Raw genomic sequence first — 62,724 nt, 5'->3', positions numbered from 1 at the left:
AACCTGTGACATTTCTTTTATTAAATTAAATTAAATTAATAATTATTACAAATATAAAAAATATTTAATGAATTGTTTAGTGTGATATATCAAAAGGGACACTCTAGTTATCTATATGTATAATAATGTTAAAATTTTAAATTATTTGAATTACTTAGTCGAAAGTTATAGTTAATTTAGATATGAATGTTAGAGTAATGTATACTTAGATCGGGTCGTGGGTTGACCCACCCATCCACAAACTTAAAAATTAAATAAAAAATATGATATACACAAATTTTAAACTTACAATATCATAATATAAGTTTAACATTTTAACTAACTAGACTAATATCACTTTATTTTTTTAAATCAACTTTAATCGAAGAGGTGCTTTGGGAACGAAAGATACGTTATGAACGTGTGACATTTTTAATAATATAATTTTTACATTTTAAATAATTAAACTAATGATATTTTAAATTCGTTTATATAATTTATTATATATATATATATAATTATTACTCATATCAATTATATATTGATATAAAAATTTATAAAAAAATAAATCAACAATATTTAGTGACGTATTGATTAAGTGTTCATTTTACATAATGAAGGATGAAGTGTGAAAGTTATTTTTCGAGTATCACAAAACTTCGAACCAAAACAAAACTCTAGTGAAAAACACGTTTGTACACATACACATTTTTATTGATTTTTCGAAAATCAATTGGCGACACTATCTTCAAATAAAATAATCTTTGAAAATTAATTATGTTTAATTAATTTAAGTCAAATGATTTCATAAAAATCAAAATATCTTTTGATTATCGCAAATTAAATTATTAAAATTTGAACAAAATTAATTAGTTTTATAATTAATTTCAAAAGCGATCAGGTATTATCAAAATCTTTTAAAACAATGTTTTATTTTAGAACGATATCTGAAACGCAAACCAATGTTGAAACTATCGAACATCGAGTCACCCTGGACGTGTACGCGACTTTCGTGTGCGTGATTCCCGAGAGTTACAATTATAAACACAAAAATTATTATATAAAATTAAACAAGTAAGTGATAGTCATGTAAGAATAATCAAAATTTTGTTATTATATATATATAACTTAAAAAATTATCTAATTAATCAATCAATTTATATATGTTTTTAGAGTGGATATAATATTTTTTACTCTTCAATCTAATATTTTAATAAAACGTGATAAAAGATAAATAATTTAAATACACTTGTAAACGCCCAAATATGGCCATAAAAATTCATAACTTACCTCTTCTTAGATAAAAAAAAAAAGAGACAAAGGGCTGAAATGATAAATTTGATTTTAAAATCTTGATTTAAAAATATTAAATTAATGATCAATTTAGAGAGTCATCACTTAATAAAAAAAAAATCAAGAATATTTTTACGTGTATAAATCTAATTTTATTATAAATTATTGATAAATTCAATATTTGATGATAATTAAGAAAAGTTTTTCAATATGTTATTTTTTATTTGTTAAAAAAATGTTTCATGTTATAATCAATGGGAAACCAATTCACTACACAAAAAAAAAAAAAAAAAAAAAAAAAAAGAGTTAGATATGACCTACCTTAGAAAGGACATGGATATTACCTTATATAAATATGATAAAATTTGCTTTCATCTATAAATATTTATTAATTTTTTAAAATAATATAAATAAAATTTTATATATTTTAACAACATATCGCTTTCTCTCTTTTTTTTCTTTTCTTTTCTTCCAAGTAACTGACAAATAATCCAAAATCCTGTTATTAATATATGTATGAACCGTCATTCAAAACAATCAAGAGTTTGTTACATTCTCTAGTCGCCGTCTCGAATTTGCAGTAGCCGCGGCGATACTTCATTTTCCGGCACGGCGACGGCGACGACGACGACGACAGTGCATTCATCACCAGCTCGTATCTCACAGAGGTGCGAATCTGCTTTTTTTCTTTAAAATTTTAAGTTCTATATTCAATTGAATCGGCTGTTGCAACGATCGGATATTTGTGCTAGCATTGAAAATTCGACATTAGTTTGATATCTCTCCTCTTGATCTTCTTTCAGATTCATCAGCTTACTTGATTCGCCGGAACGAACGGTTGCGGACTTGCGGCAGTCCAATTATCACGATATCGTAGCTCACAGAGGTGCGAATCTTCTTTTTCGCGACTGTTCCGATCTTCTATTTGTTTTTCAGTTCTATATTCAATTAAATCGACTTTTGCAACGATCGAACAGTACTGGTTCTAGCTTTGAATTCGACATTCTGTTTATAATCTTCTGTAGGCAATTAATAATCTCGGCTTAGGATGTTAAATCACTTGATATTGATTTGAAACGGAAATTTGTATCATCATTTATACCTTGCTTTATCCTATGATGGCATGCAGATATTGGAAACTCTCTTAAACTTCTGGAGCAATTTGGTTTTGTAAAACTACTCATACATATGATGCAGATAACTAACAAAAGGATAATCAATACAGAAATTGATAGTTGTTCGATGTATTTGGTATGCTTTTTCACTTGCTGACATGATATATAATCATGTTCCATTTGATTTGAGTGCTAATGAACTGATTTCTTGTCCCAGGTCCCGCGATTTCCACTCGTTGTTATACAAAACTGATTCTATAGGTTATTAGATACAATTCTTTGTATAGATACAATGGATTTGAAACCTGTTCAGATACTTGAAAATAAGGGTGAGATAGTTAAATTAGAAAAGGTGAATAATGGTAGTGTAGTTTTAGGTTCAAAGAGGAAAAGGGAATCGAATATGGGTGAATCAAGCAAGAGTGGAAGTTCAATTGATAGGAAAAGCTGCAATGGGAATTTATTAGTTAACAATTATAAGAACTTACAAAAAAGTGGATTGCCTCAACGAGTCCTGTTTCATCAAAATAACCAATGGATTGATTTCCCTCTAGATATTATTGGTTTGGTTCGAGAAAACTTTCAGATGAAGAGATCATTGATTGAAGTGCAAATTCATAACCATCCTTCAATTTTGGATTTTTTCCATATGATTGAAATAGATCTAAAGACAGGATTGGAGAAACCAATTGCATGGATTGATGAAGCTGGTGGCTGTTTTTTTCCCCAGTTGGACTCCATCTGTAACAGATCATGCACATTTCACCTATCCAAATCACACAGGCATCAGCATCAAGATGTAGAAGAATCTAACACAGGCATCAAGAAGGTTAAGAATGGTAAGGATTACTCATTTCTAACTCTTTTCATGTTCGAATTAAAGTTCTTAGAAGACCCTTTTGTTCATTGATAGGTATTGAAATGAATACAAGAGATCAAGCTGTTAAAGCTGCAGGCAGTACTAATATTGTTTATCGAGGCAATGAGGGTCGAGTCCAACACAAGATAGTAAGTTTAATCATTCTCCTATTCTTTTTATTACCTTTTTTTCATAGTCCTGTTTCATAATATGAAACAACCAAGTAATAATACATAGGATAAAACAAACCAACAATCAAATCAATACTAAGGCAATGGAAACAAACTCAAATAAGTCTTTCATTCTTCTTCCTCTTTGTATGAAGATTTTTCAAGTACTTGGTAACATTGAAATTTGAATTGGAATTGGGGTTTAATTTCAATTTATATGTTTACTTTTCATCGAAATTTGTTAACTTCTTGCTCTCTCGGTTTACAGGGAAATAATAGATTCCGCGAGGAATCTAATACAAGGATTCCTTTTACTTCGCTAATTGAAGCGATATCAGATAAAATAAACGCTAAAGATATGAGTTTAGTGAAGATGCATTATGAGTTTTACAAGGTAATTAATTAAATAATGTTAAGACTATATATTCTTTCCATCATTGATATTTATTGACACTAATATTTGATTATACAGATCAATAAAATAAGTAAATTGGAATTTGTTAAAGAGTTGAAGTTGCTTGTTGGGGACAAGTTATTGTTATCCTCTTTGACTAGTAACCAGTTAAAGGTATTATCATTCTCACTATTGTCTTCTTCTTCTTTTTCTTTAATTTTAGTTTGATTATTTATGATTGATTAATAACAGAGGACATAATTCAACACCTAAGGATACCAAAAAGGAGCCGGAGAATTTATTATTGAGGTAAAAATAAAATAAATATTTTTGATTGAGATGAAAGTTTGTTGTTCTTGTTGCTGATGGTTTAGGTTTGCGTTTTCTTTAGTTTTTATGTTACAAAAAATGAATATTAATAAAACAAATCATATTTTATACTAAGTATGAACAAATGAATAGAATAAGTATTATTTGAGGGCTTTGAACAAATTATATATATCAAAAAAATTATTTAATTTTTATATTTTTTTTCTTCTTTACATTTTGTGTTGGAATCAAGCTAGGGACATGATGTCATTTCATTAAAAAATAACTAGAAGAAAATAAATGAAACATGAGTTCTTGAAATTAAGGTAAAACAACATTTTTCCTTGATTTAAATGGAATTAAACACAATCAAATGGAAAAAAAAAATGACAATTCAAAATAAATGGAAATAAACAGATCTAACAATCAATCAACTATACGATTTATTAGGACTCAATTGTTTGATTCAGAATTTATGATAACTGTTTTTGGCTGTTCAATTTGTTAAATGACAATGGAATATGTAAAACTGACAACGACATATATGTAAAATCCATGGATCCATTATGTTTGCACAACTCATTAAGCAAGTTATATGTTTAAAAGCATTAAAAATCAACTAAGTAGTTTTTTTCTAATTTAAGAAGTAACTCTATAATTCTGGTTTATTTTAAACTTAAAATATTTTTAGTAAAAGTTAAAACTGTTATAACCTCTACTTTAACTTATACTTCAACTTAAAATGCTCCAAGTGAGAATCGAAATTTTGACATTTAATCTCTTAGGAATCACTCTAGTCACTTGAACTATATTAGTAGGTTATACTCACATTCTTCCTAGTTGTTTTCGGTTTTATCATTTTCATTTCATTTACAATAATCGATTTGAACATTCAAATCGATATGAATCACTCAACTGTAATACTCAATTGTATGGTCAAATTAACTGAATAGTCGCACTCATGATATATTAATTAATATTATGATTAATATTTTTTAAGTAAAAGTTAATATTATGACCTTTACCATCTTAAATAAGATTCTATACTCTTGTCACTTGAGCTACTTTAAAATGTTATAATCACATTCCTAGTTGTATTTCGATTATCATTTTCATTTTAGTTATAATAATTACGGGTAACATTTAAATCAATTTGAATCACCCAATCGTTATACCCATCAAACTGAAAAACATTGGATCCACCGATTATATGGTCAAATGTAAGGTCTTAATTGAATATAAATAATGTAGTAATGTCGAATATATGGTTTTATTCAAATAACCGAATAATTTGATTTAAACTAATAATATATTAATTTATATTATGATTAAAGAAGATATTTGTATAGAATTGATATATCAATTTAATTTTACATTTTTGTTTAATAATAAAATTTATTTAAAATTATTATATTGATGTTGTGAACCTACCCTTAGTTTGGAAATGGGTTCTTTACAAGAAGAAATATTTTTACTCAATAATAACAACAATTACCTTAATGTCCCTCCTCTATCATAGTGGAAACATGGCAGTGTTCTAAACGGCAGTAGGCGGTGGCGGAGCGGTAAGTGACTGCCTACTGCCTCGGGTGCCTAGGTGGTGCCTAAGCGGTGCCTAGGCGGTTGAATATAAATATAATAAAGATGTTCTATAATAATTATTTTACTAAAAAGTCAAATTAATATTCTCTAACATAGTAATATTTAACAAAAATAAGTATGTAGACGAGCTGAAGAAGTGACAGATGATTAGATGATCAAAGAATATGTAAATGATCAAGGAGGTGGGGTGAATGATATAAGAAACGAAAAAGAAGAAGATAAATGAATTGGAATGTAAAGAGTCATTTCAAAAAGTTTTTTTATTGAATATATATATATATATTAATATTAGTAATTAATTAATTAAAAATAATATATAATTAAATAATCTGACCGCCTCATGTATAGGCGGAGCGGTATTGGACCGCCTACCGCCTAGGTGCCGCCTAGGCGGCCGCCTCGACCGCCATTTAGAACACTGAAACATGGTAACAGGCATCACTTTGGTAGCAGAGAATCTCACAAATGTAGAACCATCATAAATCAAATTCATTCCAATTCTAGCCTAAAAAAGTATTCTTTCTCAATAGAGTCCATTGCAAACTAAAGCTCCAAGATTCATGAAGATATAGAACAACATATAAGTAATCATGCTTGCATAACAAAAAAAATTATTCAGTTTTTTTTACTTTGTACTTTGCTAAATATTAGAATTATTTTTACAATATTCTGAGTCTTTAAATTGAAACAAATATTATATGTTTCATTTTTTTAAGTGGTTATTCTATTAGGAGTAATTAAGAATTTGTTATTCTTAACTCTTGGACACAAGAATTTATATATAAATTGACTAAGAATTTTGTGGTCTATGAATTGAAAAAGGAAATGAGTATTAGTATTTTTTTTAATAAAAATGAAATAAACAAGGTAGAAATAAAATGACCACATTTTTTTTTGTCACGATGCACTTTCTTTTGTTAGGATTTAAGGCTTCTGTTAGGATCTAGGTCGCCGCTGGTGGACCGGGGGTTGGACCGGTTAGCGGTTCTCACTCGTAGGGTGGTGGTTAATCCGGTTAGAGATTAACACCGGGGTTTCAATACTACACAACCTGTCACAAACCCTTGAACTAGGTTCAAGCGCGGAAGAGGTTTGCTTTCAAGTTGAAGCGGTACACGTGTATGATAGGCAAAGTCGGTTTCGGATGATGGAGTTTTTGAAGAATGGTGGGTCGGTTTCGGTTATCTGGATATTCGGTATGGTAAGTAGAGATTCGGTTCTGAGTGATGTTGTTAGATTAATCGGTTATGTAAAGAAGCCAACAGAAAGTAAATGACACAACAGATTTTATGGATGTTCGGAGATAAAACTCCTACGTCACCCCTTCCTCTCGAAACCGCGAGAAGGATATTCACTAAGGAATACAAGTACAATCCGATCGAGACTTATTTTCTGCTCGATAACACCCGTACAATTTACACCGAAATTGTAACACACACTTAGAATTTAGCACTTAGGCTTTCTTAGAATGCCACACTGTTATCACTTGTAGTAAATGCACTTAATGTTTATCTCACTTAGTAACTCTGGTAACTGACGCATTTACTCTTCTTCAACTGCCTCCTTTTATAGGTGAAATATGCCAACGGTCATATTTCACTTCCTTGAATCTGATTGGCTGGTCAGCGGTGCAGTGATTCAGTGTCTCAGACCTGCCGGTCTTCTCCTCAGACCTGACGGTCAATCTCAGACCTGGCGTCATGTTTCAGACCTGCCGGTCTGTAAAGCAAACCTGCTGGGTTTGTCTTTTACTCAATGTAGGCACTGTCTGCTTGGACAGTTGTCTGTACTTTGAAGATTTCCTTTCTGGCTTATCCCGAAGTAGAAGGATCCGGTAGTACTGTTTTCTGCAGCCTACAGTCTTTCCTCAGACTTACATGGATATGGAAGTATTCAGTCTGTTCCTTTGGTATCATTCTCAGCAGATACCCAAAGTGTCTTCTTGTGCAGGTCGGCCTCTTGACTTGGCCTAGGTTGACCACTTGACTTGGCCGAATATTTTTTGATGATGAAGTGACCGGACTTCCTCCGGTCTTGTGGATTGATCGGCTGTTTGAGCTTTGGCTTTTAGGCTTTGGCCGATCCATCCTCTGTGCGGTCACGTACCGAATGCTCTTGATTGGTTTGGTGTCTTGACCGGTTCGGTACCTTGACTTGGTTTTCTTATTCATCCGGTCCGGTTCCTTGTTCCTGCATAGGAAGTTTGTTTAAGTTAGGTTTATTTGAACCGGTATGAATTTATCTAACAATTTCTCCCTTTTTGATTATTTTATTTAAAATTATCAAAATCATGTAAGTTTGCAACCGTAGGCCGGTTGTTTTGTTTGGCCGATTTTTGAAAAAGACTTAGAGAAATTTTCGAAAAATTTTAAGGGAGAGGTTTTTAAAAGAATCTCTGGTTTTGGAAGAATCTCTATCATTTATTTAACCATTCATTTATCTAACAATTTCTCCCTTTTTGATTATTTTATTTAAAATTATCAAAATCATGTAAGAATGCAAAATAAGGCCGGTATTCAAAAGTAACTTTATATATTTATAGCGAACCGAAGAGGATAAAGCCTAAATACTTAAGACAAATAAGAAAAGGAAGGAGAGTCCCTATTCTGAGTCAGTGAATTCGTAGGCGCTCTTCTTTCTCTTCGGTGGTGGTGGCGGTTGCGGTTGAGAGGATTGTGGCCTTTTTGATCGAGACCGCAACTGATCTACGACTTCTTCCTCGATTAGGTCTTCTTGCTGCGAGGGGTCCGTTTCGGCCGGTTCCGAAATCGTGTTGAGCGTCTCTAGAATTCGAACTTTCTTAGAAGCCGGCCTCTTTCTTTTCTTTGATGCCGAAGCCGAGGCTGCCGGTGCTGAAACGGAAGTTGCTGGTGCTGAAACGGAATCGGCTGCCTTCTTCTTTTTCTCATTTTCCTTTGCAAATCCTGCCAGCCGTCGCTGCTCCGTTTCCAATCGTTCGGCATCCGCTGCGACTTGTCTTGCTATTTGTTCAGCATACCCTGGATACATGCTCTCAGCCCTTCTTATTCTCTCGGCCTCTCTTTCATCTTCGGTAAGCTGAGGCGCGGTTTGCTGAGTCGCTTGCGGTGCTTCTTTGTTTCTGCTAACCTCGACGTCCAGCCTTTCCTGGACTCTCTTAGCAACCAGAGCATCGGCCTCTATAGCCGCGGCATCCGCGGCTTCCTTAGCTTTCAAGATTTCGGCCATTTGCTCAGTTAGTGCCTTTACTTCGGCCTCGAGATCTTCGTTCTTCTTTTCCAGTGCCGAGACACGTTCAATTGTTGGGTCGACCCGTTCGAAATCCTTCTTTAATTCCGAAGTGAGACCCTCCAGAGCCAAAATATGTTGAGCACAGTTTGCTCGCTCACCGGCCTCTTCCCATAGTCCGGTGGTAAGTTGCTCCAGGCGCTTTTGATGGTAATCCACAACGTCCTTTGTCACATCGGCGAACTGCTTGGCCGAATCAAAAGCGGTCTCGCATCTTTCCTTGAGCGGTTGAAGCTTGGAGACGTTGTGATCAAGGATTCGGTCATCAATCTTCTCTGATATTGAGGTGTCAAACTGCCGGAGTCGGTCCTCAATCCGCTTCGAAACAACTACTTCAAATTTTTGAAATAGGTCATCCATCCATTCCTTAGAAGGAACGAAGACGGTGGCTGCCGGTGGAGGAGTGTGAGTGGACTGCTCGGTCTGATGGGGATCGGCTCTCTCAACATCAGAGTCTAGTATTTCAACAACCTCAGTAGGTGCTTCTGATGTGACCGCATCCTCTAAGTTCAGTGCCGCATTTTCCAGGATTGGTACCTCGACATCCTCTAAAGTTTGTGCCTCAATGGTTCCCGGAGTCGGTACCTCGATTGTTCCCGGAGTTGATATATCAACAGTTCTTGGAGTCGGTACCTCATCAGTTCCCGGTACTTCATCATCATCTGGCATCGGAGTCTCAAAGTCCCTCGGTGTCGCGGTGTCTTCCCTTGAAGTTGATGCCCAGTCCATTTGAAAATCTTCGACGACCGGAGCGGTATATACTGGAACTTGTTTCTGAACGCAGATTGCTTCTAACCGCGCTATCTCTTGGTGTAACTCCAATTTGCCTTTTTCGAGCTTTTCTACTACTAGCGGTGCTACGGTAGACACCGATCCCCCTTCGGCATATTCTTCCTTAATCTTTCTGATACGCTTTCTTATCTGTCGAAGCTGACTCCTCGGTATCAGCAGGCCAGTTCGGCATTGTACCTCATGAATGGTATTGGATTTTGTGAGGCTTAAGATATGGTCCTCCACTTCCTCCAATCTGTTGATGCATTTTACCGAATCGAAATCCTGTAGGATATCTTTATATTTAGAGTTGAACCGGTAATCGTGCCATTCCAAGTACAAACTGATAACGTCCACGTTTCTTTTGATAATGCCCTGAAAGATATTCTGGGCTAGTCTTTCGGCCTCGGCCTCATCGGCTTCTTCCCTGCTGAGGCCTTCTTGATCGGCTCCCTCGTCATTCCCTTCCCCATCCTCGGTGGTCTGAGGGTTGAAACTTTGTACGGCATCGGTCGGAGTCCGAGCCGAGAGATCGTCCTCCTGATCCGTTCTATACTCGGTTCCTTCTGTTTCGGCTTCCTCATCAGCCCACTCCTCATCCTCTGTTTGTTGAGGAGGTTCTTCGAAAACTACCTTTTCCTTCCTCTTTCCTCCGGTGTTTTCTTTCGCCGGGGTCTTTTTCTTTGCGGCTTTCTTCTTTTGGCCATCTGTGGAGCTTGAAGCCGACGGCTTTCGAGGAAGAAACTGCTTTGATCGAATGATGCTGCTTTTTCGTATTCCAACACCGGGACCGACTTTGACCTTCAGGTGTAAGAATATCTTACCGAGCTGTACAGCATATCCCCAAGATCTGTCCGAGCCCGGTCTTACCATTCCCATAAGATTGCTGAACACCGCCCTTGCCCAGTTAATCTCCGTTCCATCCATCAGACGAAAAATCATCTTTATTTTGTCCCTGGTTAGATTACTGAAATTTCCTCCCCTTGCCAGGATCGCCCTGGCAAAGACGTCACATGCCGGAATAAGCTCCGGTCTCAGCATCTGTTTCTTTCCGGATGTGGTAAGCGGTTCGTTGGTAGCCGATAGAAGTTGGCAGGCTGTTTTATATGTATCCTCATCCATCTCTGCCATAGCATCCATGCCGGTATTTGGAAGACGCAAGCTCTCGGCCACGACTGCCTCGGTAATCTCTACTTGAGAACCGCACACCGTTGCGAGGATCCTGTCGTAGGAGACGGTTGCGGTTTCGAAGAACTCTTCTACCGCTTCCTTGTATATTATGTGAGGACCGTTAAGTAGTTGTTCCAAACCGGTCTCAATCAGCCGGTTAGCTACCTCTTTTGCCTCGGTCGTTCCATATTGCCGAATCTCCTCAAAATCAACCTGAGAATATAATTTGAACAATGCCGCATCACGACGACCTGTGTCACGACGAACCATGTTTTGAGAATTCTGAAAATGAAGGAAATCGGCTTCGAAAGATTGTAGAAGTGTAGAGAGAGAAAGTGAATTTGTGAGAATGAAGAGAAATATGACGAAGGCCCCCTTTTATAGGCGCGGTCTGGAAGCCAAACCGTCCCATCATGAATGGGCGGGAAATTTCCCTCCAAAATGAAATGTGTCAGTTTGAGCGGTTTCGTACGAAACGGTGGGCGGTTTTGTTAGGCGGGAGATTTCCCTCCAAAATTTTGGCTATGTCATCGGTGACGCAATCTTTTCCTTTGAGACCGAATGACAGATCGGTTTCTAATAGTGTTTCAGATTTTTGATTTTAACAGTGTTAAGCATATTTTATGAAGCCGGATACGAACGATGTGAAGCCGGTTATGTGAGATAGATGCAAAGAATAAAGAGAAGCGATTAAAACTGAAACAATATTTTATTAGAATGGAAACCGATAGGATCGAAAGGAAGACATTTAAATAAAGATGTTTAACCAGTAAACACGAATTTGGAGTACTTTTCCACCACGGCATCTTTATCAAGAATGTTTGAGGGGGATGCCGGTGTGCCCGGTCCAAAATCTGGCCGGTACTTGAGGATGAACTTGCTGATGTGTGGTGCGAAGCCGAGACCTTTCTTGGTCCGCACCATTTTCCTCAAGGTTTGAAAAAGGACCGCTGCCCAATTGATGGGCGTATGGTTGTAGATGTGGGTCATCATATTATAGGTATTCTTTGAGAACCGCTGATTTACAGATTGGCACAGAATGGACCGAGTGACAATCTCAAGAAGTAGTTGAGTGCTTTTACCGAGGCGGGTTTTCAACCCATAGGTGTCCACCGTCTCGAAGGTTCCTAAGCAGCGGTACGTCTGGTAGTACTCATCAGTGCCCACCAAGGCCGGAAAGTCAGAGAACCCTTCTTTGGGCAGATTGAAAAGGGCAGCAAATTCGGCTTCATCAAGCCGGAAGGTATGATTCCTTACAGTGGTTACAATGCGGTCTCCCCAGTTGACCGCATTTCTGAAGAATTCCTTTACATCCTCAGTTAGTATGGGGCCGGATTCGGCAAGGAAGGCCTGTAGGCCGGTAACAATGAGGCTCTCAAACATGTGTTTCTTTGGGTGATCGTAGTCCCATTCGGCCAAGCATGAGCCGAAGTCAACACTTAGAAAATTTCCCAGAGTTCGGCTTGGCATGATGATGATGTAGAGAGAGAAAGATTCAAGAGAAGTACAAGTGAGATTGTGGATGTGAGAAAATGAAAGGAGGATGGCTCCTTATATAGAATTGGTTTTGGAGGGAAAATCTGAGCATTGATTATCAGTTTTGTCTTATTAAGGAAGAGAATCTTTTCCTTTTAATGATGCATGGGGAAGGAGCATATTGCAAGTCTCGAGGTAAATGGTAGTTGAGAAGTAACCAGATTAGTTGTAGAGTAAAGATGTAGGTGGTTGGGAGTTATCTCATTAAATTAGATTATCTCATTAAGTTCATTTATCACATAAACAACATTGATTAGTTGGAGACCGAAAGTGATAGAGATAAAACCGAAATATGTCATACAGAAATGAAAAACAGAAATGAAGCCGAAGTGGACATGGATGAAGCCGATATGGTCAGATCTGAGTTGAATAACAGTACATCCGGTGCGTGAAGCAAAATGACCGGATGTAAGAAGGAGTGATCTAATGGTTCCTCCTCTCTTCAACCCGATCGTAGAACGAGTCGATGATTTCCTTGGTGAACACTTGGCTGCGGTCCAAACCTTCGCCTGGACAGGTTGGGACCCCGAGCTCCTCAAACAGCCGGCTGATCTGGGGAATGAATGCCACCGACCTGGTGCCGATTATCCAGATCAGGGCATCGAACAGCACTCTGGACCAGTTGACCGGCGTCCTCGTTATGATGGCTGCCATCATATTGAACGTTACTGTGCAATATGTGTGGGTTACATCTTTCCCGAGGATGCTCCTCCCTAGTATGTCATTTAGGAGCTGGTATTCAGCCTTCAAGGGATATTTGGAGCCATGATCATCGACTGGGTCATCTGACCGAGATAGAGAGAGAGAGACCTCAGCCTTGGTGTCGGCTGGAGGATTAAGGTCCGTGAGCCCTTGTTTGGGCAGATTGAAGCACCGAGCAAAGTCTTGCTCGGTGAAGTCAAAGATAGCACCCCTAACTTTTGATTGGATGTGGGTGTTGAAGTAAGGTGTCCCCCGGTACACCCTGGCATTGTTGAAAAACTCAATGACGGACTGAGGATAGATGAGTTGATTATCATCTAGGAAGTACTGGAGACCGGTATCCTCCAGTTGTTTGATCATTCGGTATAGATCATAGTGATCTGTACTGGAGCATGATTCGAAGTTCACTTGTAGGATGTTTGTGAAGGTAGACATTGTCAGGATGCCTTAGAGAGAGATGATGTTCTTGTGAGTTTCTTTGCCTTAGGGAGGAAAGAGTGTATTGAGTTGTGAGTGATTAAGTGAAATGACTCTTCCTTTAAATACTGTTTTTGGGGATAACCTATTGTCCGGGCATTAAGTGAGGTGATGTATATTAACTGCAGGATAAGAGTCTTTGCATAAAATAGGTAACTTTGCAGGTCTAGGTGTCGGTCATAGGCCTGGACTATGAAAGATATTAAAAGATCTTCACGTCTTTTTAGGCACGACCAGGTTTATTCTAAAAGGTAATGATGCAGAACAGAGACCTTTAACCTCTGATAATTATTCCTCTTTTGTTTGAATTTCAAATAATCTGGGATAATCTTCTTCCGAACCGGTCAGCTTTCAGTTGTTCATCCCGATGCGGTTACGTGGTGTTTCCACCAGGTAGCCGGTCGGTGTACTCTATCTGATAAACTGGGCGGTTCTTCCACAGACACCCCGAAGATTCAAAGTTCAACATCTTAGGAAGAGTTACCGGTTTGTCTGTCTGAACCGACTTTCCTTTAAGTATCCTTTGGAAGGATTTGGCTAATATCGGTTAATCCGAGAGTAAGTCTAAATTGAGAGAACTTAGCTTCCTGTAGAGGCTTTGTGAAGATATCGGCTACTTGTTGATCGGTGGGTACGTATTCCAGCCGGATATGCTTCAGCGTGACATGCTCTCGAATGAAATGATGCCTTATGTCGATGTGCTTGGTTCTGGAATGGAGAACCGGGTTGTATGTAATCGCAATGGCACTTGTGTTGTCGCAGAAAATTGGGGACTCTTCGGCTGTAATACCGAAATCCTTTAGCTGCTGTTGGATCCAGAGAAGTTGAGAACAGCAACTTCCGGCCGCCAAGTATTCTGCTTCTGCGGTTGATGTAGCCACGGATGTCTGCTTCTTGCTATGCCACGATACCAGTCGGTCACCAAGGAACTGACATGTTCCGCTGGTGCTCTTTCTGTCAATCTTGCAGCCTGCATAGTCTGCGTCTGAATAGCTCGTTAGATTGAATGATGAGTCCTTTGGGTACCACAGACCGACATCAGGTGTACCCTTTAGATACTTCAGTATCCTTTTTGCGGCTGTGTAGTGGGATTGCTTTGGATTTGCTTGAAATCTTCCACATACACCAACTGCAAACAGGATGTCCGGTCTACTTGCTGTCAGATATAGCAGGGAACCGATCATGCCCCGGTATGCAATCTGATCTACTGATTGCCCTTCATCATCCCTGTCCAATTTAATGGATGAACTCATTGGAGTGGCCGCCGAGGAGCAGGTGTCCATACCGAATTTCTTTAGAAGCTCCTTGGTATATTTCGGTTGACTGATGAATGTTCCTTCCTTGAGTTGCTTAACCTGAAGACCTAGGAAGAAACTTAATTCTCCCATCATACTCATTTCAAATTTGTCAGTCATCATTTTTGAAAATTTGTCACAAAGCTTGGGATCGGTGGAACCAAAAATTATATCATCTACATAGATTTGAACAAGTAGGATATGTTCCTTCTTTTCAAATTTGAACAAGGTCTTATCCACTGAACCGATGGTAAAGTCATGCTCTAATAGGAATGCGGTCAGTGTATCATACCAGGCTCTTGGTGCTTGCTTTAGACCGTATAAAGCTTTGTTTAGCCGGTATACATGGTTTGGAAGTGCAGCATTTTTGAAGCCGGGTGGCTGTTCAACATACACTTCTTCTCGTATATCACCGTTTAGAAATGCACTTTTAACATCCATTTGAAAAACTTTGAAATTTTTGAAAGCAGCAAATGCAAGAAAAATCCTAATGGCTTCAATCCTGGCCACAGGGGCAAATGACTCTTCAAAGTCAATGCCTTCTTCCTGTTTGTAGCCTTGAGCCACTAATCTGGCTTTGTTCCTCGTGACCAGACCGTCCTCATTGAGTTTGTTTCTGAATACCCATCTTGTTCCTATGACCGATTTATCTTTCGGTCTGGGAACTAAGTACCAGACTTTACTACTCTCGAACTGGTTTAGTTCTTCTTGCATTCCCAAGATCCAGTCCGGATCTGACAATGCCTCATCTATTCTTTTCGGTTCAATCTGGGATATAAAAGCAGAGTTAAAATATCCTTCCAGAAGTTGACTCCTAGTTCGAACAGGTTCTGAAGGGTCACCTATAATTTGCTCAGGAGGATGTTTACTGTTTCTTCTGAGATTCGGTTCGAGGGTGTCTACCAAGTTACCGTTTAATTGATCAAGGCTAGACATGTCGGTAGGCTGACCAAGATTGTCAGACCGACCGGCTTCCTCGGGTTGGACCGAAGTGTCAGCTTCCTGCTGTGAAACAGCTTGATCCGGCTGGGTATCAATATTACCCATTAGGTCATGGACAAATCCCCTGAAGACCGGGGTCTCATCTTCGCTATCAGAATGAATATCGTTGTTTTCCAGTCTGTTATGAAGATCAAAGCATGAAGCAGTGTTGCTTTCAACCGATTCATCGAAAACAACGTGAATTGTTTCCTCCATGGTTGCAGTTCTATTGTTATATACTCTATATGCTTTGCTTACTGAAGAGTATCCCAGCATAATGCCGGTATCGGTCTTTGCATCAAAAGCAGTAAGTTGGGTTTTACCATTATTATGAATATAGCATTTACAACCGAAAATCCTGAGGTATTTAAGTTTGGGAACTCTGTTAAAATAGACCTCATATGGTGTTTTGTTGTGAAATCTGTTAATCAAAGACCGATTTTGTGTATGGCATGCAGTGTTGATAGCTTCAGCCCAATATTTCTGAGCAATGCCGGAGTCGGCTATCATGGACCGTGCGGCTTCCTTGAGAGTCCGGTTTCTTCTCTCGGCCAGGCCATTTTGTTGAGGAGTCCTAGCACTAGACAACTCGTGTCTAATGCCGGATTCATCAAGATATGCAGTTAATGTGCTATTAGTAAATTCGGTACCTCTATCGCTACGAATGCAATTTATACGAGTTGATTTTTCATTTTGTAAACGCTTAAGGAGGTTGATTAGGTTTGATACCGTTTCACGTTTAGATGGTAAGAATATGACCCATGTATATCTAGAGTAATCATCAATAACTACCATGGTGTAGAGCATACCGCCTAGACTAATGACCTGAATTGGTCCAAATAAATCCATGTGAAGAAGATCTAGGCATCGGCTAGATTGGAGATTTCCTTTGCTCTTAAATGATGACCTAGTTTGTTTACCCATCTGGCATGCTGAGCAAACCTTATCCTGGTTAAATACTATATCTGGGATGCCTTCAACTAGTTTCTTACCACGAATATAGTTTAAGGTTTTCATGTTTAGATGGTTTAATCTTTTGTGCCATAGCCAGGTTTGATCAGTTTTAGCTATCATGCATATAGGATGTTCTACTCTAGTTTTCCAGTCTACCTTGTAGATGTTACCTATCCTATTTCCGGTTAGTAGTACTATTCCTTGAGAATTCTTAACTAAGCATGCATGTTTAAGGAATTCTACTGTGTATCCGGCATCACACATTTGACTAATGCTAAGTAGATTAAAACGTAGGTTTTCAACTAAAAGTACATTATCAATAGTTAGGTTACCATGGACAATCTTACCCTTGCCCACGGTTTTACCTTTAGAGTTGTCACCGAAGGTAATTGGAGCACCGGTTACTGATCTGATGTCGGTTAGCATATTGCTATTTCCGGTCATGTGTCTGGAGCAACCGCTGTCCAAGAACCATTCAGAGTTTCCTAGCCGTTTCTTTGGATCCTGCAAAAATTACATATTTACAACTATTTGGTACCCACATTTACTTGGGTCCACATGCGATTAGTCCCTTAGGTACCCAAACCTTGATAAATCGAACGGTCTTCTTTGCTAAAGTTTCAACTGTTCTCCTTACACTTGGTCTGGTGTATTTCGGTTTCCCTACAGATGACCTAAATGATGATGGTCTTTGGTTTGATGATCTATAGTTTGATCTACGTGGTTCAGGGAAGTCTTTCTTATATTTGAGGATTTCTGCTTTCCTTTTCTCAAGGTCAAGCCATGAATCGGTTGGGCCAACATAGTCATACTTTGTCTTTTCTTCCCTATAATACGCGGTCTCCTCTTCTTCAGCTGTACAGGTGCTCTTAAGAAATTTTATAAAGGGAAGGTTTCCTATTGTAAGCTTTGCTTTCCATATGGATTTTCGGTCTTTAGATCTGTTCTCTGTGTATCCTAGGCCATTCTTACAGCGTGGATGCCTGTATTCTTTATTCAGGTTCTTTACTATATCGCTAGATCTCCTATAGGCGGCCATCGTGTATTCAAAACGGGCATTCTCTCTTTCGGTTAGTTCTCTAGTCGACTCACTAGGTTGTTCGATGTTAAGGTCTAATTCGGTTTCTAGGGTATGAGTATCATCAGGTTGTATGGCTTCTGGTTCGGTTATGATGGGTACCTCTGGTTCTACTGGGATCGGTGCTATGGGATCGGCTTTAAGGTTGATATGCTTAGGTAGCATGGTCAGTAGGTTCTTATATTCTTCTACCATGTCATTCAACGCTTCATATAACTCATCTTTAGTAAATTCATCATAGGGAGAGTCAAATACCTGTTCCTCATTTGCCATGAGACATGTGAGGTCATCGTCACTGTCACTGTGAGCCCATAGGCTTCCTCCATCATCGGCTATCAGTGCTTTCGGCACCTCACTTCCTTCGCCGGCTTGTTGATAATTGTTTCTGTCATTTTGATATTCCGGTTTCTGGGTATCCCTCCTTGGTTTCCTGCATTCCCACTTAAAGTGTCCCATACAGTTACAGTTGTAGCATCTTATATTGGATTTGTCACCATAGTAGTTGTTTGTCGGTTGGCTCCTTTTCATGAACCTCCCAAACTTCTGTGCAAGCATGGCCATGGCGTCCTCAGTAAACTGTTCGGCTGTTCTGATAGGTGCGGGTGCAGGGACCGGTATCGGTGCAGGTGTGAGTACAGAAGCAGGTACAACCGGTTCTGTAGATGTGAATAATGCTCTGGTTGACGTTGAGGCCGAGACTTCCTCTTCGGTTCTGGATTTCATTTCGAACTCGTATGCCTTAAGATCTTCGAATACATCGTATAATTTCATCTTACGTAGGCTCTTTGATTCTCTCATGACCATCGTCTTTATGTCCCAGGCACTTGGAAGAGACCTCAAAACCTTCATGATGACCTCTTTGTTGTCGTACTTCTTGCCCAGATTTGCTAACTCATCTAACACACCAGTGAACCGGTCACTGTATTCTTTCATAGTTTCCCCTGGTTTCATTTTGATGCTTTCAAACCTTTGTGTGGCCACCATTATTTTGTTCTCCTTTGTTCTTTCATTTCCCTCAAAGATCTGGATGACCGTGTTCCAAGTCTCCTTTGCGGTTTTGCAATCTCTGATCTTGCAGTATGTATTTCTGTCCACGCTGTTGGAGATCCGGTTTCTCGCATGGTTGTCCAGATTGTTCCTTCTCCTATCATCAGCTGTCCATTCTTTTCTGTCTTTATCAATGACTATTGGTCCTTCGGTTAGAACGGATTCCATTTCATCATCCAAGGTGACTAGATGTAGGTGCATGCGTGCCTTCCAGTTGGCAAAGTCATCACCTTCTAGCATTGGAGGCCTATCTTGATACATGTCTGCTTGAGTATTGAAACTAACTGCTCTGATACCAATTGTTAGGATCTAGGTCGCCGCTGGTGGACCGGGGGTTGGACCGGTTAGCGGTTCTCACTCGTAGGGTGGTGGTTAATCCGGTTAGAGATTAACACCGGGGTTTCAATACTACACAACCTGTCACAAACCCTTGAACTAGGTTCAAGCGCGGAAGAGGTTTGCTTTCAAGTTGAAGCGGTACACGTGTATGATAGGCAAAGTCGGTTTCGGATGATGGAGTTTTTGAAGAATGGTGGGTCGGTTTCGGTTATCTGGATATTCGGTATGGTAAGTAGAGATTCGGTTCTGAGTGATGTTGTTAGATTAATCGGTTATGTAAAGAAGCCAACAGAAAGTAAATGACACAACAGATTTTATGGATGTTCGGAGATAAAACTCCTACGTCACCCCTTCCTCTCGAAACCGCGAGAAGGATATTCACTAAGGAATACAAGTACAATCCGATCGAGACTTATTTTCTGCTCGATAACACCCGTACAATTTACACCGAAATTGTAACACACACTTAGAATTTAGCACTTAGGCTTTCTTAGAATGCCACACTGTTATCACTTGTAGTAAATGCACTTAATGTTTATCTCACTTAGTAACTCTGGTAACTGACGCATTTACTCTTCTTCAACTGCCTCCTTTTATAGGTGAAATATGCCAACGGTCATATTTCACTTCCTTGAATCTGATTGGCTGGTCAGCGGTGCAGTGATTCAGTGTCTCAGACCTGCCGGTCTTCTCCTCAGACCTGACGGTCAATCTCAGACCTGGCGTCATGTTTCAGACCTGCCGGTCTGTAAAGCAAACCTGCTGGGTTTGTCTTTTACTCAATGTAGGCACTGTCTGCTTGGACAGTTGTCTGTACTTTGAAGATTTCCTTTCTGGCTTATCCCGAAGTAGAAGGATCCGGTAGTACTGTTTTCTGCAGCCTACAGTCTTTCCTCAGACTTACATGGATATGGAAGTATTCAGTCTGTTCCTTTGGTATCATTCTCAGCAGATACCCAAAGTGTCTTCTTGTGCAGGTCGGCCTCTTGACTTGGCCTAGGTTGACCACTTGACTTGGCCGAATATTTTTTGATGATGAAGTGACCGGACTTCCTCCGGTCTTGTGGATTGATCGGCTGTTTGAGCTTTGGCTTTTAGGCTTTGGCCGATCCATCCTCTGTGCGGTCACGTACCGAATGCTCTTGATTGGTTTGGTGTCTTGACCGGTTCGGTACCTTGACTTGGTTTTCTTATTCATCCGGTCCGGTTCCTTGTTCCTGCATAGGAAGTTTGTTTAAGTTAGGTTTATTTGAACCGGTATGAATTTATCTAACAGCTTCTATATTTTGGGGTGTAGAAACAACTTACGAAACGAAAGGATTAAACAGGAATAAGAATGATTCGTCGAAGAAGATACTTCTTTTAAACTCATTTTTGTTTGTTTTAAAATTAGTTTAAAATATGTCAAATATGAATTATGGAATATATATAGTCGGATATGAAAATATTTATTTGTCAAACCGAACTCAATATCTGATATATCAAATTATCATATATACGGTCAAAAAGTAAGGTTTTGATAGAATATAACCAGCATAATATGATTAGATTTAAATTTATCAAAAAATCGACTCAATCGCAATCACCATCGAAAATAATAGAAATTAAATAAATCAAGAAACTCCATTAAAAAAATATATATACCCTATTACAAAACTCCACATGTGCCCTCACAAATAAAAAGGTAATATTAAAAAATATATATTATAGAAATTTGAGAGAAATACTATTATTTAGAAGTGAGTTGAAGTTTACATGAGAAATATAGATATTTTAAAGATATTGAGTGTGATAAAGATACAGACGGACAACACTTAATAGCAAAATTGCACAAATCCAATGAAGATGAATAGATAATTCAACAATTTCTCTCAAGTTGGGTAATAAATGTTGAGAGTGTCCAACTTGCCACATACTTCCTCAAATCGACATGAAAAGAGCTTTGATGAGAATGTTAGTCACCTAAGAGGAAGAGCATTGGGCAATTATGAGAGCGAAGAGAATGTTGCCGAGAGTATGAGATGTTGATGACAACGAGTGATACTTTGAATCGTCGGAGTATCGCTGAATATTGATGACAGCGAGTGACGGTTTGAATTGTCGGAGTATCGCTAGATGTTGATGATAGCGAGTGACGTTTGAATCATCGGAGTATAGTTGGATGTTCTACACATTTGCCCCGGGTAAAAAGGTAATATTAAAAATATATATTGTAGAAATTTGAAAGTAGAAAAATATTATTTAGATAGTGAGTTAGAATTTACATGAGAAATCTAGATATTTAAAGGACATTGAGTGTTATAAAGGAAAAACTGACAACACTCAACATATTAAGTGCAAGCAAAATTGCACCAATCCAAGAAAGATGAAGAGATAATTCAACACTCTCCCTCAAGTTGGGAATGTTGAGAGTGCCCAATTTGCCACATACTTCCTCAAATCAATTTGGGAAGAGCTTTGATGAGAATGTTAGTCACCTAAGAGGAAGTGTCTTGGGTAGTTATGAGAGTGAAAAGGATGTTGTTGAATGTATGAGATGTTGATGACAATAAGTGTCAGTTTAAATCGTCAAAGTGTCACGGGATGTTGATGACAACGAGTGATGTTTGAATCACCGGAGTGTCGTTGGATGTTGATGACAGAGAGTGACAGTTTGAATCACCAAGTGTCGTTGTATATTAATGATATCGAGTGATGTTTGAATCGACGGAGTGTCGCTGTATGTTAATGACAACGAGTGACGTTTGAATCGTCGGAGTGTCGTTGGACGGAAGTGAAAAGTGATAAAAAAATGGATTTCTTCAGAGAGTGACTTTGAATTGCCGGAGTGTCGCTAGACGGAAGTAAGAAGTGATAATTTTGGACAGATTATATCGGAAAAAAGTCTGTTGAGACTCGAAGACGATGATCAATACAGATTCGACTTATAAAGAAAGTGCAATTTCGAAACGACGAAATTGTCAAGAAAGAGATAAAAAATGCACTGGGATTTATGATAAATGATTTCGAAAAATATGTGATTATTGAATCATTTGAGTTCTCCTCCAATGGCTATTTTCACCATTGGAGAAGGCGACGGGAAATTGTGAACATGTTTTTCTTTTCAAGATGAAAAAATATGATTTGATATTATGTAAAATTTGAGAGAGAAAAATATTATTTAGATAGTGAGTTGGAGTTTACATGAGAAATACAGATATTTTAAAAGACATTGAGTTGATAAAGGTAAAGACTAACAACACTCCATATGTTGAATGCAAGCAAAATTATACCAATTCAAGGAAGATGAAGAGATAATATTTCAACATATATGGATCTCAACTTAAATTTCTTAAACAATTGAGCCAATTTAGTATCTCTTTTAATTATTTTAAATCTTTCTTTTCAATAAACTTTTCTCCCAAACAAAACAAAATACAAATAAATCAAAAGATGTAAAAAATATGATCCCATACATTAGGGTGTAAAAGAGTCGAGTCGAGTAGCATACTGTTTGAACTCAACTCGGTTTGTATTATATATACTCAAACTCGATCGAGTACAATATTTATGTTTGGCTCGTTGACAATTCGAACTACTCGAGTTCGAACTAAAAAAACTCAAAAGTTCAATTTTATTAATTCAAATTATATATTTTACTTAGAAATTGATATGTTTATTTGTCTAGAATGTGAGAGATCGAGCACTTAGAATATCGATTTTCTCCTTTGATTGTAAGGAAGAAAATATAAAGGAGAAAATGATAAGTTTAAGGGAAGATATTAATGGAGAGGAAGAGTCTTAGAAGGGAATATATAAGAAAAAGATGTTTATATATATATATATTTATAAAGCAAACTACTCAAACTATAAATATAAAGTTTTTGAATTACTCGCGAACTATTTACAAATAAATTGACTGGTTTACACAGCTCCCATACATAATACAACAAATAAAGACATCAAAGAAAAAGTTTATTGAGTAAATTGAGACATAATAGGAGTTCATTTGACATTTTTTATTATTATATTATTAAGTAAAATGATTGGAGGAGAAAATTTGAAAGAAGAGAAATTGAAAAGTAATGATATGGTTAATCTAATTAGCTAAACCCTTTTTACATTTTTTTTTGTTTTTGTAATTAATGGCGATTATTATAAGGCATTCAAAATAGAGAGTTTACATAAAATCTTTGATTAGTTAGTAAAATCTTAAATTTATTTGAAATAGTAAGAGTTTAATTAAAAAAATATTAATTATATACTTATATATTATTATTATTATTTTTATATAATTAAATATTTTATAACTAACCAATTTTAAAAATTTATATATTTAAATATAAAAATTAATTAAAATATAATAATAAGCAAATAATACTATAAAAATATTATATTTAAAAAATTAATTTAATTTATAAATATAAATTTATAATATTATAAAATCGAAATTATTTATAAACTCGTAAAATTTTATTATCATAAATTTGATTTTAAATTTATGTATTTAAAAATTTATTTAAAATTAACTAATTAACATTTTATTTCTATCAAATTATAAAATTTTACAATTTTAATAGTAAATTCGAAATTTTAAAAGTTGAACTATTCCCTTCTTGTACACTATACCAATTTATCTCCAATCATCCCTCATGTTATTAATATCAATTTGATGATAAAAAGGCCAATATATTAACTCACAATCCGCCAAAATAAATAAATAAATAAATAAACAATAATATAATGTAATGTAATCGCCGTCCAAATATCCACGTAACACATCTAAAAGACAATCGTCATATATATATATATATATTGCATTACATTATTAATTAATAAATTAAATTAAAGATAACAATAATTATTGCGTAAATTCAAAGTCTCTTTCTCTCTCTATATCTCTCTCTCTTCCTCCATTAACGTACGGCTCGAGGTTCCTTCCTTTTTCCGTCCAATTGCGATTCTATTTCTCCTTTCACCATCCAATTCTCTCGTCTTCTTCATAAACCCGTATCTACTAGGGTTTCTTTCTCTCTTGATTTCATCAAAACTAGGGTTAGGGTTACCAAGCGAGGTAGAAATGAGTTTTCAAGATCTTGAAGCAGGACGACCCATAAATTCAAAGCGAGGTCTTCTAAACAGCAATCAAGATCCTACGCAAGCTGTTGCTTCTGGTATTTTCCAGATTAACACCGCCGTTTCTACTTTCCATAGACTTGTCAATACCCTAGGAACTCCCAAGGATACTCCCGATCTACGAGAGAAACTGTATGTATATATGTTCATTATTGTTTGATGAATTGTTCTAGGAATTAGAATTGATTACTGTAATTATCATTTCAGACGGAAGACAAGACTACACATTACACAGTTAGTTAAGGATACTTCAGCTAAACTTAAACAAGCTAGCGATACTGATCATCGTGTTGAAGTTAGCGTGAGTCATATTCTTTCATTTCATTTGAATTGATTGATTACATGTATTATATGATTGATCCTTTGATTGGCAGGCTACTAAAAAAATCACTGATGCTAAACTGGCTAAAGATTTTCAATTAGTTTTGCAAGAGTTTCAGAAAGCTCAAAGGCTTGCAGCTGAAAGGGAGACTGCATATACTCCTTTTGTTCCTTCAAGGTAGTGAAGCTGTTCTTTCGGGTTTTTCCTTCATTTTCTTATGGTTATCTAACAGGTTTTGTAATTGTTGTATGATGTAAGCAGCTATACAGCGAATGAGATTAATATAGGTTATGATCAAACTCCAGAGCAGCGTGTTCTCCTTGTGGAATCTAGAAGGTATGCTCAAGATTACTCAATTTTGTCTCTTTCGGTTTATGAGCTTAGAGATTACTTGCTACTAGGAAGAAGTTATCGCGAATTGTGATTGATTAACGGGAAAAGGGTAAGTCTCAACAATAGGTAACTATCATATAACATCGATTTCAGATAAACATATCAACAATGCTTATGGGATATAATCTAAATAAACTAATATTCAAGGAAATCACCATATCTACCAAAATTGTCATGACCCATTTCGTATTTCACCTAACTAGACCTTCTTCCGATTCCTCTTATTTAACTTTGATGCTCTCATCTCTGTTTCGTTTCTCCTTGCTTATCTTCTCTTGTCCAATTTACACTTGACATGCATGAATTTAAGATCCTGCTCTAGAAGCATATTTATAACTTTTAGCTGTTCATGGGCCTCACTTGGAAGAATTTTCTATTTTGGGATCTGGATCAAGATAAAAACTGTCAGTAATTTCTGAATTGATGTCTCGCTGAGTACTGATTTCAAACGTGATCATATGAGAAATCTAACAGAAATCATGTTTCCAAATGGGTCCATTGCATCATCATGATATTCATGAATTCTCTTGATATTCTGATATGACTTAAATGTATTTTAGGCAGGAGGTCGTGTTCTTGGAGAATGAAATCACATTCAATGAAGCTATAATTGAAGAAAGAGAACAAGGGATACAAGAAATCCAGCAACAAATTGGGGAAGTTCATGAAATTTTCAAAGATCTTGCGGTTTTAGTTCATGAACAAGGAGCTATGATTGGTAAGTTTGTTATTCACCTGGGTCTTCTTTGATCTTGGGTTATTTGAAAAACATCGTTTTAGTTCTAAAAGTGAATTATTTAGTTAAAATGACCAAAATTTCCCTTAGAAAATAAATTGGATATAGAAATAATCTCAAATAACTCAACATCAAATAAATCATAATGCCCTTTCTATATATATATGTCCCATAAACATTTGGACTTGTCTTGTAGATGACATTGGCTCCCACGTTGAGAGCGCTCATGTTGCAACAATCGAGGGTAAATCTCATCTCGCTAAAGCAGCCAAGACTCAAAGAGCAAACTCATCCCTGGTAAATATTTTTTATAACTTTTTTTACCTTACTGAACTCAGATTAATGTTTTCAGCTTAATATTTTTTTTGTACCTTATTTGGTGATATACAGACATGCTTGTTGTTGGTTATATTTGCGATCGTGCTTCTGATCGTGGTGGTAGTACTTGCAGCATGATCATCGCCAAAACGAGACATATCATATCAAAACATAAAGAGAATCTGATCACAGAACATCGCCACTATGATAACTGCTGCTAGCTTGAAAGTGTCTAACTAATGTTTATGCGAATCTGTTTTAAATATCCTTGTGGTGATGATGATGACAACGATAAGATTTCTGAAATAATCGAAACTGTGAATAATGGGTGATTTATTAAAAGTGTGGAGTTGGCTATGTAAATTTGTAATATGGTTACATCATTCAAATTAAAATAGTAGCAAATTCAATTATTATCAATTTGGGTTTTCAAACTAGACATGTAATTACAACTAATGAAGTAGGAATGTTTGGGCATTGTTGAAAAATGGTAAAATTCTTTTTTATACAAATTCTATTCTCAGACTAGATTAAAACCAATTACACCAAGGTTGTAACAATCATCTGAATTTAAAAATGTAATTTAGTTTTTATTTTTGTAATTTATATAACCGAGGATAATAAGGTTTTGCTAATTATTTTAACATTAGTAGTGTTGAAGTAGAATGAATAAAATCAAGGTTATTGAGTTATTCTCTTTTTAATTTTTCTTTTTTCAAACAATATTATAATGTTTTTTAAGTATTTTATTATAACTATGTATTTGTTTAGTACAAGTTACTATGAGTTTATTACTTTTTAATATCATTTAACCGTCAAATAAATTAAAATAATTATGGAAACTATTTCATGGATAGTCACTCGTATAATGCCTCTAATATAGATGTTATTTTAAAAATATCACTTGCACCAGTGGTCTAGTGGTAGAATAGTACCCTGCCACGGTACAGACCCGGGTTCAATTCCCGGCTGGTGCACAATTGGAAGATTGAAAATTAATTCTTCTCTTTTTTTTTTATATAACCTTTTATTATCATCTAACCATCAAATAAATAAAAATAACTTTGGTCAGGTTAATCAAACTACTTCATGGATGGTCAACAAGTATGATATCTCTAACCATGATTCTACAACAATCACTTGTACCAAGGATTGGGGTTCATTTAACTTTTATTATATATATAAACTTCAAATAATGTCATTTAAGTATTTTAAACATAGTGTATTTTTTTAAGTAAAAGTAATTGTGGATCCATATATATTATAACTTTTTATTATCCTTTGTCCATTACAAAAAATCTTGGTACTTATGTTAAATACATAATGATATATAACTAATTTTGGTTGGTTAATCAAATTACTTTATCATGGTTGGCAAATATATATGATGAGGCTCTAAGAATGATTCTAGTATTTTGTGTATATCTCATGAGTAATTTTATAAAATTGTGTGCACTAGACTCTAGGGCCTGGTTGAGATAAGGGTTTTTTAAAAACTTTGGATTATTGAAAAATAATGATTGAGATGATTTTAGGAGGTTGAGATATTTTTGGATAAAAAGCTTAAAATATTAACATAATAAAATAAAAAATAATATTTTAAAATAAGAAATATTTTAATATTTTAGTTACTAAATTGAGTGATGATGTAATGGAATATAAGAGAGTGAAGAATTATTTTTTAGATTTAAGCTATTCAAATAACCTAGGCCTAGAATTTTATGAAATTTGTTTGTTAAGAGTTGTTAAAGACATACTTAATATCTTTTATAGTAATGATAATTGAAGGTAAAACTTTGATATGAAATTTGGGAGATTAATGTGTTGAATATGTAAGATACATACAAATAATTATTATTATTAAGTAATGATTAAGAATAATTTGTGAATATAATATGGTGTTTGATTTTATAAAAATAAATGTTTAGATGTTAGACTTTTGAATGAATGTATTTTTGGTAAAGTATATTTATTCATATTTTTTAATTAAATTGTGTAATCTATTGATAAAACTCTAAGAGAATAGATTAATGAGTTCATGTTTTTAATTAAGTATAATACAATTAATCATTATTTATTTTAATTTGAATCATATTTACTATTAAAAAGTATTTTTTTTAATTTGTTTTAAAAGATATTAGAGGATGAATTATTGATAATTAATAAAATTATATTTTCTTCACTTTTTATACATATATATTTTTTATTTTATTTTTTAAAAAAGCCCACGTATATTAAAAATGATAAAAAAATCGTTTGAGTAGAACGACAAAAAATTGACATAGGGAGAAAAAGAATACAAATAAAAAATAAAATATTAAAAACGTTACTTAATATGTTATCGAACTCGCTTCTCGATAATAACAATTAATTAACTCCCCGACGGACTCTACCGACTTTCCGGAAGGAATCTCAGAAAACATCATGATAATAGCATTATGAATAATATGCATCGGACGACTATAATCAATCAAAGTTCAACGATTTCTCTCAAACTAAATAATTGAGATGATAACTCAATTATGTAGGTCCGTCGTATTAGTCGCATCAATCCAAATTTGTCAATATCTATCCAAAGACTCGGGTATCACCTAAAGACTCATGTATCACTCAATGAATCCTAGTGATACTCCACAAAAGACTCCAGATACTAGCCACCCCTCGACAATACAAAAATAAGTGAGTTGTTGATTTAACCTCCCCGTGACACATACGATAACGACTAACCATAATACAATTTTTTTTATGCACATATCATCCGTAAGAATTCCACCGTGAATAACGCTACATCTAAAGAACGAGATATTAGATGAAATATTTGATTCCTAATGTTTCTCCAAACATAAATTATATGAACTTATCTTAGCGAACAACTTGCAACAATGCCTCACATTGAAACTATACATGTCTTGACAACGCATAACGTTTTGTTCAGACAGAGACATTTGCGTCCTATCAAAAGCAAACTATATTACTGGACAAATTCTTCATAATGTTTAATCTCATTCTATATCTAATTTGGATAGGGAAGTCACTGCATCGAGGATCAGACATGTCTTTAACTGTGGTATAGCAATGGATACGTTGTAACTAGACTTTTGACACTACACCAAATGTCGTCCCAAAAAATTGATCGAAGAACCATCCCTTACAATGAATCTAGATTGTTCACGAAAACTTTTCTACATAAAATAAATTCTCCTCCAAATGTTACACTCCACTAGATAATTACACATTTTGTGAACCAACTAGAACAATTATAATCATACTTACATTTAATCATCGATGCCCAAAGACTATTGAGTTTCGTGACAAATTTATAACACCATTTTGATAAAAATGCTTTATTAAAGAAAATAAGATATCGAATATACAAATTTTCTTGATTTTTAAAACATTTAATATTATCCTAACAAACTAAATGACAAAACGATAAATTAGAAAATCTTCATAGAAATTTATACATATTTATTCTTTTCATTTTCACCGTCACACTTTGGGAAAATGAATAAAGATATCATATTTATGGGTACAGATGACAACACACTTTTATTGATGATTAACCGATCCTCTTTCGAAATATATATATTAAATTAATAAATATGTATATTCTTTTAAAATTATAAATAATAATTAAAAAAAGATATATTAATAAATTTATTTTTAATAATATAAAATTGAAAAATGAGAAATTATTAATTGTTTATTGATGGTAATATCTATCATTTAAAATTGAAAAAAAATGGTATGTTTTATATTTCTAAAGTGGTGTACAATGTCTTCGTTCTCTTATCATTATTCTTTTTTTATATAATTTTAATCTAAAATACTAAATTGTGACTATAATACTAATATCTTATTAAATTTAATTTTATTTTCAAATTAATTTAAAAATAATTCTATTATTTAATAATAATTTTTGCAAACTAATAAAAAGATTGAATCAATTTTCTAACCACCGAATTGAACTAATCAATAAACTAAAATCAAATTTCAGCAATTTGGTTGTATATTACGTGCACAAATAGACTATACAAATTTTTACACCACAATTCAAGTCTCAAATAATACAAAAGTTAAATTCTAACTTAACAAAACCGACATAAAAGTTCAAACTCCAAATAATAATTGGAAAATTATATACTCAACTTCTTTATTAATTTACATTAAAAATTAATTTTTGGACTAAATTTAACTTTAAATTTTATAAAGTATGAAAGATAAAAAAATATATGATATTATAAATTTATTACAAAATTATTAATGTTAAAGTGAGCCAAAATGTGACAAATAATACTATTTTGATTTGCCTACACCTATATTTAAAAATAAATAAATAATAAGAACCCAATTAAATGGACAAATTAAAATAAACTTTAGTTCTTTACAATTTTTTATTTTTGCTAATTAAAGTACTATTTCTTTAAATTTAATTCAACTATGTAATGACTCGATTGAGTTGGCAGCCAATGAATAGTGTACACATGGCACTATCTAATAGGCGGGAAGTTCTAGAGCCATCAAATCAACAATATAAATGGACTGTTACGATGATGACACGTGGACGATGGGATTAAAAGTACCTTTTACGTGTAAATATACGCAAATGCAAACAAGGCTTGTTAGGTGAAAGAGGATCAATCCACCTTTTTTTATATATACAACGTGTATGGCTTGTTTTTTTATAAAAAAAAATAAAATTATTTGAATTATGTATAATAAATCATCAAAATATTTTTAATAATTATAAATTAAAATGTTACAAGAAGTAATGAATATTATTTTATATGAATTATTTTAGATTAATTTTAAATAATTTATTGTCATAGATTACTTTTATTCAATAAAAAAAGTATGTTTTCATTATATATTTATATTATACTTAATTCCAAGATTGTTTGAATGATGAATAATATAAATTTATCTAAGTTTCATCATCAATTGAATTATTTAAATAATTAAATAAAAAAATTCAACAATTTAGGATTATTACAAATAAATTATCATTAAATCAACAATATCATCATTAAATTCATGTTATAGTTTATAGAGTAAAAAAAATTATACAAATTAAGTTATTAATTACTCAATATTTAAATTATTCTTATTTTATTTTTATAATTTTCTCTAACAATGCACATATTCAATTTTTTTACATAAATATGTTTTTTATTAAACAAAACACCCACATCAAATAACTTCTTAATATTCAACAGTTTAAAATGAGATATAAAAAAAATAAAGTAGATATTTATTTAAAATAGTAATAAATTATGTCCTAAATAAATAAATAAATAATTAATTTATGATGTGATGTTACTTTATTTAATGCAATTAATCCAACATGAAAATAAGGGGTAAACAGTATTGCTTGCCTAATTGTTTTAGATTTATATTCCTTCATAAAAAGTTGCCATTATTTAGGTATCAGTCATACATACTTCGAAGCTTGTTGGAGCTGGACTTCACTTGAGTTTCTATAAATAAATAAAAAATATTTTTTTAAAATATTTTATCTATTGATTTAAATTATATAATATTTTAGAAAAAATAATTTAATTAAATATATATATATATATATAAAAGGATAGAAGAAGGAAATTTGAGATAGAAAATGACGTGTCACTACATCACTGGCTGGAAAATTGATAAAATATGAGGAAATGTAATTTTTTTATTTTTTCAGCCAATTACATTACGTCATCCTTTTCAATTTTTTTTCTCTACATCGTTTCTTTATTTATAATAATAACAAATTAAAATATTCTTAAATGGGATAACTAACTTTTAAGTATAGTCATAATTATGAAGATTATAGTAACCTAATCTAAATTAAATAATAAAAAAAGCAACTCACACTTAACCCTCAAGAAATTTGCATTTTTACTTCATAATTTTGAATAGTTAGTAAAATTTATTTTTCATAAGATATACATTCATTCAATAGTGATCAAACAAGAAAAACAATAATTTATTACATATCAAATTTATATATATATATAACATGAGTTTGATTATCTCGTACTTTAATTTTTGAATCTCATCCCGGAATATAACAACCTTTAGTGGTGAAAAAAAGAAAAAAGAAATAATAATTTTGTCATCACAAATGACTAAACTTATTCGGCTTTAAAAATGGAACTAATTCACATAGTTGATTTAACCTATTTGATTAGACAGTAATTTTCTTCCAAACAAGACTTTAAATTTAAATAATTATTGAAGCTAATTTGTTATTTTTCCGAAAAAAATTAATTTATAAGGAGAGGGTGAACTTTAGCTTTCCAATCCAATCTAAAGTGTGATGGCATTTTCTTAATATTATTTTCCTAAAAAATCTAATACTGTTTTTGTTTTTCTGAATCTAACCGACATAGATTGTCAATTAACTTAATATCTTTTAGTAATTAGTTTACTTAATTAATATTGAAAATACATATTATAATTTATTTATATATTTATCATTAATATATAATAAAATGGTTGTTTATTAAAATTTAATCATTGAGTAAATTTATAAATAAAATTAAATTATAAACTGCAAAAGCATATATGCAATGGCTGATGCACTCAGCGGGCTTAGCCAGTGTGATTTTTTTTTTATATATATATATATATATATATATATATATATATATATATATATATATATATATATATATATATATAATATCTATTATATACAGCTGGCTAAAATATAATATTTTATATAAGAATATTATCTATTTATAATAATATATATTATTATTATATTATATTATATTAAATTATATTATTATTATATTATATTATATTTTTTTATATTCATACTTAAACTTTCATATTTTTATTTATTTAGAACATAATCAATTTAAATTTTTATGATTGTTTGATTTAATTTCTCTACAACTATCATTGGTCTCTCTTTTGAATCTCTCGGTTAATTTTCTTTACTCCTTTTCAATTAATTTTGTTTATAACATAAGATTGTATAAATTATATATTCTTATTTTAATTCTATATTTTTGTTAATAGGATTACAATAGATAATGAAAGGAGTAAAAAAAAAAGACATTACTGTCGTTTTTCAAACATAAAGAAAATTCATCTACATCTACGGTTAACGAGGTAAATCTTCAATCTTATGCATCTAATACGGAAGAAGAACAACCTGTTTTAAATTTTCCAAGGGTTGAAATTGATCTTAATAATCTTGAACGAGATCCCGCAATTCGGATTCCTATATGGCAACATCCAATAAATCAACAAGATGAAATTAGGCGGTCTTATATTAGAATGGGTCCGTATCAACCTAAGTTAGATGAGTATCCAAGAACTAAGTTTGGATCACAAACTCAGTATCGTAGATTTCAATACTCGTGGTTTGAAAAGTTTCCTTGATTAGAGTATTCTTCATCAAAGGATTTAATATTTTGTTTTCCTTATTTTCTTTTCCAAAAGAAATCACCTATTAATCCTTCATTCACTATTGATGGATTTAATAACTGGAAAAGGGTTAACGATGGAGTTAAATGTCCACTTTTAATTCACGTGGGAGGTCCTACTTCCTCACATGGTAACTCAGTGAAATGTGTTGAAGATTTGATGAAAGTAAGTGGACATATTGACAACATATTGAATGCCCAAAGTTTAGATGAAGTTTAGAAAAATCGATTACGACTTAAGACGACAATTGAGAGTATTCGATGGCTTAGTTTACAAGCTTGTGCATTTAGAGGTCATGATGAATCTTCATCTTCTAAAAATCGTGGTAATTTTATAGAGATGATAAAACTTATGGGTCGATTGAATGTTAATATTGGTGATATAGTATTAGAAAAAGCTCCAAGAAATGCAACATATACTTCACCAACTATTTAGAAAGAAATTTTGCATATTTTTGCAAATAAAGTAAGGAAAAAAATACGTGAAGAAATTGGAGATGCGAAGTTCTGTATTTTAGTTGATGAAGCTAAAGATATTTCAAATAAAGAGCAGATGTCAATTATTTTGAGATTTGTTGATTGTTTGGGTATTTTACGAGAGCGTTTCTTTGATATTGTTAATGTTCCAAATACTACTGCTTCAACATTAAAGAAGAGCATATCAGATGTTCTTTCTCGACGTAATTTGAATGTCACCAATATGAGAGGGAAAGGGTACGACGGTGCTAGTAACATGTCTGGTGCTTGGAATGGACTTCAAGCTCTATTTCTTCGAGAGTGTCCATATGCATATTATATACATTGCTTTGCTCATAGGTTGCAATTAGCATTAGTTGGAGCTTCTACAAAAGAGATTTCTGTTTGACTATTTTTTTCAAAATTATCCACCATTATTAATCTTATTGGTTGTTCCTCCAAATGGCATTCTGAGTTGATAGATTGATTCGACTTGTTTTGACTTTACCAGTTTCTACTGCCACTACAGAAAGATCATTTTCAGCAATGAAACATGTGAAAACTATTCAACGGAATAAGATGGAAGAAGAGTTTTTAGCCGATACTATGATAATTTATATTGAACGAGAGCTTGTTGAAGATATTGATTCAGATTCTATAATAGATGAATTTTATTCTATAAAAAATAGAAGGTTGCAACTTAAATAATATGTAGAAGTTTGTTAAATTTTATATATTTTCTTGTCTTATTTTTACATTTTCAATAATACGAGATAATTTTTATATATATAAATTTGTTATTAAATCGAGTATTTCGTTCATTTCTTAGATCTTTTATATTTATTTTATTTTATTAGGGGTATTTATTGATAATTTTAATTACTAAAAAATTAAAATCAGCCCAGTCAAAAAATAAATCCTGAATTCGCCCTTGCATATATGATGTTTTTTTTAATAACTTTATTTTAAAATATTTCAAACATACAATTAATTTTATTAGAAAGAAGTTTGATAGTATTTTAATTTTTTTTATCCAAGATTAATTAAAAAAATATATAACTCAATAATATAGTTTAAGTGTTAAAAGTTTAAATGTCATAAATTAAATATTTATTAATAATATTTTAAATTGAGGTTCATGAGAAATTAATATAAACATTTTAAATATATATATATATATATATATATATATATATATATATATATATTATATATATATATATGAAAATATCAAATAAAGTCATATTTTCTGATTTATGTTTAAATAAATTATATATTTTTTTAATATATATGAACATTAAAAAAAAAAGTTATTCAATCAAATGATCATCTATTCTAATATTTGATTGACATGATACATGGATGGATGAGCTATATTTTAAGTTAAAAAAAGAGTATAATATTATTAAAAAAAAAAAATGGGACAATGGATTAATTAGGTAAGTATATATCTCGCAAACACACTTAACCATTTAACTAGACACAATATTTATCGCCTGACGGGCTAAAATCCAAAACTTAATGTTAGTATCCACTAAATTCTATTCACTATTTTATATAAATAATATCAAAATTTGCAAAAGTTAATTTTTAATTTTTTTTAAAGTAATGACTCACCCGATACATTTTCTCGGTGGTGAGTTGTATTAAAGAATACGATTACCTATATTTAATTATTATTATTATTATTATTATTATTATATATATATATATATATATATATAAACATTATTATTTAGCTCTTTTAAAGATTATATAATAGAAAAAGATATAAAAAATACTTTTTACTTTTATATAATTAGATAACAAATTCTTATCACTTGACATTATTTTCCATGTTTTGTTGGTATAAAATAATTGTAAGTGGTTTAAATTTGATTGATTTATATAATGAGATGTACACACAAATTTTTTAAAATTTTAAAATTATCAATTTCAATTAAGTAGTCGGTTCAGTTCGATTCGTTAGATGATCAGTTCAATTGGTTAAATTGATTTGATTTGATCGGTTTTATTAATCAATTAAAAAATTATGGTTAAATAATATAATTTTACATAACAAAAATTATTTTGAAAATTAAATATTAATTATGTATATTTATTTAAAAAAATAAAAACTATGAATACTATAATTTAATAGTTAAAAACTTAATTTAGAGTTTTTATTTTTATATTTGAAGAAATGAGTTTTTTTTTAAATGGTTAAAAAACTTAATCAAAATTATTTAGGTAAGAATTCTAACGTGTAACTATTATATAATCAAATTTTAACTCTGGTTGGTCAATTTAGTAATTCGATCGCCTATAAAATAATTAATCTAGTCGAATAATTGAGTTCTATTTATCGGTTTCATAAATTGTTGCAAATAATTCAGTTTAATAGATTCAATTTAACTATTTTAAACTATTTTATTTGCACGAGAGTATTTCAATGAAAGTTTTTAGTTATATTTAGAATTTAAAAGGTTGATTTAGTTTTTTACATAATCAATTTTTTTTAAAACATCCTATTTGGTGAATATATCAAACCGAAAGTTTCGTTTGAGTCAAATATTAAAAACAATAATATTTAAAGCCTTATCTAAAAACACCTCAGTTTTGAAGGATAAGTTTGATTAAAAAAATCCATAAATTTTATTATTTAATTAATTATTTATTTATTAAGTATCTCTTCTTTATTATAAATTTTATACTTCAAACTCAATTTTAATTCCCGTTTAGATATTTACAAATTAGTAAAAATATATTAAGATATTATAAAATAAAATAATTGTGATATTTTATTGGATGAGTTGATAAAAATAATAATTAATGTTGCAATAATATTAAAACTTGTTTTCGTTTTTAATTATATAGGACCCATTTGACTAGCTAGGATTAGTCTATTTCAAGATGGTGACATTTATCTGTTTTCTTTTAACTAAGCTTAGGCCTTAGTGTGATTGATTTTAATGTCTTTTAATTACAATTTTTAATCAAATTTTGCACAATTCAACTAATTATCATATTTTATAAAAAAAAATAAAAAATAAGCACAAATATTAATTGTTAAATGATCTCGCATTTTAATAAGATAATTAAATATGTGAAAATTATTACATAAAATTAAATCAATACTCATAATTTTAATTTGTAAGATTTTCAACTATAATATATATTGCAACCAAAATAAAATTTATTCATGAATAATGATTTTGCCATATGAATTTATATCTAAGATTTGAATTTTAAAATAGTCTCATTTATATTATATTTTTTGAAAACGTTGGTTTTGATATGGTGTTGACTGTTGATATATTTATTACATTATTAATAAAGGTTACCTATTTTCCCGTGATAGTAAAAAACTATAGCTGTTTATTGCTTTTAATCAAATAAATTTTAATGTGATAGGAACAATACGTTATATGTTCGAATTTGTGGGACAAATTAAATTATGTTCTCATTAAATTTTGTACAATTCATTTTTGAATTATTTATAACATCTATCCATCCAACTAACTTAAATGATTTTTTATTTATTTTATTTTCTAAAATGTTTAAATTAATTATTTTAATTTAAGGTGATTTAAGTAAGAATCGTATTAATATTTTAATTTATTAAACATAATTTTTTTTATTTAAAATATATTGAGATTTAGAAATTAAAATATCTTTTCAACTAATGAATACATATTAAAACAAATTTAACTCATTTTTTAATGTAAGATAATAGTGATGCTAGCATTAATTCTACCGACATTATATAAATTAAGGAAAAAAAACTTATTTAGAAACATGTACTTGTACAACTATCTCAATTAAACATGGTACAACTATTTCAATTAAACACATATAAACTAATAAAAGATCATTCAAACATATATACTATAAAAAATGCCTCTTATTAATAAAGATATTTTTTTTTATATTTATTAATTAAATATTAATAATTTTTCTCTCTTTTTATTTTATTAATTATTTTCTACTTTTTATAAATGTCTTATTATTAATTATTTTAATTTGATCTCTTTTGTTTTATCATTTTTTTTTCTTTTTATATATATACATTCATCGTTAAATATTTTAATTTTATATATATATATATTTTTTTATGTCTTATTCCAATATCAATATCGATTATTAATTATTTTTAAATTGTTTGATTTCGATTATTAATTATTTTTAAATTGTTTGGTTTCGATGGTTGAATATAAGAGTGACTCATCAATTCAACAACAAAAACCTTTTAATAAAAAAAACTAATAATCAAGAATTGAATAATAATAAAAACTCATTTATCAAACAACAAAAGAGTTATAATTAAATATTAGACAAAAACAATGTTACTACTATGACTATTAATTTTATTTTTGTTTATATTAAATTAAATAAGAATTTTTTTTTCCACAAAAATATTATAATAAAACAAAATTTACAAATAAAATAAGTTGCTAAAATCGGTTAAAAAATGAGAATTTGAATATTATTAAAAATAAAGATGAAATATAAGAAAGAGAAATTAATGTATAAATAGTAAAAAATATAAGAATTAAAATAAAATGATTGATATAATTAATGAAACATGAGAGAAAAAATATATTAATATTTAATTAATAAATATATAAAAAATTGGAATTAGGAGAGAACTAGTATATAATACCTAGGGGAAATTTGAGCAAATGAACCTAAAAACAGGGTGAATTACTTATGGTGATAGTGAATAAATTAAATAGTGCTGGACGAAAATGCCCCAGTTGTGTTAAGCAATCGCGTCACGCAACCCTAGTTGCGTCACGCAACCGCGAGACGAAAAAAAAATTTGAAAAAAATAAAAATAAAAAATCGGTTAATTAAAAAAAAGAGGATCACTAGCGCTATTTAAATTATCCACCCTCACTTCCCTCAATTCACCATATTTTTAGGGTCATCTACTCAAATAGCTCCCCCTTAAACTCAAAGCTTTTCCAGATGGAATCTGTGACCTATTGGTCTTTTAAAACCACTATTACCATTGGACTACTTTGGTAGGTTAATTAATAAATATATAATTAAAAAATAAAAATTAACTTTGTTTATTCATATAGGTAAATAAGTCTATTTTTTTTATAGTTCATATATTTAAATTATATTTTATTAGTTATAGGTTTAAGTAAGTTGTATAAATAAATAAATTAATATAATTTTTTTTTTGTGTGGTTTGCTAGAGAACAACAAAACTTTTTTTTTTCTCTTATTATTGAACCTCAATTATTATTTATAATTTGGAAAAGTAAGTCTAATCAAACTAACTTTACCTATTTGAGTGAATGAAGTGACAATGGATTGTTTGAGATTTTTTTATTTTATTTAATATAATAAAAGATTATTTAATTCATCTTATTCTCTATTTTATTACTTAATTAGTTAATTAAAAATTAAAATAACATACAACTCAATAATCCCAAATTTATAAAAATATATTTTATAAAAAAAAATTCTCATTTTTTTAAAATCAAACCAAACTTGATAATCCCAAGTTTGATAACATACAACTCAAACCATTCTGAATCAGATTGTACAACCAATTCTCAATTTATTAAAAAAAATAGCTGATTGCAAAAAATGGTTGAGAAAATAATTAATTTATCTAAAATATTATAACATATGATTTGTAGCACTAAATAACTTGACTTATACCTTTGTTTGTATCGAGATTATTGTTATAACCTTAGTTATTTAAAAATATTAATGGTTGTGATTTTGAGAAGTTATAAAATATTTTTAATAAAAAAATTTAAAAAGTATTAATATATAATAATAAAATAAAAAATAAATATTTAAAATAGATAAATTTTTTAATATTTTATTTAATAAATTAAGTCATATAAAAAAAAATACAAACTCTATTAAAAAAAAATATTTCTTTTTTATCCCTATCATTCTAATAATCAAATTACTTATTTTATCTATTAAAATACTAAAATATTTCTAATTATAAAATTTTAATTATATCAACCAACTAAAAACTCAAATAACTTAGTTTTTCGAACCATTTTTCTTTTTTTTTTTGACAAATTTTCAAACATACTCAAAATAACCAACATCAAACAAGCTCTTAGAAAAGCTCTTAGAAGAATAAAATAAATGACTAAATCAAACAAAACCCACTTCTTTAAACTTTAACGTCCATGCGCATTAAAAAATAAGTTAAAAAACCATTCTTCACTAAAATAAATACTCCATTAATCCTCTTCCCTCTATAAAACACTTCCATTTCTAAAAACCTAGAGAGAGAAATTACTCGCCGGAAAAAAGAAAAATAAGATTTTCCGATGTCTTTCTACGCCGGAGAAGAAGAAGTTTACAAGTGTTCAAAACACCCATCTAAACGCCGTCGAATCGGCGGCGGCATCTGTCCAACTTGTCTCCGTGACCGTCTAATCGTTCTCTGTCCAAATTGTCATGACGTCCGTCCCTGTTCTTGCAACGTCATCGCTTCAACATCTTATTCCTCCCCTTTCTCTCTCTTCCCTTCCTCCGGCCGAGGCGGCTCCGCCAGATCTTCCAATGCCGGCGCTTTTTCCGGCGACCCAAATCTTAAGATGGAAACTGAACCTTCTTTTACTCGATCGAGATCTCTCGCAATTCCTATTATCAGGACGAAAATCGCTGTTAGCGATTCTTGCGGTGGAACGCCGGCGAAGAGTAAGGCGGCGTTATGGTGGGCTTTTATTAAACAGAATCGTAGGAAAACAGAAGATGATTGTGATGATCAGAGTTTGATGATGATAAGAAGATCGCAATCGTCTAGAAGTCCCGGAGGCGGCGGCGGAGATGAGAAATCGTCGCCGAGGAAAAACAGGGGATGGAAGTTTTCCGGCGGGATTAATATGTTCGGCGGCCGGCAATCGAAAACTTCGAAAGTTGTTCAGGAAGGGCGGCCGTTGCACTAGGGATTTTTATTTTTTAATTATATATGAAATGGAAAAAAAAAACTATTAATATTTATTGATTTAACTTTTAAGTATGTATTTTTATTTTTTAATTATGGTATTGCTAAATCTCTATATTTATTGTTTATAGAAAATTTGTATTTATATATGCATATCTTTAATTTCCTCTATTATTTATAGTTTTTTTAGGATTTATTTATGATTAAATATCTTCTTGTCTCCATCAATTAGCACATATTTTTGATTTATTTTTATTTCTTTACAAGGCTAGATTCTGCTTTTCTTTTAAGGTTTGACTAATTTTCTCGGGTTAAATAACACGAAAACATACTTAATCGTTTAACTATGTACGTAGAGTTTGTTGCTTGATGAGCTTAGAACATCGGGGAGACTGAAATATCCCGTTCTTGTTAATTCTAGGTTAGAGAGGATAAATTTTGATTTAAATCTTGCAAAATAATAATAATTAGTAATTATATATATATATATATATTTATATTTTCTAATGTAATCATGGAGATCTTTTATTTATTTTTTATAAGAATAAATAAAAAATATAATTTAAATGAGAATATAAGTTAGACACAAATTAATATAAAAAAAAAAAAAAAAAAAAAAAAAAAAAGGTGGAGATCACGATCTGAATGATAGAAATATAATCCCTAAAAACTAATTTTTAGAGATTATATATTAAAATTTCAAATTTTGCAATTATCTTGAAGATAGTTTCCCTCTTAAACAATATCTGTACTAATCTAATTAGGTTTATTGTAGTTTTTATTATATATTTTTTTCATTAATTTGTAGCATAACGATAGATATCTATTATTTAACTGATGAAAAAAGAGGAATTAATCTACAATTCTCTAGATTTTTCAATCTAGTTTATTATCGATGAAATATTTACTTAGTTTTTCGCCTTTTTTTTAAAGTTAACTGTAACTTCAAAATTATAATTTTTTTCCTTTCAGATTACACAATTTTAAATTTCATCAATTCAATTTAGTACTGTGTTTATTTTTAAATCTAAATAGTTATTATAAGTTTTCTAAAGACTTTGACGCCTTATGAAACTCAATGTTTGTATTGTGACCCAAATATCCTTTGTTGATTCAAGGGTTGGTCTATGATTCATATTGAGCGGTTGCTTTGAACTTGTGGAGTTTGATTGGTTGGATTTTAAATCCTCGAACGCTAAATTTATCATCAGAAGGTCATGTATGGTCGATGTGTGTATGCCCGACTATAGGGTATAATGCAACATATTCGTCCGCCTTGGTCTGTTCCCAATCCCGGGTATCTCCTCCCCTATTTTTTTTTATTGAAAAGATGTATCATCAACCTAAACTAATAAGCACATTAAGAAGATACCTAGCCAAATTAGGCATGAATCTATGTTAATTCTAAAGTTAAACTATTATATATCTCTACTTTCTTTTTTAAATGCAAGAAATAATTAATAAATAAAGACCACATAGTATAGGACACCCTAATAGTTTGGGCCACTCCTAGATGTGTGTTAGCCACCTCTCAATTTGAAGGTCTGGCCTATTCCAAGTTAGGGTAAGATGATTTGTTGTCAGTTCCAAACTAAAGATGGATCTTCCCAAGTTCAATGAATGTATATCTTGTTATCCTAAAAATGACAATATTAATTTGTATTGTATATTTGTTCTCATATTGATTTGGAACATGACTTGCACACTAGTCACATTTAAGGCATCTAAGGTTTTAGAACATGGTTTGGTGTTGAGTTGTTTATGTTATAATATTGTAATATATTTTATTTGAAATATTTTTCATATTTTTCCTTGAATATTTGTTAAAATATTAAAGAATTCTTAATAAAAACGTCTTAAATTGAAGTGGAAGCAAGACTATATAATCGTGCTAGTCTCCTAAAATTAAATATAAAATGAATTTGTTGAATGTAATTGTTTATCTTGAATGAAAAAAACTTACCGAACTTTTAACTTAAAAAAATTCTTAACATCATAATCACAAACATGTATGACCAAATTAGTCTAATCTTTTGCAATAAAAACCTTTTTAGGTCAAAAGACAAGTTCCTTAATTGTGTAATCCTTTTCTTTTGTGGGGCAAAGAATTAAAAGATGTGGGCTCATGATTGGAGTAATAATTATCAATTTCTGACCGTTGTTTTTGATATACTCTGATTTTGATCGATTTATAATTATATTAATTATTTTTTTGTGATAAGAAAGGTCCCCACTAAGCCTTTCATAAATAGATTATTGCCTTGTTAGGATCTTCATCTCTGTTTGTTGTTATCTTGACATGACTAGAAGTGAGTGATAAAAGGAAAAAGAAATAATAGTTTTGATCATAATAAAAGATCCAACAACCTTATATTTGCATTATTATTATGAAATTATTAGACCAAATTGAGGACTTGACTTAAGGAGAGAGTAATATATCATATTTGATACTCAATGAATTGAATTCACTAAACATATCATTCATCGTACTAAACAAATTGAAATGAAATATTATTCGAATCGATCATAATTAAAGACCATTCGCACAAGACTTTTGAGATAAAACAATTTAGATTCTTCAAAGTTATGTATTGTTATTTGTCACTTCGCAAAGTTTTTTTCAGATGTAACATCATTAATGAAGGCATGTGGATTGAAGCTATATCGATGATTGTTAGACTATATCAGATGTGTCTTATAGACTTATAGTCTATGAGATTTTTTTCGTTTATTGTAAAATTTGAGCACTATTTTGAAAGCTTTTTAATCTCCATTGAAAGACACCTACTTTTAATATTTCTCGATTATGGTACATTATAATTGAGGTTTTATCGGATTAGACATTGTTATCTATTGAAGCTATTATCTATATTAGAATGAATTAACTTAAATTGGTTACCAATTCTTTAAACTATATTTTTCAAACTTTTGTTTTTAAGTAACTTGTTATATAAATATAACTAACATAACATATAATTAATTCATAGTGAAAGTGACTAAAAAATTATATGACATCTACTTCAATTATGACAAATAAGTATTGAAGATATCAACTACTTAACGAGTGATTGATTTCTCTTATTTTATGATGTTGAATTTTCAAAGTCAATCGATAAGTTGATAAATATTCAATATAGACTAAATATAGTGTTCATGATCTTTGGTTACTGTGGTGTGTTTGTATTACCATAAAAAAATGAATGGTGTGTGTAGGGAGGAGGGTAAATAAGCTTAGCTTGGACCACTTCATCAAGACAATGGTATGGACCACTTCAAACAGATAATAAACACATGTAATGCTTGATTGATTTCTAGGATCATTTATAATACCTTAACCTTTTTAGACTTTCACATTATTGTGTTACAAGAATTTTTTTTAAGAACTAGGCATGTATCAAGTAGGGATAAATTGCTAAGAAAAAAGTAACACCATCAAGTATGGTAAAAAAAAAATCAACTAGGAAAGAAGGACAAGTTAAATCTAATCGATCCAACCACAACGAGGATGAGTACTCTCGATTTTTAGTTTCATCTTTCTAATACGGATGATATAATAAATGAACAAAATAATAACTTGTTTGGTTATATTTATTTGATTTAGATTTGACAAATAGTACCCATAATATTTGAAGTAATGAGACAAATAAAAATAGACAAGAAGGTGCTATTATTTTTAGAAAGTGTGTCTAGAATGGCCAAGGAAATTTCCTAAGGCCAAGGGTTGAGCTCATGTGTGTATTGTCTGGTCATAAAATAGATACAATGACCCTATTTGAAAATACAAATTATTCAAATTTATTTTAGAATTTTAAAGTTATCTATATAATCACATGTTTATACAAGTTTTTTTGACATATAACATAATTGATTGAGAATAAACCTCACCCAAATCACACATGATATTAAGTGGGTCCATGAATGGTTCACAATCAACATCTTTGAGTAGGGTACCAACATGAGTGGGCTTAATTGAGTCCCTTTGGGATCAAATTACATATGAAAATTGTCATGATTTTGATTTGATATTATATTTTCATCAAAGATTTAAATAAAAGATGTATTTTAGTTAATATAATATAGTTTAATGATTACAAGTTTATCCATACTTATCACGTTTCACACTTTTACAAAAAGAGCATCCAGAAGTTGTGTACTAGATTATATAATTATTTTTGCATAATATTCAATTATTACATTAACTATTTTCAAGTTTGATTTTCTTTAAATAACAAATAAATAAAATAGATGCATAGTATTTAATGTTCATATAAATAAAAGAGAAAGAGAGAGGTGGGTGAGGTTGTGTCCTTGGAAAATCAATAGGATTTAGTACAATGAATGAATGAAAGATGAACTTTACTATATCCTTGTGAATAAGTTTGATTAAAATTTCCTAACAAATGATTAAAATAAATTTTCATGGTGGGGGCTTTTTATTGTTTTGGTTGGTATCCTTACATCTCATCAATTGAATGAAGAAAAAGGGATAATTTAAAAAAGTAATAAAATAATAGCACCAATCAACACAATTTTAATCAATCATTTTTTTCACAATCATAGTCAAATTCAGCCAATTATTCAATAATAAATTATTGTTTAATTTTAAAAATGTCATTTAAAAATAACAACATATGAGAAAGAGAGAAAGAGGAAAAAAAGAATTAATAAAACATAAAGAATCTAGAAAAGTTAATCCAAAAGCTTAATTTTTTTCTAGAAAAAAGAAAAATATGCACAAAGCACTAAACCTAGCCAAATCTAAGGCAATTTAACAAGTAAAAAAAAGAAAAGAATTAGTCAAGAAATTGTGAAAACAATTATCTAAAGACGTGAAAAAATTAATCGATGAGTTCTTCAAAATGTTAATGCGTGTTTCGTGTATTATGTTTGCTGCATATAATCTCCTAAGGAGACATTGAAATACTCAATTAGTTATGTCAAAAGGGTGAGAAATGATTCATACTCGACCCCAATATCCTATTATCTACTCGCTTTTAAACAAACCCTCAACAAATCCAAAAATAATTTAGGTAAGTAGCAACCCAAGAACAAAAGATGTGATAGAGAATCACCATTTGATTCCATAATCCAATTAACTCTTCTCTTCTTAGACATGATCCACTCGATTTTAAATAAACTATCAACAAATAAATATAAATACAAAAACAAATGTGAGGTTGTTACCTAATAATGATGTAGGACACTATAACTAAGGATAATGACCCAATTTTTTTAATCCCTCCCATCAAGTTAGGAAATTGATACATCATGTTTTTTTTTATATAACTTTATTTCGGTCAATATTGATATTTTAGTTCATCTTTATTAGAAATACTGTCACCCACATCTCATCTCTCAAGAAACTACAAATTGATGACTGATTCAATAATGAATTTGAATACTAAGTCAAATAAATTACAAATTGATGACCGATCCAATATTGAATTTGAATACTAAGTCATATTACATGCTATTGCGACTAATGCACCCCTTTTTCTATGTGGTCATCATGATATCAATTATTCTTTTTTTTTATGTCAATTGTGTTTTTACAAGCTAGCACTAAAATATTGAGATCATTTTCATTTTGCTTATTCATAATGTTTCCACACATGAACACGGTCAGTAAGAGACATTAACAAAAGATTTATCAACTTATAGTGACAAACTCATTGTATGTCTCGATTTTTTGGTATGTGGAAAATAATAAAAACCAATGTGAAAGTCATTTTTCAACCAAGGAATTCGGAAGACATTTTTCTTGAAAAGATAAAACTATGCCATTAGTCAATATTTTCGCAAATGACATAAATTATAGTGAAGTACCATAAAAAAAAAACAATTCAATGCATGTTATTTGAGATTATATATAATTATAATCAAATCTAAACAAACTCAGATAATTCAATAAAAGAGAATTAACATGAAAGAGATAATGGAAATATTGAAGGGGCATGTGAATGAAAATCGACACAACTAATACATTTAGACGTTGACACGTATGTTGGGAATAAAGCGGAATAATCACCCTGGTTATAATAAACTATTCTACGCTCGATTGAATTTTTAATTTTAGTAAAAATATTAGCGGGAATAAAAGAAAAAAACATTTACATTGGCTTCCTCTATGTATCATCTTTGTTACGGATAGACGAGGTATCTATCTCCTTCTTAGAAAAGGAAAAAATACTTACGATAGTTATTCCAAAATAAGATTAATCAATTCCCCACCTACAAATCTTATCAACAATCCATTTTTTATATCTTGTTTGTCCAAATCAATCACATTTATTGGTATGAATCTTTCTAATATCAATTTACATTTAGACAAAATGAAGTAGTTGAATAAGTAGTGGTGGCATGGTAAAAAGACACCACAAACTAAATGGCTGCAAAAGTGTGCTAGCTAGCAAAACCACTTTAGATCTTAATTTGTCATTCAATTTGATATTGAAATATATTAATATGCCTTTATATTAAATATATTTAAATTAATAATAAAAGTAGGTGACTTTAATGAATTTCAAAAGTTTTAATTATTTTATATTTATTTTTTTGTATAAACATGATATTTGACTATGGTTTTGATTGATTGCCAGCTACTATGTACCTTGAATGCTTTCATGTTTAATTGATTTACAACATTAATCATATCTTATCAAATTTATTTGATTTAACCGATAATTATTTAAATGAGTTTGCATAAACCATGAGTTTAATTTGTTCACAAGTTTAGTTATGGATCTTAAGGTCGGTACCCTTATTGTGATTTTTTGTTGTTTCACTAATACTGATTCATTATACAACTTGCAATAACTCAGGTTGTTTACTTGATTTGTAGACATTTTTATTAGGTTATTTTCCACCGTCAATATGCAATCTTCGCGTAAATGTAAAATAATAAAATTGTTGCATCCACTAGGAAAAAAACGCAAATTCATTATTCAGTTAACATTTTGACTACATCTAAAATATATAATCATATTAACAAGACTTTTTTTTCACCCTCAAAACTTACATGTACTATTTTCTTTGGCTATCCAACCATCTCATTATTCTGAAAATTTGACACCACCAAATAATTGACCAAGAGAAAAAATTCACCTTCGAATTTCCGGTAAATTTCAAAAATTTTGAGATGAATGAATATTGGAGGGATACCCTCAATTACAATGGAAATAGTGGCAAAGTTGTTAGAGGGGCCATCCTTACTCATAAAACATGGAAAATTACATGGTACACTTGAGAAGGAAAGTTGTGTACATGCTTAGAGCATGGAGATGATCGATCCTTTCATGCCTCTTTCACTTTTCCAAATAATTCCTAACCTCGTGTATCTCCTTCAAAATGTGTCAAATGATGAACATATATTATAGCATATGATTGGTATCTTATTATTGTATAATGCAATATATGAACTTCAAAATCATATTTAAGAATAAGTGCATCAGTTACTCTAAACACAACTATCTATGCTATTTTAAATTTTTTAACAAAAAAATCTTTAAAAAAGACCATACACCAGTTAATCTAAACATTAATTCTAAAATAAAAAATTCTAAAATTTTTACTCTCCTAGTTTAAATTTAGCATACCAAATACAAATTCTATAATTTTTTAATAATTTTTTCTCTCTCATCTCTCTTCTATAATTTTTTAATAATTCTTTCTCTCTCCTCTACAATTTTTTCTCTCTCCTCTTTCTCTCTTATTATAATAATAGATTTTGGAGGGAATGAATATTTTATAATTTTGTAGGATAAAATTGTAAAATTTAAAGTAACTGATGTATTGACCAGTTAAAATTTGAGAGGCTAAACTTATGTTGTTTTAATGTATTTTAGATACTCAGATTTAGAGTAGCTGACACTTTCAAATTCATAATAATTGTGAAGACACTAAAGTTGAAAATAATTGGACAGACTTTGATTACTACACCCCAGATAACATTTTTTTTCTTTAAACATGTCAAGTATGATTTGAATCCAATGATCTTCTGCTTAACCATTAAGTTATATTACATGGACAATTCTAATCATCTCGATAAGACTTAATGATAGAAAGTTTCGCCTTATTTCTTTCAATCTTTAACTCTTTTAGATATTGGATTACGCGATTAGAAACTTTAAAGTTGCGTGAAATAAATAACAAGTTTGTTGCAAATGAGAAGATTTATTTGAAAACAAGAAAAGAAAAGATGAGAAAACAGTAGAATATGAATGGGCAATTGGGCATTGTGGATAACTAAGATAAGTCATTTGATTTGATGGGACTAACAACCAAAAATTGCCAAGACACTACATATATTCAACTTGATTAATTAACCTAGATACCTATATGTTTTGCACTATCATTCCCTAGTCCCTACCCCTATACTAGCTATGAGTTTGTTTGAAAAAATAATAATATGAAATCAAAACTTTGTTGAATGAAAAAATATATTATCTTGGAAGAGATTATTTTGATTAATTTTATAAAAGAAAAATTGAGATAATTAATTCATATTTTATTGATGATTTGAATAATTTAATTAAAAATATGAAAGAATTAATTTAAATATATATAATCCCATATCTAACAAAGCTCTGTGAGAAAACTTGCTTTAATATATATTTTTTAATTCTTACATGACCCTCAAAGAGATCTATTAAGGCATGTTTATATTGAGAATCTTTTCTATGATAATTTATTTTCTCTATTCATTTTTAGCTCATGCTTGTTTAAAAATTCAAGTAATCTTTTTTTTTTACTTTGATTTCTTTTCATTTGACAGAAAACACAATATCAAAATAAAATCATGACGATGAGTAATGGTGAATTAAATTTTTGTTTGTAATAATAAAACAAGTCGCTCTTGATAAGCTTGGTATATAGAACTCTTCCATCGAACCGAAAACACTAAAGTAAGTCCCCTGTTTCCAAGGAAGGTAATCGATCGAAATGATCTTAATCTGGATAATTAAAGGTTTCATGTTGTGATGTATCGATGAGGTTCTTAAACGGTCCTATTATGTTTTGTTGTTCATTTTCTCCTCTTTATTTTTATGGTGTGAACTTGCTCTTTTTCATGTGGGAGAGTTTCTTCTTGTTACGTGACCAGGATTGGATGGACTAGAGTTTGTTTGGCCAGTCACATTTTTTCTTCCTTTGATGGCTGGAGTGATACCTTTTGGGTGTTGCATGTCATACGTTCATGTGTTAAAAATTGTTTTGTTGTGTTGTAGATATCCTCGAGGGTCCTTTATTGTACCTATTGCGGACGATAGTGTTATGGGTCTTCGTGTTTTACTTCGTATGTCTCTTGTAACAGAATGTCCCTCCACACAATTCATAAAGTGGTACCTTCTTGGTCGAGTTATAAATGAAAATTTTCACCTTTTAAAAAATAAAGAAAATCATAAAAAGACGTCGCATTGTCAATTGTGAGAATAACAAAGGTAAGAGTATCAACATCCATGTTGACCTTATGTTGCGAGTTATTTACATTGATTTGGGACGATCATTTTTATGTTTTTTGAGTTATAACTTCAATAACTTAAGATATTTTTTTTTCATAACTTGAAGTTTACTGTTTTTATGAGTTGTATCATATATTTGCTATCTTTATAAATACATGAATCAATTAAATTTACTTTATTCTATAAAAGAATAGTCAATATTTGTTTATTATTTCCTATATATGGTAAGTGTGACATTTGTAGAACCTATTCTGACATACTAAAAAGAAAAGCTGACATACATTCAAAATCAAAACTTTATCTTTAGTTAATTTTCAATTTTATAAAACAAGTTCACCGAGATGATGATGATGATTGATAAGGCAAAAAGCAATAAAGAAAGAAAGAAACAAGAAAAAGTGAATAATTCATGCATGGGCAAGAATGGACCACGGTTGCGGTGAGTCCGGCCAGTTGGATGACAAGTTAATTAGACCTAATTTCACATTTACAAATTGAATCATAAACCCCACAAAACATGTCCCATTCAACCAACCAACATTGCACGTGAATATGTCTTTTTCTTACTTGATTCATTCTAAACCACCACACACATGATATATAATATTGCATAATCAAGTATCAATCATTTGTTGGCTAATCTATTATAACACTTACAATACATCAATCTCTTTCTCTCTCGATCCTATTGTTGGTTCGGAGAATTTATATATTAAATACATGTGCACCGCATATCTTTCAACTTGACTCGACCCTCTTTTTGCTTGCTAAATGTTAAAAGACTAAACTTTAGGATTACTTTATTGGGGATCGGATGAGGCAAGGTATATATGGGAAAGGGATAAAACATTTACTTATCCACATTTTTCTGAATGTCCGTTATATGTAATTGATACAACAAACTAATAAAGTCATAAAAAAAACCCTACCAAAAAGGAAAAATAAGTCGACCAATTGATAAAATATTATGGAATTTTGAAGAGCAATATTCATTGTATATAGTTTACGAAGAAGACTCGATATATATTATACTTCTTTTGAGTGGATAAATCGATTTGTAGAAAAACAGTCTATTAAACTTTGTTTTGGTATGTTTTTAATGGTTTAGTCATTAGAGACCAAATGGATATTGGGACACATCAAGGATTGGAAAATGTTATCTTACATTTTTGTATTATTACATGTGGTTGTTATATATGGTGAAATTAAAGGAATAGAGAACATTTCAAACATGGACCAATGTTTTATTGAATTAGGAAAAAATCAGAAAGTGTGCCTTTTTTATCTTAATTATTTTTTGGTGTCCCAAAATTTAGAAATACCTAGACAGTAAAACAAATCAAATTGGATTAAGTTGTAACATAAGGTCACAAATTATATTTTACCACAATAAATATTATATAAATCAAGCCAAGAGACTTCAAACAGAGAAAACACAAATAAACAAAAAGGTAAGAGAGGTCATGGCACAAGAAACATTTGAATTTGAAAAATAATTATTATAGATATTATTAATAAATGCTACAGATTAAATTTAAATATTTTAAATCAGAAAACATCATATAACATTTTGACTGGGAAAAATAATAGGACACAATAATTTTTTTCATATATATATATATATATATATATATATTGAATTAAAGAGAACTAGTATGATACTTACCGAATTATTTTTCTAATATAAAAAGTAGTATAATCCACATTAATGTAGAATTGTGATGGGGGCGAATCGGGCAGAGAACCCATTTATCATTCAGTGCTTAGGGTGAGCATTTGGTGGATTAATTCGAAATTCAATTCAATCCGAATCCGAAATATTAATTCGAAACGGATATTTTAGATTGGATTGAGATCGGATCGGATTGAGTCCGGATCGGATTAAATTCATATTGGATTAGAATTTTCCAAACTATCTAAGTAAAAATATATTTTTTAATTTGTTTTTTTTTTAATTAAATTTCACTTAAATATAATATATTTTTTTACTTATTTCTATATCGTTTAGTCAAAATAATATTTTTAGATTCAAATTATAAATAAACAAAATTAATTATAATATTAAAATTATAATATTATTTTTTATAATTAAATATTAAATAATAAAATAAATTAAGTAATAAATTTTTCTTAATCCAATAGATGAGCATTTTAATAAAATTGGATTAATTATTTCTGTTTGGATTAAATTCGGATTGAGTTTAAATAATCTAATTAATTTAAAATTATCAAATAATTTCAAGTACATTTACAAATATATAAATATTTTTTAGTTTGAATTGTCTAAGTCATATTCAATCCAATTTATATCTTATTTGTATTAATTAATAAAATTGTTTGAATTACGAATTGGATAAATTTAGTTTTGATTTAATACGGATTAGACAAAACGGATTGATTTTACCAGTTTGCTCACCCTACCGTTGCTATTATAGTTCTAGGATTACTAGAATCTCCACCAAGTTTGATTTAGAATAATCCATGTGAGGTGTCCTTTATATCATATTTTCTAAATAAAATATTATAAGATAAATTTATATTATTATTATAAAGAAATAAACTTAAAATTCTTATAATATATAAATATAATTGTGTTTATTAGTGTACGGGGTAGAATCATGTGAGATTGAAGTAGAGTTGGGGTGGAGACACAAATATCATCCACGCCCTATCCCCGGTCAAATTGGTGGAAATTTCCCCTATCAAGATAATTCAGATCGGAAACCATGGAGTGAATTATAATTAATATTTAAAATTATGACTTTCACGTTAATTTAAGGTTGAGAATCGAATTTATGATATTTTGTCTTTTAATAATTAATCATCTAATTTTTGTTATATAATTATTATAAATATATAAAGAAAAATCGATTGTAGTAAATATTTTAAATGTTAATAAAAGAAACTTTTGATGGTTTTATTTAGGTTAAATTAAAAAAAAACTAGTGTTTGCTAAGTTAAAGTACAAAATACCACAATTATGATTTGATTCATTCACTCAAAATCTTCTCTTTATCTTTATCGATCTTTTACCATCTCTCACTTTGAGTAACCAATATATTAATTGTTACCCGCAACCGAAATATATATCATATTACAGATCTTCTTATTTCGGTAAACCAACATATCCATTACTCTCCAATCGAACTATTATTTTGATCATTTTACACTACAACCATTCTCTTATTCTCCAACATAAATTGTCATTTTGAACATTTTGCATCACAACCATTTCATATCATTACAAACTTTTTCTCTTACCATCATCACTTCAACCAACCAATATATCTCTCATTTCCTCAACTATCTTATCATAGTATAGACCATTACTTAATATTACAGACATCTACACTTCGCCAACCAACATATCCCTTACTCTTCAATTGAACTATTATTTTAAGCAATTTACATTCACGGCCATCTCATATCATTACAAATTTTTTCTATTACCATCCTCACTTCAAGCAACCAATATAACCATCTTATCATATTATGGACCATCATTTTGAGTATTTTGCACACAACCATCTTATCATATTACAGACATTCACACTTTGCCAACCAATATATCCCGTTCCCCAACAATCATATCATATTATAGACCATCATTTTGAGCATTTTACACACAACCATATCTTATTATATTACAAACCTACATTTCGGTCAACCAATATATTTCTTACTCTCAAATTGAACTATTATTTTGAGCATTTTACATTACAATCGATCTCTTATTCCCTAACTGAATTATCATTTCAAACATTTTGAATCACAACCATCTCATATTATTATAAACTTTTTCTCTTATCATCCACTTAAAATTATTGATTTTTTTTTTTAATTTTATGCATTATTAGATATAACTAAAAATTAAAATAAATCACTCAAATTATATTAAAAAAATATTATACTCAACATTCAATCCTTCTAACTAATTAACCTCCTCATATTCTTTATATAGAGAAACAAATAATTGAATAAATTATTTTCATATAAATATATTATAAATTAATTTTTAAATATGTTGTTATATAAATATAAAATAATTAATAAAAAAAATATTTATTTATATATATATATATATATATTAAAAAAGCTTATAAAATAAAATTAGAAATAAAATATTTTGACATTCTTAATTAATACACATTCATTAATTTTTAAATATATATATATATATATATTATTAAATTAAAAAATTTAATGAATTCGTTTTGTCTAACAAAATAAATCGTTCACATCGCGCTTATTATATATATTATAAAATAATCTATAAAAGAAAAAAAATATAGAATAGGAAAATATATATATATATATATTTAAAATTATATAAATGAATTTAAAGTATTATTAATTTAATAGTTAAAATATTGAAATTAAATTAATTAAATTACATGTTGAACTTATAAGGTTAGAACCTAAATTTGTGACTTGTTTATCATATTTTTAATTTTTTTTTTAATTTAACTATATAGGCAGGCAGGTAAATCCACTACCAGACTTAAATATTTATTTTATTTTCATATACACATATCTAAATTAACCATAACTCTTTATCCGGAATATTTTAAAATTGAATATTATTATTATTATTATTATTATTATATATTATTAGGTTTGGAAATTCTATACTTATATAACACATTTTTAAATTTAATATTTCAAATTTAAAGACGGATTCACAACCCTATTTAAGTATAAATAAATAAATATAATTAAAGGGAGGTGCTTTTCCCATCCCCTCTCATATTCCCACCTCCCTCCCTCACTCCTTAATTAACTCCAAAATGACATATTTATCCCTACCACCTTTAAATATTTACATTTCTTATTTTATTTATTTTACTTATTTTAGTTTATTTAATTATTAAGTTTTTTATTAAATATAATTAATTAATTAGTTTTTAATATTTTTTTAACTTTATTTATTTAATTAAAAATACAAAATATTATTATTTTTATATTATAATTATTTAAAATATATTAAATATAATATTATTAGGTAAAATATTATGATTAGATTAATTATTAATTATTATTTAATAGATAATTTTATTTATAAAAATATTAATGATTATTAATATTATGTTTGAATAATTATTAATATATAATATTATTAATTAAAATTAAAAATAATTATTAATATATAATATTATTAATTAAAATTAAAAATAGAGAAATGATTAGGTGAGGGAATTTGGTGAGGGAATTTGGTGAGGGAATGATATGGCATAATCTTATTTGCTGAAAAAATCAAATAATTTCTCTTTTTTCTCTCTTTCCTCCCACTTTTACATTTTCTAACCAATGAAGGTGTTGCCACGTCATTCCCTCACCAAATTCCCTCACCAAATTCCCTCACTCTATCACTCCTCTTAAAAATATTATGTTTGACTAATTATTAATATATAATATTATTAATTAAAATATTATGATTAGACTAATTATTAATTATTATTTAATAAATAATTTTTATAAGTATTTTAATATTATATACATATATAATTAATATAATAAAATATTAAATATTTATATTTTATTAAATTAGTAATATTTCAATATTTAATATATATTAAATAATTATAATATAAAAATAATGATATTTTGTATTTTTAATTAAATAAATAAAGTTAAAAATATATTAAAAATTAATTAATTATATTTAATAAAAAAAACTTAATAACTAAATAAAATAAAATAAATAAAATAAGAATATATAAATATATAAATGTGATAAGGATAAATAAGTCATTTTTGAATTAATTAAAGATTTGAGTTGGTGTGGAAATATGGGAGGGTTGGGAAAATTAAATAGGGTATTCACTGAAGCCGAAGAGGGAAATTATTATCCTTGTATATAAGATTGGGCCAATAATTAAGTTACAATAATATGGGTCGTTAGATTTTGATCCATTTAAGAATCAATAATATTTGGATCGCCTTATCACATGCCAATTCAATTAAGGATAAATTTTGAAAATAAAGTTAAAAGGTTTTTATATTAGTTTTTAATAAGACAAGGATATTTAAAAAAAAATAAATTATTATTTTTAAAAGATTGGGATATTTTATTTATTTTGAAATGGAGTACTTGACAGCTGATTATTGGGCTTGCCTTATTTATGTTCAAAAAAATCTAATTTATCAAATATCTCACAAAAAAAAGTATATATAAAATGCTTTTTTTTATTGGTGAACTAATGAATTCTTATATGTAACAAAATTAGAAAAATAAATTATCTGGTGTATTATGATTAGGGCTGCAAATGAGCCGAGTCGAGCTCGAATTTACTTGAGCTCGAACTCGACTCGATTTAGTATTTATTAGCTCGACTCGAACTCGAGCTCGAACGAGTTTATAAATTTGAGCTCGAGCTTACTCGAATATTTACCTATAAGCTCGGCTCGACTCGAAAAGCTCGAATTCAAGATCGAGTTCGAGCTCAAACTCAAGCTCGAGCTCGAATTCAAGCTCGAACTCAAATTAAAATTTATTTTTAAAATGAAATATCAAACTTTCATACATATACAACATTTAAAACATAATATTGAAAATATGAAAAAATTATAACTATTTAAAATTCCAAAATCATAATAATCCAAAAAGCATTCGACCACAATTACTAGTCAAAATTCTAAAATATAAAATTCTAAAATTAAAGTACAATACTATATAAATTGTTTGAACATTCAATATATTAATATTTTTTAAGTCACGTTCTTCAAGCATAGCACAAGTACACCTACCTGCATTTAAACATAAAAATAATTAATATAAAAAATACATGTTAAAACAAATAACTAAAATTTAACTTATTAAGGTTTAAGGGTAGATACGGACAAAAACAAATTGAACCTATTTTTTATTAAATATTATTATATATAATTAAATTATTTGGGTTCAAATATAAAAAGAATTTATTGACTTATTTATAGAAAGAATCTATTAATTTATTTATCTATTACAATATATTATTAATATTATAAATTCATTTTTTCTCTCAACATATTATATATAATATATACTAACCTTTTTTTTATCTCTTCATAATATATACAAAATATATACTAACATTTTTTTTAATCTTTTATTATATATAATATATTAATATTTTAATATCATATATAATATAATATTGTTTACCATAATAGTGTTTTTCTATATAGATCTATGATCAATATATATTAAAAATATTTTTCTATATAGATCTATGAACACTATTAATATATATAATAGTGTTTTTCCATATAGATCTATGAACAATTAATATATATAATAGTGTTTTTTCATATAGATCTATAAACATATAGATTTATAAACGATCTATATAAGCACAAATTTCTCATAATACAAAAAAAATCAAAATTATTTAAAAGTATGAGCAATAACTATAGTAGAAATGAAAATATATTTTAATTTACCTGTAGGTTTCTTGTGAATGAATGAGAAAAATAATGTAGATGAGAGATAACATAAAAAAAAATGTATTAACCTATTATGAATGAGTGAAAGTAATGATGAAGACGAAAGAAGAAGAAATAGTGAAGAAAGAAGAATAAGAAGAAATGGTGAAGATAGAGGAAGAACAAGAAGAAAGAAGAAATGGTGAAGATGAGGAAGAAGAAGAAACAATGAAGACGAAAGAAAGAAGAAGAAAAATAGATGAAGAGTCACTTATGATTGATACATTAGAAATTAGGGTTTTGTTTTATGACAATATAATATAATAATGTGGATTATGGGCCTTCTATATGGGCTTTGAAAATAGAGAGAAAAAAAATTATTTTAAATTTTAAGTTTTTTTATATTAAATAAATAAATATATTATATATTATTAGGCTCGAAAAAGCTAGACAAGCCGTCGAGCAAGCATTATATGAGCTCGAGTTCGGCTCGAATATTAAATGAGCCGGCTCGAGCTCGGCTCGAACTCGATCAAAGTCAAGCTCAAGCCGAACTTTGATCGAGCGGCTCGCGCAACTCACGAGCGGCTTGACTCATTTGCAGCCTAATTACGATGGCTTTTTAATAAATCCGTTTGAACAGCATGTATGATATTTTAATCAAATAATTAAATATTTATAAGACAACTCCAACCGAACGCAAATTACGTATTTCTTTCTTCCCTCTCCAAACACAACACAACGTGTATGCTTTTGCAAAGTTCATAATCGCAACATTTTTATTAAATTTTAAAATAGTTCCTGAAATTTATAAATAATTTGATTTGAATATTTAATTTTTATATCATTTATTTTAAACATTTTATTTAGTTTTTTAACTTTTAATTTAAGTAAATTTTATATTTAACTTTTTATATAATTTATTTATATATTTAATTTTTTCTTTTTATCCTATATATTTTTATTAGTATTTTGTAAATATCATAAGTATATAATAATGAACAATATTGATAAAAAAAAACTAAATTAGGAAAAATAAAAAATATTAATTTGTTGCAAGCTACCAAATTGGAAAAGATATTTAAATTAGTAAATCAATACTAAAAAATAAAATTTATATTTTCTACAATAATTAAAAATAAAATATAAATAATAAAAATTAATAAAATAGAATTAATAATCTTGTAAATTAGAACTAGTTCCCCATATATATTGTTGAAATATTAAGAAAATGTACTGGATTTTATTAAAAAAATTAATTGGCGTGGGTTTAAACAAATTTTTGAATTAATTTATAAAGTTGATAAATATGTAAGTAATTATTGAAAAAGTTAAAAAATGGTATAAAAACTAATATTTCTAAATATTTTTTTAATTTAAAAAAGGGTTTTTGGTTTAAGATGAATAATGTTTTTGAGTTTAAAATTTGGTATTTGAGTTGGAGATTATATAATGATGTATTTGTTTGATTTAATATATGTTCAATTAATTCAATTTTATTTTTTTTCAAAGTAAATGATATAATCATTATATTTGGATTTTTTATTTTTATTTTTATGAAAGTACTCTAAATAGTTTTTTTTAATTATTTTTGTATATTTTTTCTTTAGAAAGAAAAATAATTTATTTAAGTATAAAAGTTTTAATATTTTCATTATTTATGTATGTAATCTTAAAAATAAATAATAACAAAAAAAAAATATATAAATTTAAATAAAATAAATATAAAACAAAGAGATACATAATTTCCTAAGATTCGGTTTTATATATTGAGAGAGAATGAAGATTTTGAACTAAATTATTGGGCATGCGGTATATCATATTTTATCTTTACCAAAAATTCAAATTATTTTAATTATGTGTCATGGTATTTATTTTTATTTTTTTGTAATATAATATAAATATATGTTAAAAATTACTTTTATATATATATATATTTGGGTTGAATATAGAAATGGAGATGGACTACTTATGGGCTTTGGTGGCTTAAGTTATATTATTAAATATTTTGGGTTTGAGAGATAACTTAGAATTACTATTTGGAAAAACTGAGTTTGGATAAAAAAATTATTTGATTTAATTTTTTTTTTAAACTAAATTTTATTCATTATTTTACCCTTTATTCATTATTTTACCCTTTAAATATATGAAATAAAAAGAAGATGAAGAAAATATTAAATAAAGTATATTTTATTATTTCATTAATGATTAGATTAGATGAAGTAAAAGAAAATATTGAGTTTTTGGATGAAATTATATAAAATAAATAAATCTAATATCAATCAAGTCTCTATTTGATTTTATTTTTTTTAATATATATAATGATACTTAATTTTAAACTGTCCGGATTGTCGGATCGAGAGGGTGTTTAATTTAGATATATATGTGAGACAGTGAGAGTAGAGGTGTTCAATATTTGGTCTCAACCGAATATCCGACTGAATTCGAATTCATCGAATTTGTATAAACCGAATTCAAATTTCATTTTCGGTTTTTGAATTGAATTTCAAACCAATTTGAATTCAAATACGATCTTCGAATTGATTTTCGAGTTTGGATTTTAACTCGAAAACTAAACCGAAAACCGAATTTATTTATTATTATTTATTCTTCCATACTTATGTTAAGAAAAAATTTAAAATAATCAAATTAAAATATTTTGAATTCAATATTTAATAATAAAGAAAAAAGAAAAAAAATACAAGTGATCTAGTGGTAGAATAGTACTTTGTCACAGTACATACTCGAGTTCAATTCTCGGCTAGTGCAATTGTTTTGAGTTTATGAGGGGAAGAAAATTGAATTCGGTTCGATTTAATTAAAATTTATTTGGGTTCGGTTTTCGAATTGGCTAAAAAAAATAAAAATCTCGAATGACCCAAAATCCAAACCGATGAACACCCCTAAGTAAGAGTAAATCAATATTTAGGTTGAATCGTGAGTTGACCAGCTCATAAACTTAAAACGGTTAAAAATAAAATTAAAAATATTGTATATTTTGAAGTTGCAATCTAACAAAAACAAGTATAACTCTTTAACCAATTATGCTAATAAGACTTCTTTATATTTTAAAATCCAAAACCAAATTTAATAAACGCGGGACATTCATAAAAATTTAAGTTTAACTTTTTAATTAACTCATATATATATATATATATATATATATATATATATATATATATATATATATATATATATATATATATATATATATAATGTTGAGAACTGTGATTAATTTGGATATATGTGTGAGAGTAAATTGATACTTAAGTCGGATGGTGGGTTGACCCATCTATAAATTTGAAACGGTTAAAAATAAAATTTAAAATATTATATGTATGTTTCAAATTTGCAACTCAAGCAACTCATGCTATGAGATCACAATTAACGTTAACAATATTTGTGAAGCAAACAGACAAGTCAATGCAGAAAAAAAAAAAAAAAAGAGCTAAGGAGAGAAACAAGCAACGAAAATCAGGAATTGGATCTAAGGATGGCAATTTGAAACCGCCCCACGAAAACCGAACCGAAGTGCCCCGTTTGGGACGGTTTTTCCCCGAAACCGAACGAGGATGGGGCGGGGATGGTATTTGTGTCCCCCGCCCCGATTTCACCCCGTTTTCACCCCGATTCTGCCCCGAATACCATAAACATACTTAAATATATTAAATCACCAATATATTTATTTATTTACTATATTTTATAAGAGTATTAAATTTTTTTCTTTATAACAATATAAAATTTTAATATATTATAATATATATTATATTAAAAAATAGGTTTATATAATTTTATTGTATAATATTTATTTATTTTTTTTAAATAAAAATTATTAACGGTGTCCCGCGGGATTCCCCGAAACCGAAAAAAACCGAACGGAGCGGGAATGGTATTAAAAAAATCCCCGAAATTAAAACGGGGCGGGGATGATAATTGCATTCCCCGTCCCGAACCGCCCCATTACCATCCCTAATTGGATCGGATGTTGCTTCGTATCATACATATCCTACATATTGGTTCATTCAACTTCTCTCCCAATTAACCATACAGGTCTATACTAATTATCATAGAATTAATAGAATTATATATTTTAGGACAACAACATTTACTAATACTATATACATACTGTATTAATCCACTTCACCAGTATCAGAAATACTAATATCAAGATAATCGAAAACATGATAAACTTACCTAGAATCTGAGTTCCAACTGAAGAAGAGCACACACCGCACATAGAGACAGAGGAGGAAGAGACTGTGAATTTGAAGAGTTAAGAATGATAAATGTTGTGGATCCGTAGATCTTAGTAGATATTAGTATATTACCAAATATATTTGAGTTATGTAGAGCTTCTTGAGGAGGAGAATAGTCCTTTATAATGTAACCGTATATGAGACGTAGCTAATTTTGCAAAAATAAGAGTTTCAATACCACTGATAAATAATCCAAGAAACATAAAAGGTATAGGGACAACTACGGGTACTAAAGAAACTAAAACAACAACTACTAATTCATCGACTAATATATTCTCGAAAAGTTGAAAACTAAGTGATAAAGATTTTGTGAAATTTTTGATTTTCCGGTTGAACCGTTCAGTCGGACCGAATTTTGGCAGGTTCAAAAGGTAACCGTATTGAAGTCAAAATATGGACAGCTCAATCAACCCATTCACGGTTAGACAACGTACTTTCAAACTATGTTAAAATTGTGTTTATTAATTTTATTTCCAAATAATATTTTATGATAATTAACTAATTCTTTTGAATAATTAATATAATGATATCAAGCTAGACATATTCCAACATTGTAAAATATTTTTTCTACCACATAGTGTAATAATTTTT

The 62,724-nt window shown here is 29.9% G+C and overlaps 3 protein-coding genes and 1 non-coding gene across 4 annotated transcripts; all 4 read left to right on the top strand.

The window, feature by feature from the left end:
• The first annotated feature begins 2,073 nt into the window (after window positions 1–2,073).
• Window positions 2,074–4,192, top strand: LOC124928067 (inactive poly [ADP-ribose] polymerase RCD1-like). The gene is made up of 7 exons (XM_047468599.1): window positions 2,074–2,158; window positions 2,402–2,523; window positions 2,605–3,226; window positions 3,301–3,395; window positions 3,685–3,810; window positions 3,889–3,984; window positions 4,063–4,192. The coding sequence occupies exons 3-7, from the start codon at window positions 2,680–2,682 to the stop codon at window positions 4,069–4,071; spliced, it is 873 nt and encodes a 290-aa protein (XP_047324555.1). The 5' UTR covers window positions 2,074–2,158; window positions 2,402–2,523; window positions 2,605–2,679; the 3' UTR covers window positions 4,072–4,192.
• Window positions 4,193–24,173: 19,981 nt separating this feature from the next.
• Window positions 24,174–26,633, top strand: LOC124925997 (syntaxin-22-like). The gene is made up of 7 exons (XM_047466150.1): window positions 24,174–24,585; window positions 24,661–24,754; window positions 24,828–24,952; window positions 25,037–25,111; window positions 25,729–25,886; window positions 26,101–26,201; window positions 26,295–26,633. The coding sequence occupies exons 1-7, from the start codon at window positions 24,398–24,400 to the stop codon at window positions 26,358–26,360; spliced, it is 807 nt and encodes a 268-aa protein (XP_047322106.1). The 5' UTR covers window positions 24,174–24,397; the 3' UTR covers window positions 26,361–26,633.
• Window positions 26,634–27,128: 495 nt separating this feature from the next.
• Window positions 27,129–27,199, top strand: TRNAG-GCC. Its single transcript has one exon. It is a non-coding gene; the product is annotated as a tRNA-Gly (tRNA).
• Window positions 27,200–40,395: 13,196 nt separating this feature from the next.
• Window positions 40,396–41,016, top strand: LOC124924268. Its single transcript, XM_047464328.1, has one exon. The coding sequence runs from the start codon at window positions 40,396–40,398 to the stop codon at window positions 41,014–41,016; it is 621 nt and encodes a 206-aa protein (XP_047320284.1).
• The last annotated feature ends 21,708 nt before the right edge of the window (window positions 41,017–62,724 follow it).

Source organism: Impatiens glandulifera, chromosome 2, assembly GCF_907164915.1.
Source record: "Impatiens glandulifera chromosome 2, dImpGla2.1, whole genome shotgun sequence".
Classification (NCBI taxonomy): Eukaryota; Viridiplantae; Streptophyta; class Magnoliopsida; order Ericales; family Balsaminaceae; genus Impatiens; species Impatiens glandulifera.
The sequence above is the reverse complement of the archived record's forward strand: the minus strand, read 5'-3'. Positions and strand labels throughout refer to the sequence as shown.

Coding starts and splice junctions, on each gene's coding strand:
- LOC124928067 (XM_047468599.1), top strand. CDS start 2,680: ATGGATTTGAAACCTGTTCAGATACTTGAAAATAAGGGTGAGATAGTT. Junction 3,227..3,300: donor CATCAAGAAGGTTAAGAATG/GTAAGGATTACT, acceptor GTTCATTGATAG/GTATTGAAATGAATACAAGA. Junction 3,396..3,684: donor GTCGAGTCCAACACAAGATA/GTAAGTTTAATC, acceptor CTCGGTTTACAG/GGAAATAATAGATTCCGCGA.
- LOC124925997 (XM_047466150.1), top strand. CDS start 24,398: ATGAGTTTTCAAGATCTTGAAGCAGGACGACCCATAAATTCAAAGCGA. Junction 24,586..24,660: donor CCCGATCTACGAGAGAAACT/GTATGTATATAT, acceptor TTATCATTTCAG/ACGGAAGACAAGACTACACA. Junction 24,953..25,036: donor ACTCCTTTTGTTCCTTCAAG/GTAGTGAAGCTG, acceptor TGATGTAAGCAG/CTATACAGCGAATGAGATTA.
- LOC124924268 (XM_047464328.1), top strand. CDS start 40,396: ATGTCTTTCTACGCCGGAGAAGAAGAAGTTTACAAGTGTTCAAAACAC.